Source organism: Bufo gargarizans, chromosome 2 (genome assembly GCF_014858855.1).
Source record: "Bufo gargarizans isolate SCDJY-AF-19 chromosome 2, ASM1485885v1, whole genome shotgun sequence".
Taxonomy (NCBI): domain Eukaryota; kingdom Metazoa; phylum Chordata; class Amphibia; order Anura; family Bufonidae; genus Bufo; species Bufo gargarizans.
In genome coordinates this window covers 552935790-553007878 of record NC_058081.1, presented here as the reverse complement: position 1 = coordinate 553007878, position 72089 = coordinate 552935790, and the positions used below count along the sequence as shown (strand labels likewise).

The window sequence follows — 72089 nt, the reverse complement described above, 5'->3', positions numbered from 1 at the left end:
TCTTGGAGTACAATTGTATCCAGTGTGTATGTTGTATGTGGTATCCTGGTGGGGATGAGACTAATGTATGTATTTTGAGTTTAGTATGGGTATATGTGTGTGCCTGTATTTCTGTGTGTGTATATGTAGTGGATATTGTGGTTGATATTTTTGGGGTATGGATGTGTCTAGTCTGTGTGTTGTATTTAGTGTGGGTATGTGTGTGTATTAGTGTGTCTGTGTGTACGTATATGTAACGGATATTGCGGCACATGGTGGTGTATCCGAATTGATAAGTTGGTCTCAGCTTTCATTTGTACATTTTGTGGGTGATGGGTACATGTTGTTCATTTGTCCCATGTGTATTGAGATGGGGCGTGAGTTCGCTAGTTGCTCCACGTCTGGGTGGCATGCGTGAATCGTACAACACTGGTCCGTAGTAATAGACCCAGCGTTGACTGGACAGGTGCCCCCAGACTGTGGGACAAGGCGTATCGCCAACATTCAATCCACCCATTGGGATATTTATAGTGGTCTTGTATTGGGCTTCTATTAGTGTTGGTCCAGGCGGTCTGTAGTTTGGTATACAGGTCTGGGGTATAAGGGACTGTCATATATTGAGATGGGACAGACTCGCTGGTTGCTCCACATTTGAGTGGCAGGTAGGGGCAGTAAACTACTGATTCGTAGGACAATAGGCCCAGTGTTGATTGGACGGGGGTCCTCGGACCGTGGGGTGGGGGGCGTGATGTTGCATGAATCCAGGCAGGAGACGGCTCAGCTAATCTTGGCACAGCACATTTACAGGGTACCCATATGCTATGCCAGCATTTAGAACACCAAACATCAAGATAAACTACTGTGTGATTAGAACAACCCGCCAAATAAACAAGACCACACATCAAATATAAATACATCCTTTATTTCATCACAAAAAGTAATTAGGATAAAATATTACATACATGCAGTATGGACTCACAATATGGACAAACCCCACCACCCAAAGCCCAGGTCTGAAAAAATTCCACCCCAATTGAAATTATAAGGTGGCACAATGTATTTTTGGTTAGCTCAGGCATAAATATGCAAAGAAAAAGACATTTATACGAGTGATGAGCGAGATCGCTCAGCCAAATACCTGTTCGGCTCGAGCATCGCTATGCTCGGCAGATCCGAGTGCTCGGCCAAATAATTCTGGTGCTTGAATACAATTTAATACAATGGAAGTCAATGGGAGACAACCAGGCACCCCCTGCTCAGAAGACAAGAGGGTGTCTAGTTCATAAAAATAAGTTCAAAATTGATGGAAACCCAATCAAAATGGTTTAGCAACAGCATTAAGAGGATAGCTAGATGCATCTTAGACTTCTATTAACTATAACATATAAAAGACAACCACACAAAAGGATATATACCAAAAGCCAGGTATGTGCCCAATCTATCCATAAGACAGATAACAGCCAGCATACCTTACAATGGCAGCCTTGTGCACTATGAGATATTCCAAACCAGCTCTCATCTGACTGTGAACCAGTAAATCTCGAAGTTATTTTGCATCTGTTTGGTTGGATGGCTTGGGTGGACCTGCACACCTAGATCAATATCATTAGGGCAACAAAAAGTTTTCCGATTGTCCTAACATAATATTCAATAACCTTTCTATACAGTTTTGTAATTTAAAAACTAATTTGCATAAACATTAGCTTATGGGAAACCCATACAAATGAGCAGAATCTGCCTTGTTTTTTAAGCTGTCATAAGACTATGAAAACCAATAGATGGTGCTATGGAATTATGAATAGCGCCCTCTATTGGTTTTACAGTCTTATGACAAGTCTAATATTCTTGTCAGAAGACTATGAAACCAATAGAGGGCGCTGTTCATAACTCACTATCGCCCTCTATCGGTTTCATAGTCTTCTGACAAGAATATTAGACTATTCTTATGACAAGCTTATTAGCCTTTTGCATGAAAAATTTGCAATTAGAATATTTGCAATTAGAATATTCGAGATCTACACTAGGATGATATCTAACACTGGGAAAGCTGGGTAATAACTCAGTGATAAAATCTGACACTGGGAAATCTGGGTAATAACTCATGATCTACACTGAGTTATCACCCAGCTTTTCCAGTGTCAGATAATACTACATAATTATTACATAATATTCGCTATATTGCTATATATTTGTTTTTTAGAATATTCGTAATAGATTGGGCACATACCTGGCTTATGGCATATAGCCTTTGTGTGGTTGTCTATTATATGTAATAAGAGTCTAAGATGCATCCAGCCATCTTCATAATGCTGTTTCCAAACCATTTTGATGGGGTATTGTGTGGATGTGGAGTATAAAATGTATAACCTTTAATTATGAACCAAACACCCCCTTCTCTTCTGAGCAGGGGTGCCTGGTTGTCTCCCATTGACTTCCATTATACTTGGGTGCTTGGCTGAGGACACGAATATAGCACTGTGTTTGGGCCAAACACCTGAACACCGAATACTTTGGTGCTCACTCATCACTAATGTATATATTGTTACCCATATATATCAATCCTAGGGGTGGCTAACTAGTCATCATGCATGCCATCACATTATAGAACCTTTAAAATGTATAATCAGTGCAACATAATACAAAGTGCTATAAAGACCACATCCCAACAGAATAGATATATAGTTTAACAAAATGATGGAACAACGTGATAAAATACAGACCCAGAGTCCAGGGGGTGAGCAACCCCGACGTACGTTTTGCCTCGCTTCCTCCTGGGGGCATGTCTCCCCTCACTTAGTCATCCCTTTTATACTCCACATCCACACAATCCACCATAATATCAATTAATCCATAACACATTCACCTGTGATATATTGATTCTTGGGTGCGTTCAGTATACTTTCTGATAAGTCAGCAATGTGTGAGAATAATGAATTTAAAGCAAGGTTGAAATCAGTAAAAAGTCATATTTAATTAATAGAGAATACTAGAAAATTATTTTTGGGACATTTAAAAAAGAAAAAAAAGTTTAGTTACTTAGCCTACTATACTATTTAAGTCTACGGGAAATTTCTGTCCTATATCATCAGCCCTGCCTTTCCTAGAAATGGGATTGATTATGATCTTACTAGCTGTAATATTGGGTTTGTGCCACTGTTTTTGTATTGCAGGCAGACAGGTGCAAATGACAACCAAATATATGATTAAAAGGAAAAATATGATCTTCATGTGCACATTATATATGCAAATCTGATGAAAGCATAAATATAATATCACCTTTAATTGCATAATCTGGTTTCTCTTCAGATCGAATAAATCACCTTTAATTGTAGACTGATGTAAAATCACAGTAATGGATGCAAAATCCAACAAAAAACGGAAACAAAATATAAGAAATGATCTCTCTTCATATTATTTTTTTACTAAAGTAGACTTCTGCAACATCTGGAATGACATCTATTCCTCATCATGAAGGGTCTTAGCCAAGCCATACATCATCACCAGACATTCTGATCAAGTGCCTATCCATCAGATATAATATTTATGAACATAAATGTCTGTGGTGACAATATTCTTTCTGAAGGCCTCCATTCAACCCCCCTGCCCTTATCATGCACCATTGTGTACTTTTTTGTGCACCTAAGAGAGGTACTATTGCAGTATTGAGATAATGTTGTCCTCCTTCTCAATACATATCTTAAAGGGTCCATTCTCTACCATTCCATATATTTAATAGGTCCCTGGTAAGAAGACTTATTTGGGACCATGCATTTTCACCAATGAATAGGGAGCATGTTCTGTTATTCACGGGCAGGGTTCCTGGCTTTGATTGGACTCCGATAAACTTGACTTTCTTTGTACTCCTGCATTTTTCGTGCTTCCTACATGATCTCTACTCCTATGAGACAAACCTGAAGGACTGATGATAAAGCACAATTATGACATGCAACTGACAACCTGGCAGGATAGAAAATGTGCCTTCACCATACTGGTTCCTAAATTTAAAAAAATGATACAATTTTGTCCAAACCACAATGCGGGCTGATGAACATGACCTGATGTTTGGTCCACATCAGATCCAAGTGTTTGTTTGTAGAAGGAACTATTAATTATTAATATTTTAGGTTGATAATAATTAATAAATAGGCGTAAATCCTCTAATGTTGATTCCGCCTATTTATTCCTTTTTTCTTCCTGTTGCTCAACCTCTTTTCTGAACTACATGCGGTGAATAGCGGCGGCGACAAAAGACTATAAACTGTATTTGAATAATAAAGTATTTATTAAACCAATAACACGTTTACAGTCAATTACTTATGATATATATTATTTATATAATGTATATAAAGTACAGACCAAAAGTTTGGACACACCTCATTCAAAGAGTTCTCTTTATTTTCATGACTATGAAAATTGTAGATTCACACTGAAGGCATCAAAACTATGAATTAACACATGTGGAATTATATACATAACAAAAATGTGTTAATTCATAGTTTTGATGCCTTCAGTGTGAATCTACAATTTTCATAGTCATGAAAATAAAGAAAACTCTTTGAATGAGAAGGTGTGTCCAAACTTTGGTCTGTACTGTATATATATATATATATATATATATATATATATATATATATATATATAATCTCGAAACCCCTCATGGCCGTAAATGTTGGCACCCCTGAAAACTTTCAAGAAAATTAAGTACTTCTCACAGAAAAGTATTGCAGTAACACATGTTTTGCTATAGACATGTTTAGTCCCTTTGTGTGTATTGGAACAAAACCGAAAAAGGGAGGAAAAAAGCTAATTGGACATAATGTCACAACAAACTCCAAAAATGGGCTGGACAAAATTATTGGCACCCTTAACTTAATATTTGGTTGCACACCCTTTGGAAAAAAAAGTCTCTTCCTATAACCATCAATAAGCTTCTGACACCTCTCACACGGAATTTGCAAACTGCTTCAGGTCTCTCTTATTGGAAGGGCGCCTTTGCCTCGTTTACATGACACAATAAAAGCACACAGAGCTATGGGGACTGGGTATTGCGGATGTGTTAGCAGCCATCTAGCAACCCATGTCCTCAGTTCTGTACCCAAAATCCGGGTGACAGGTTCCCTTTAATCACAAGACAAATAGGTCCCCCATAGTGTATATGAAGAGTGCTCTATACGACATCTGCTTATTCTTTCCGATACACTATTGAAATTCAGACTTACTAATGGCACATACAATCTCCATTTCTAATGAAATGATTAGCACTAGTTTAGGTTGGATTTAATGACATGCACGATAAGTAAAGAAGAATATGTAATTGCTGATTAGCTAATCAGTTCATCAACTATCTTCCGCAGAGATCAAGCCAGAGACCTTCTTTGCTACAATGTGTGTACTGTGTGCATGCTACAGATAGGGGAAGGTATTTTCTTCTAGAATGTGCACATAGAAACCCGTACGTTTGTCTTCCTATGAGCTGTGGACATGGCCAGCAGACACGTAGCATGGTCACAGCCTGCGGGATGCTTCAGGCAGTTTGGAATATGGATGTGTTATAGGCGCATATGAGCAGTGCTGATCTTTAGCCTAGATAGTATATGTTATCATTTAGTCTTTATAAGATGGGTGATCTGATTATTATTTTTGTTCATCAATCCAAAATTATTTTACATCATCATTAATGCAATCAGCTGTATTTGTCAGGATAGGTTCATTTCACCCATTGACTTGAACATATTCATTTCATAGTTTCTTTTTTGGGTGTGTGTTTGACACAGCTGGTACTGTAGAAGCAGTTTTAGGAATTGCTGTGATAAGAACAACCCTATTGTCGTCTTTAAGGTCAAGATACTCCCACCAATGCTCCCACCAATGTAGGGGGGCTGAGGTGCCACTTCCAGGGAAAGGCGTCATTCACAAGTCAGTGTTTTGGTCAGTGATTTACATTTGAGCCAAAACCAGGTGCGGTTCTAAACACAGAACAGGTGCAGATCTTCCCCTTATACCATATGTCTGTGGAGGCTCCAATCCTGGTTTTGGCTCACAACCACTGATGGAGATCACTGACCAAAACACTGATATGTGAATGAGGCTAAAGACTGTGAGAGAGCCACAGTGTTGAATCAAGACTGCAGGTTCTTCATTCCTAGGATCAGTGAAGTTGCAGAAATTGGATCTCCACTGATCATAAAGTGACTGCTCGGTCATGTGGGACACATCACCGCTGAGCACCATGATAGAGCAGCAGGGAGCCAGCGTGTATGATTTTTGACATCAATAATAAACAACATGGGGTCCAGAAGTTAAAATAAAGATATAGGAGTATGTGTATTATAAAGTGGACAACCCCTTTAATGTTTATTGATCTGTGTATTTGATGGTCTCACACATTTCAAATTTAATTTACAAATTACAGCAAAAAAGCTGAGTTTGCAAATGTTTGTGCTCCAAATAGCAGTAAATCATGAAATAATGTATTGAGTTGGAGATAGTGAGAAATATATGACTGGAAGGTGTATATAGATAATTTCCAAAATACGAAATATGAGCAACAATGTAGAGGGAAGGGGGAGATTAAAATATATAGCTGTATAGATGTCTCCATTATAATATACATATACTGTATATTGGCCCTGAATGGCCAGTAGGGCTATAAGTTATATCCCAGTACATATATATATATATATATATATATTGTGTGGACTCGCTCTGGTAGACAGGATTAACAGACGCAGTATTACAAGTTCTTTGGATTAAACAGTTCAGTGTTTTATTCACACTTTAGGCAAGCGATAAAACAAGCAGTGTAGGGGGATCAGCTCTCTTTCAGGGGTCAGTCTCACAGATATCTTCAGGACACCAAGTTTAAGATCCAAACACTGTGCTTTATTGCGGCACATGCGCATAAACATGAACAATAATACAACATAACAAACACTTGCCCGGCTAGGCTCTAACTGAACAAATAGATCCCTGACTCACCTAAGTCCCTGTTCACACCCTGTGAACACGTGCGGCTTTCTGAGCCAATGTCCCACAGCCTCCTGGCTGTACAGAGCACAGTACGCCCACTGTCTCCAGTCCAGTGTCTCTTGGGGAATCGTGGTCACTCAGCCCTCCTGGCTTGGACCACATTGACAGAGCCTCCAGGCCTCTGTCCACAGGTACCACACTCCCCCCTTTCTGACACTCTGGGAGGTGCCTTATGCCAGGCTGATTACCTCCAGCTTCTCTCACCTGTGGTGGAACAGGGGTGTGGACTGCACTATCCACCCCTTCCTTACCTCCAACCTGCGTGAGACCTGTCACTGTCTCACATATCCCCCCCTTTGTTCAAGCCCGTGAGGGTGAACACCTGCATAACCACGGGAGGCTGGTGAGAGGGTATCGACCTGGCCTGGACGTGGGGAACAGCCACCCACCCTGCTCTTTGGCTGCTCCCAATAAGAACCGGCCCAGATTGGCTTTACAGCCACACTAAGTAACCCAGTGTCAGTGAGCACTAGCTGCCGCTGACACAGAAGATTACCGGTTCTTATTTCACCGAGGCCAGGAACCTCAGTGACACGTACCTTCCCTTTGTTCTGCCAGACCCACGCCAGCAGAGCTTGGTTTATCACCAAAACCAACATCTTGCCTAACCGAAACTGCCTAAAGGCCTCATGTGCCCATCTCATGGCCAGATACTCTTTTCTTACTCTTTGCCGAGTGATGATGATGCGCTGTCGTATATTTTGATCTCTCTCTCTTTTTAGATCCTCTGGCTCCTGTACATGCGCCTCACGTCCTTTCTTTGACTGCTGCAGCTCTTGCCTGAACTGTTCCCAGTCATGGTCATATCCTGACACTTTCTCCTTTGCTTTGCAGGGCTCCTTCAGCAGGGCATGCTTGCCCCTACTCGCTTCTTTTACGTGCATCTGGGTCACTTCTTCCTTCTTTCCAGCAGTAGTTACCCCAGCTACTATGGCAGTTTTAGAGACCTCTGCTTCTTTAGCGGCTTTTTCCACTTCGGCCGTGGCTCCCTTTGGCTTAACTTTGGTCTCTGTAGAACCTGGGGACTTCACATCAACCAACACATCGGCCTTAACTTTTTCAGTCTTTGTCTTCTTGAAGTCTCCAGTCTCTTTGAACGCCTTCTCATCCTTCTCGGACATGGCACCATACACTTGCCCTGTTAACCCCTCCCCCTCTTTCTCATCGAGGCAGGAGGCACCAGGGTCTTCAGCAGACTCCTCGTCTTCTGTCATTTTCTCCAGAGTCAGGAGATACAGCCCATTGTAATAGCCCGGATCCGAAAACTGATCTTTCACCTCCTCGTACTTCTTCCCCAGCAGCCTGCTGGCTATTTGGAAGGTCTTGTATGCAGAGGGGACGTCTTCCAGGCTTAGGCTACATGCTACCACAGGTCTGTGGTCTTCGGCATCCACATCAGCCCCATCAACTGGTTTAGCAGAAGCATCTTCCATCTTCTCTGCCACAGCCAGCACCACAGTGCCACCCTCTCCAGTCCCATTTTTAACAGGCTCTGGCTTCTTGACATCTTCCAGAGAGCTCTCCTCTTCAGGTTTCTCACCTTCCACCTGCTGTTTGAGAGCACACTTAGATTTCTCCCACTCATCTTTTAAGCTCATGAGATTTTCAGTCTCTGCTCTGAGTTCAGCCTCTCGAATTCAGCATGCTCCTCAAGCGCTTCTTCCAGGGCTTTAGCCAAGGAGAGGGCCTTGGTCTCCTTTTCCCAAGCATCAGTCTCTGTTTGGTCACGTTTTCCACCATATCGAGCCGAGATGTATTTCTCTTCAGCTAGGAGCCTGTTTCTTCGCTGGATTAGACATAACTTGCTTCTGGTGGTCCAGGTCCACCATCAGATCATCCAATCCTCGCGGAAGTTTGTTCTTGGTTTTCTCCACCTTTTTGTATGTCACACCCTGTTTCTCTAGGCGCTGAACCACCAACCACCTGTTTTTCAGCAGTTTCTTTTCAGCTTTTTGCACAAGCTTGTGGGAAGTGCCCTGCTTTTGGGCCTCCGGTTCCAGCTGCTCCTTGCTCGGCTCTGCTGCAGCAGATGTAGGAGTATCACCATTCTCTTTCTGGCTCTCCTTCTTTGCCCTTTCTGAAACTTTCTTTAGTTGCTCTGTGAAGACAGCTAGTCCCGTCTCTAACGTTTCTAGGGAGCGTGAGGAGAGAGAGAGAGATCATCCTCCTGTTTGCAGCTGTACTGTCGTGTCAGGTCACCTACAACTGTCTGGATATGGGCTTCAGACCCTAGGCTGACATCCCCCGACTTAACTCTCATCTCGTCAGATATAACTGTCTGGTCGCTACTAGTAACCACCTTTGTTTCACAGGACCTTGACATGGTAGCTTCACTCTCTGGGTTGCTAACGGTCACAGCACATACGTCACCTATACCGCTCGTGTCATTATTAATTCTGACCTCTAGGGGCACTGATGAGCTAATCCCCACCTGGTACACTTCCTTAGTAACCAACCAATATTGTGGAGACTGCATTTCCACCTCTGGTATGTGCGGTGCACCCTCTAACCCCATCATATTTTCCTGCACCTTCAAACACTGAGCTGGAGCTGGGCTTTGCTCCACACTACTTATATGTATGTCTTCAAACCTTTTGATTAAGTCATATTGCGCTTCATGAAACATAGCAGATGCAGAAAATAAAGTTTCATCATCATTTACATTTTTACCACCAGGGGGCGCTTCTCCCCTGACCACAACCTGCAACGGAAAAGATATATCACTGTCACCATCACTTTGCACTTGACCAGCACCCTTGTTTCCAATGGTCAATATTCTTTTCCCGTGCAGGTCAAAGTGCAGCTCCCTTAGATCCTCACTTAAAGGGACAGGTACAGGTTCTGCAGGAGTTTCGTCACTATCTGCAGAAGTGTCTACCTTACCCCACAGCAACAAACCGATATCACGGCCCAATACTCCCTCATGCATGAGCGTATCTGTAACATCAAATTCATAAGTCCCTGTTCTCATTGGAGTCTAACGCTCAGTGAAAATCAGCGGATAGTCCTTATCCGCATGACTGTCCAGCACCTTTAATATTTTGCCAGTCTCAGGTTTCAATATTGTGCTACCTCTTACCCGGGCTATCATGGGATCCCGGATCCTTGTCATCCCAAAACTAGCTTTGGTCATGGGCAACTGAGGTAACACAGAAACCTTCTCCTCTGCAGGTTTCTGTGAGGGAGCAATCACAGCAGGCTTATCCGCCTGTCCAGACACTGCTTTTTTCACATTGTCACATATTTTTGTAGCAGTTTCTCGACTGGGTGTCTTACCCCATACTGGCCCAGCAGGTAGCAACTGCCGCCGACTCACTGTAATGGGGTCTGCCACACAATCAACAACAACGTTCTTACCCCCTGATGCCACGGGTTTGGCAGTCTTGGGAGCCGAGGACATTCCAGGGACATCTCTACCGAGATCATCATCCTTCTTCCGGACTTTGGAAGACTGCCCCTGGTTCCTGGTACCACGATCACCTGCAGACTCTGTGATGCAACCGTTGCTACTGGAAACGCCCTGGCCTTGAATCCAGACTTTTCCTGGATGGTCATTCCAGCCGCACCCTTTAGAATCTTGTGCACAGTCGCAGAAAAGATATGTACTCCTGAGAACCGCACCGCTCTCCACCTCTTTGTCTTCCCGAAGGTTGCCCTTGGCAACGGCATATCTTTGCTTTTTATCAGGAACTCCGCTCCACAACTGCCCAAACAATGGAAAGTCCTTGCCCAGTACAAATTCCACTTCCAGTGTCTCACATTTTAACAGCTCCCATTGCACAGAGCCATAGTCTGTCACAAAGGTCAGTGACACTGTAGTTTTTGTCTCTGGCCCCCTTGTTACAAAGTCTAGAATTTCAGGCAGGACCCGAGACACTTGCTGGCGGGAGTCTAGAATGACCCCCAGCGGGATTCCCCCGATCACTAAATCACAGGATTTCTCCCACGGGCTATACCATTTTGCAGCCATTTCCACTGATTAGTCTCTTGTACTGGGCTTCTGGCCCTTTAAATCCTGCACTGTTTGCACCACAGAGAAAAAATAAATAAAAAAATGTCCAGATTAACACCAGCAGTCCCTGCTCCTGCAAACTAGCAGGCTTCCAGCACTTTTACTTCTCAGCAGGGACACCTGCCCGCATCAGACACCAATTGTAGGGGATCAGCTCTCTTTCGGGGGTCAGTCTCACAGATATCTTCAGGACACCAAGTTTAAGATCCAAACACTGTGCTTTATTGCGGCACATGCGCATAAACATGAACAATAATACAACATAACAAACACTTGCCCGGCTAGGCTCTAACTGAACAAATAGATCCCTGACTCACCTAAGTCCCTGTTCACACCCTGTGAACACGTGCGGCTTTCTGAGCCAATGTCCCACAGCCTCCTGGCTGTACAGAGCACAGTACGCCCACTGTCTCCAGTCCAGTGTCTCTTGGGGAATCGTTGTCACTCAGCCCTCCTGGCTTGGACCACACTGACAGAGCCTCCAGGCCTCTGTCCACAGGTACCACACTCCCCCCTTTCTGACACTCTGGGAGGTGCCTTATGCCAGGCTGATTACCTCCAGCTTCTCTCACCTGTGGTGGAACAGGGGTGTGGACTGCACTATCCACCCCTTCCTTACCTCCAACCTGCGTGAGACCTGTCACTGTCTCACAGCAGTCATATTCAAACAAAAAGTCCCCTTGCGGTGTTGGTGGCAATTCACACCATGCAGCAATTCTGCCTCAGAGTCCTTGCCGATAGCAGCACCAACCTGTTTACACACCAAACAGGTAGCTAGCCTTTATCCAGACACAAGGCTCCCAGATCCCAACACAGACATGGCTTCTGAGCCCATCTGCCTATTTAAGGACAGCCAGATGCTGCCAAAACCCGGACCGGCATTTAAAATCCAGTCCGGTATTTGACCTCACCTGGCAGTAAATCAGCCCTGCAGCACATGTTTCCACAGTTTGAATAAATTCACATGGTAAACCTGCTCCGGCTTTCGCCGCCCTGGCTGGTGTACCTTGTAGTTTACATCTCCAATTTTTTATTTTTTTTTGTACATCGTAGGGCCCCTGCCACCTAGCCAGGAACTTACTGTCCACGGTCGCCACCAGAACCAAAACCCGATCACCTGGGTTAAAGATCCGGACCCGAGCCTGCCGATTATAGACCGGACTCTGGGCTCGCTGAGCTGCCTCCTTATGCTACCAAGAGGCAACACTGTCTCTATCCGATCTTGCATCTGGGTAATGTACTCAATGACACTTTTATGTGGAGTGGGTTGTTGTTCACACGCCTCTTTGGCCACGTCCAAGAGACCACGAGGGTGTCTGCCATATAGCAGTTTGAAGGGCGAGAACTCAGTAGAGGCCTGGGGTACCTCTCGCACTGCGAACATGAGATAGGGCAGAGGGAGGTCCCTGTCCTTCCCATCTTTAGACACTACCTTTTTCAACATATTTTTTAATGTGACCATCTGTCCGTTTGCAGATGGTAAACAGACGTCCGTAGCTGTTTTATGTGCAGCAACTTACAGAGTTCCCTCATCACCTTGGACATAAAAGGGGTCCCTTGGTCGGTCAGAACCTCTTTAGGTAGTCCCACTCGGAAACACATCTCCATTAACTCCTTCGCTATGAGTTTGGCCGAGGTATGTCGCAGTGGCACCGCCTCTGGGTACCAAGTGGCGTAGTCCATAATGACCAAGATGTGTTGATGCCCTGTGGCGGACTCCGGTACTGGGCCTATGAGGTCCATAGCTATTCTGTCAAATGGTACTTCGATAATCGGGAGAGGTACTAGGGGACTACGGAAACGTGGCTGGGGGCTAGTTAACTGTCAGGTTGGGCAAGACTTACAAAACTCTTCCACTTTCTTGAATATGCTGGGCCAGTAAAACCACTGTAGAATACGATCCTGAGTTTTCTGCAGCCACCGGTGACCCCCTAGAATGTGTTGGTGGGCTAGATCTAACACAAGCTTTCGATAAGCCTTGGGGACCACCAACTGTTCAATAGGCTCACCCCGTAGTTTGTTTACCCGATACAACACATCCTGATGAACCACAAAAAGGAGAAACACTGAGTCTGCCCCAGGTTGTTGTGGTTCACCATCTACTATTAACACATTTTCCCAGGCGCGGGATAGGGTTGAGTCCCGATGTTGGGCAGTACCAAAATTATCTCCGGAGCCATTGAGGTCTGCCAATTCAGGATCCGGCGGCAAGTCCTACACGTCTCCCACCATCACACTTAGAGGGGGTTGTCTCCCCTTCTTCCACTGAAGTGGCGGTCACACCTACTGCTAGCCCTTTGGTCTCAGGTTCCCAGGGTTCTGGTCTCCTCCCTGAGTCGGGCCACTCTGCTAGTCACTCTCATAGCAGGCTACAGTGCCGGGAAGCCCGGGAAGTCTCTCCCTATTATAAGTTTGTAGTGTAAATTTGGGGCAACTGCCACTTTGTGAGTCCATCTGCCAGTCCCTGTGGTTAGAGACACCAGGGCGGTGGGATAGTCTTTTAAGTCTCCATGGATTCACATGACCCTGACCAGTATACTCCACCCAGTATACTCGGCTGACCGTACCAGGGGAGCCCTTACTAGGGACACCAGACTCCCTGAGTCCAGCAGAGCCTCCGCTGGAGTGTCTCCTACCTCCACCTGGCACAGGTGGTTTAGAGTTTTTGGGGTACCTGCTGCACACAGCTTCCTGGCGTATAGCGACTTACGGTAGCCATAGTTAGTATCCATGGGTTCCACCTGATGGGGACAGTCAGCTCTTACATGGCCTGGCTCCTGACACCACCATAAGACTATCAGAGCCAGGTCCGTAGAGGGTACACCCCGGGTGGGTTTAGTTGGTACAAGTCGCCGGGTCTGGGATGGAGATTTACGGTGTTTGACTGCCCCCCCTCCCAAAAGAACCCCCTGTAACAGTCTTAGTAGCCTCGTAGCGCTCCACCAGGTCCACCATTTCCAGGGCATTGCCAGGAGACAACTGGCCGGTCCAGTGCTGGAGAGGGGGTGGCAGAGCCCTCCAGAACATATCAGCCAATAGTCTATCCAGCATATCCGTGGGACTCAGCACATCAGGCTGTAGCCACTTTTGCAAGAGGTGGAGTAAGTCATAATACTAGGTCCTCGCAGGCTCAGCCGGCTTAAACCCCAACTGATGTAACCACTGGACCCGGACCAACACATTCACCCCCAGTCTTGCCAAAATCTCACCCTTTACTTTTTGGTAGTCGGCTGATTGATCGTCCGGCAAGTCGAAATACACCCTCTGGGAATCGGATGCCAGGAATGGAGCGACGACCTCAGCCCACTGGTCATGGGGTAGCTTTTCTCTGATGGCCACTTTCTTGTACATCGCGAGGTAGGTTTCGATGTCGTCTGCGGGGGTCATCTTAGGAATTGCGGCACAGACTACTGTCTGCAAAGCAATCATGTGTTTTAGCAGCAACTGGTTAGTCTCCTGCTGCTAATTATTAGCCTCGCGTTGCTGCAGGTTTGTCTCTCGCTGCTGCAGATTAGCCTCCATGAGGTCCTTCACAACAGCCTCCATTTTGTCGTGGGGCACTGGTTGTAATACAGCTGGTTTAATGTACAACATACAACCGTGCCTGAAAAATGCAGAACCCACAAATATCGGCGTTCACGCCAGCCTCACTGCTTTTGCCCGCATCCTCCACCAATTGTGCAGTTTTGCTCTGGTAGATAGGGTAAGCGGGCGCAGTACAGAGGCAAAAAACAAGTTCTTAACTCAATTGCACAAAACAGCATGTACTGTAACCTTGCAGTTTGGTGTTAATTTACACACAATGGAAAGTTCATATAACACAAGTCACCTTGCTGGCAGTTCTGCCTCCAGTAGTCCACAGCGGGCTTTTTGGGGCCTGTTTCTTCAGCATGCGGCTCTCAGCCCTCCAGCATGGCACAAAGCCTCAGTTCCCAAAAACAGAGACATCTCTGCTGAGCCCAGCTGCCTATTTAAGGACAGCCATGTGCTGCCAAAACCCGGAATTGCATTTAAGCTCTGGTCCGGTATTTCCGGCATTTGACCTCACCTGGCTGGAAGCCAGCCCAGCCACACATGCTGGGAGGAAAATACCTGCCTTGCCAGACACAACCCCTCACTGTGTCACAAGTGGCCAAATGGAAGGGAGTATGAAGATAAAACTTACATAATCTGATTCAGCATCACTTACACTATACACCTCTTACTCTAGTTTCAGAGCTGACAAGTTCCCTTTCAATAGAAAAAACTAACAAGCCTCAGCTAATACTGTATAAGGGCATGTACACACTATATAGCATACAGATATATTCTTTGAACAGGAACAAGAAAAACATACCTCAAAAATATCAAAAAATAGCAATTTTATTACACAAAAAACTGAAAAATTATATAAAAACACATTGAGTCGGGGATAACAATGTCAGAAATAGGTGACAATGACCTTAAATGATGTATGGAAACACAGGCCTACAGCCCTACTGCCCCTGAAAAGAATGTATTACATGCCCCAAAGAAAAAGGGGATAACAGGTGAGACCAGATATTAAATGAGAGTAATATATAACCAAGCCCAGAGGGATGTCCCATATTGAATGAAGGCTGGAAAAATAATCAAGCAAATATAAAAATATTAGCTCCTGCTGAGCTCACCTGGAGACATGATCAGGGGAAGAGAGCTGTAGTGTAGCCAGGTAAATGCCTCGACGCGCATTTCGCTCTAGTAGCTGCGTCAGGAGGTCAAACATACACATGGTGTCATTATATAAATCAGACTTTGGTACCCAAAAGGAATTGAACACTGGGTGATGCATGCCGCGTCATTGCAGCAGCATCAGAGGGAGCAGTGGACCGCAAGCCACCCGTCCATCAGCTATCCAGTCCGCTCTCAAAGGACTAACACGGCGCCACCACGTGACGCAGCCACCAAGAGCACCCTAGTTCTAATTTCGTTACTACATAAACCAATAAACAAATTAAAATTAACGCTGGGCATAACACTCATAACCAGGGGCGTAACAATTGCGGTCACAGAGGGTGCGACCATGACCGGGCCCAGCGGGGGGAGGTGGCCCGCTGCGGAAGCCGCACTCACCCGGCCCGACAATTCTTGTCACTGCTGGGCTGTTTGTTTCCAGAGTGAAGCAGGGAGACCTCTCCGCTCCCTGCTTCACTGTTCTTCAGGAGCTTAGGCGCTCCCCCTGCAGGCTGCACATCGTGCGATGCGAGTGTGGGAAGAGGGTAAGGGAAGAGGGTCATCAGGGAAGAGGGTAAGTATGTGTTGTTGTTTTTTGTCTTTTCCATAAAGCTGGAAAAAGGGGGCAACAACTACAGTGAGGGGGCACAAAAGAGCATAACCACTGTGTGGGGCACATATCTGGGTATAACTACTGTGAGGGGGCACATATCTGGCATAACCACTGTGAGGGGGCACATATCTGGCATAACCACTGTGAGGGGGCACATATCTGGCATAACCACTGTGGGAGGGCACATATCTGGCTATAATGACGGTGAGGGGGGCACAAAAGCAGGCATAACTACTGTGACAAGATCAAAGGTGGGCATAACTGCTGTGAGGGGCCACAAGGAGGACATAACAATTTTGAAGGGACAACAATGTGGGCATTAGTACTGTGTAGTAGAATTTAGGGGAAATGTCCTAGATTACCCTGCTATACATTGGCATGGCTCGGTCTTACAGGACCAGCACAGCGCCCCCTGCTGGTGATTTCACAGGGGCAGTCACCATCCCTTCCTTATGTGATTATTCTTTTTTTCCTCTATCACCACAGGGTCCTTGTTCTGGATACAGCGGACATCACGCCGACACCAGCGACACCCTGGATGAGGTAGTACCAGATTTTATTAGGACTGGGTGAGTGTAGCCATGCATTGGGCTTAGGGCTCTTTAACACAAGCGGATCGTGTGCGGGTAATCCACTGCGTGAAAGCGAGCCAAGCCCCGTTCCGGACAGCAGAGACAAGGAGCATTAACATGATTGATAATGCTCCGTGCCTCTCTGTGATCTTTTTACTACAAAATCACGGTGACAACTTTATCTCACTGTGATTTTGTAGTAAAAAGGTCACAGAGAGGCACAGAGCATTATCAATCATGTTACTGCTCCGTGTCTCTGCTGTCCGGACGGGGCTTGGCTCTCTTTCATGCAGCAGATTACCCGCACAGCATCCGCTCGTGTGAAAGAGCCCTTAGTGTAAAGAAAATCTGCCGCCTCTTTGTAAAAATGGGCCCGATCCAAAGTTTGCACTGGAGCCCATAACACTCTAGTTACGCCATTGCTCATAACCTAAATATGGATAAAGATATTGATCTATAAGGAACAAATGCTCAACTATAATATATCAGAGAGACCAAAAAATAAAATGCGATGCACACTTTTTACCATTATATCGTGAATGATGTTAAAAGTGCCTTAAAGTGACAGTGCACCAATAACACACATCATATGAAAGTACAAATCCAAAAATTATATAAGAAATAGAATACAATTATGAATCATAAAGTGCAAGTGCAATGTGAATAAAAGTAAAATAGAACCTGTCCAACAACATTAGGTAGGCAAAAAGATCTCAAAAAGCAACACATCATGGCCCAATCTGAAGAAATTCAAGAAAGAAAGTCATTGACATCAGTCTGGAAAAGGTTACAAAGCTATTTCTAAGGCCTCATGCACACGACAGTAATTTTTCACGGTCCGCAAAACGGGGTTCCGTTGTTCCGTGATCAGTTTCCGTTTTTGTTTCTGTGTGTCTTCCTTGATTTTTGGAAGATCACCAGACATGAAGGAAAGTGAAAAAAAAGTCAAGTTTGCCTTGCAAATGATAGGAAAAAAACGCACACGGATCACGGACGCGGATGACAATCTTGTGTACCTCCGTGTTTTTTCACGGAAAGGTCATATTGTTTTGACGGACTGAAAACACGGATCACAGACGCGGATGACAAACGGTACATTATCAGAGTTTTCAACGGCCCCATTAAAAGTCAATGGGTCCGCAGAAAATCCCGGAAAACGGAACAACGGACACGGAACACAACGGTCGTGTGCATGAGGCCTTAGGCTTTGGGACTCCGGCAAACCACAGTGGGAGAACTAGTATCCGCAAATGGGGAAAACATGGATCAGTGGTGAAGCTTCCCAGGAGTAGCCGACCTATCAAAATTACTACAAGAGCGCATCGATGACTCATTTAGGAGGTCACAAAACAACTCAGAAAACCATCTAAAGCAATATAGGCCTAAGGCTACTTTCACACTGGCGTTTTGGTTCCCGTTTGTGAGATCCATTTCAGGGCTCTCACAAGCGGTGTCTGCCTGACGATGCTGAGGCAAACGGATCCGTCCTGACACACAACGTAAGTCAATGGGGACGGATCCGTTTTCACTGACACAATATGGCACAATAGAAAACGGATCCGTACCCCAATGATTTTCAATGGTGTTCAAGACGGATCCGCTTTGGCTAGGTTACAAATAATACAAACAGATCCGTTCTGAACGGATGCATGCGGTTGTATTATCTGAACGGAAGCGTTTGTGCAGATCTATGACGGATCCACCCCAAACGCGAGTGTGAATGTAGCCTAACCTGCCTCAGTTAAGGTCAGTGTTCATGATTCAACAATAAGAAAGAGACTGGGCAAAAATGGTATCCATGGGAGAGTTCCAAGGTGAAAACCACTGCTGACCAAAAAGAACACAAATGGCCCTTTCACATTTGCCAAAAAACATCTCAATATTTCTCAAGCTTTTTGGGAAAATATTCTGTGGACTAACGAGACAAAAGTGGAACTTTTTGGAAGGCGGGAGTCCCGTTATATCTGGCGTAAAACTAACACAGGATTTCAGAAAAAGAACTTCATACCGACAGTCAAACATGGTGGTGTGATGTCTGGGGCTGCTTTGCTGCTTCAGGACCTGCATGACTTGCTGTTATTGATGGAAGCATGAATTCTGCTCTCTGCCAGACAATCCTGAAGGACAATGTTCAGCCATCAGTTCATGACCTTAAGCTGAAGAGAACTTGGGTTCTGCAGCAGGACAATGATGTGAAGCACACCAGCAAGTCCACTTCTGAATGGCTGAAATAAACAAAATGAAGGTTTATGAGTGGACTAGTCAAATTCCGGACTGAAATCTGATTGAGATGCTGTGGCATGACCTTAAACAGGCCGTTCATGCTCGAAAACCCTCCAATGTGGCTAAATTAAAACTATTTTGCAAAGAAAAATGGGCCAAATTCCTCCTTAATAAATGAAATCATCATTTAAAAACTGCATTTTTTGTACTTACCCAGGTTGTCTTTGTCTGATATTCAAATGTGTTTGCTAATCTGAAAAACTTAAAGAGGACCTTTCATCTGTTCTACTTATAGGAGCTAAATACCTGTACTTGCTGATGCTGCCACACCTTTTTTTATGTGTAATCTTATTTTATTAATTTTTTGATTTTCATAAGCAAATTACACATTACATCACAGATATTGATATAGGTAATATGGACACAGTCCAACACAGGGACACGCAGGACCCTCAGAAAACAGCTGAAGTAACACAGACATTTTAACCTTTAAAGGGACTCGAACATCCCAGTTATAACAGGGAACCCCAATCAAGAAGGGCTATCATTGCGGAGGAGAGTAAGGTTTATTGTGAGCCCTCGAATGCCCAAGTGAGCACACTGAGTGAGTAATCCTAAACGGAGGTTCCTAAGACACATCAAACATAAAGGACACAAAAGGAAAGAGGATTAGGAAGAGGGGCGGGATAACAAGCAAAGGGTACACCTGTCAAAAACCCTGCTGGGGAAAAATTCAGGAACAAACCAAATCTCTAAATCTCTGAGAGTCTAGAAAGAAAGTTAGAGAGTTGTATCTGTTCTGGTAAATCCCACCTCTTTCCTGACTGTCGGCTATCAACTCTTCCATCCTAAGAATATGTTTCAATTCCTTGGCCCACTCAGACAATGTAGGGGGGGGAAGTGGTTTTCCAGTGCCTTGGAATCACCATACGCGCCGCTGCTAAGAAGAGACGTAGTGCCCCTTTCTTAACTTGTGAGACAGAGCCCGGAATGAGAGACAGCAGTGTAACCTGAGGAGTATTAGGTATTGACTGGTTCGAATAGCTGGTATAGATATCCAAAACCTTCTCCCAGAAAGGCTTTATCACCTGGCAGTCCCACCAGATATGCAACATAGAACCTTGCTCTCGTTCACACCGCCAGCAATGATCGGGAACCGACGGAAACATCTGGTGTAGAGTAGTAGGACAATAGTACCACCTAGAGACAATTTTATAATTATTTTCTTTAATTTCAGATGTCATAGACATCCCATGGGAGAGTGTACAAATCTTCTCCACTTCATCCGCTGAGAAGGTAATTTGCAGGTCCCTTTCCCATTTTGCGAAGAAAGGGGCTCTGTCACTATTCTGGGATTGTAGCAAAACCTGATACATGGATGATATTGTACCGCGACCATCAGTGGAGGCCAGGTAAAGTTTGTCAAAGTCTGTCAACTGACCTATCGCTCCACCAGGAAACGTGAGACCCATGAAAGACCTGACTTGAGCGTACCCCAACCATGAAACTTGTGAGAAAGCTGCGTTCTGTCTGAGGATCTCCCACACCTTTTTTTAAACATCGCTCCTACGCCCCGATGCGCCCTCCTGAAGTTTTCACGCTCAGTATGTAAATACTGAGAATCGGTACAGGGAGGAGGAGACGCCAGGGTTTCTCAATGGGCGTCTCCTTCTCCCTGGCTGTGCCGCGATCCAGTGGCGTCTCTAGCTTTCAAATTTTGGGGAGGGGCACACTGGGGGCCAGGACAAAAGTAGGGGGGGCAGCTATAACAGCGATACATTTACACAAGTATGCTTAGAAATGCTGCGATACTTTACCCAATACCTAAAACTGCAATAGGGAAGAAAAACCCTAATCACTCAGATTTCAACATGTCCTAGCTGCCTGGGGATCTGTGGATGACACATACCGTTTATAGCATCTTATGCTATGTGTCATCCACAGATCCACCCCATATCAGTGTCATACCGGGATCCCTCTCCCTATAAGGCCCCATTTACAAATCCGAAATTTGCGTAACGGAATTGCGGACCCATTCATTTCTATAGGGCAGCATGATGTGCTGCCGGACACGGAAATGCGGACCCGCACTTCCGGGTCCGCAATTCCGTTCCTGAAAAAAAATGCGGACCTGCACATTGCCGCTGTTACGGACGTCTGAATAGAGCCTAACAGTGGCACAGACACCCCCCCCCCCCCCCAATAACCGTGTCATCTACAGATTCCCCCCCCCACCCGTAACAGTGTCATGACATCCACGGATCCCTCCCCCCTATAACAGTGTAATAACTCATGACATCCACAGACCACAGATCACCCTCCCCACTGCTCACATTTGAACATGAATTCTCTAAACGGTAAAGTAGTAAACACTGTAATCATCCAGGCTGCACTGACATTAACTTTAAAGGGGTTCTGCACTTTCATTTAACTGATGATCTATCCTCTGGATAAATCATCAGCTTCTGATCGGGGGGGGGGGGGGGGGGGTCAGACACTCGGTACCCCCGCCGATCAGCTGTTTGAGAAGGCACCGGCGCTCAAGCACTTACCGCCGGCCCACTGACTGACGACACGACTAGTATTAACTAGCCTGAGCGTGGCTAAGCTCTGTTCACTTGAATGGAGCTTAGCCGCGCCCACGCTAGTTGATACTAGTTGTAACTCGTGACATCACTGGGCCGGCGGTAAACAGTGAGAAGGCCGCGGTGCTACTGGAGCGCCGGTGCCTTCTCAAGCAGCTGATCGGCGGGGGTCCCGGGTGTCTGACCCGGGACCCCCACCGATCAGAAGATGATGATCTATCCAGAGAGTAGATCATCAGTTAAATGAAAGTACAGAACCCCTTTAACTTTTAAATCAGTTAGATTCAGGGGCAGCCGCCAGCCATCTCTCCTCTCAGACTCAGAGTCAGATCTAATCTCTCTAGTTAGAATAGAAAGAGACTTAGTCAGTCCACTCAGTCACTACTTGCAAGTTGTACCTTATTATTATTAAGTTAACCTGCTACACACCGTCACCACTAGGTCAGGCTCAGTCCAGTCTGTTCGGTATCGGTAGGTTAGGAGGAGGAGCAGGAGCGCCGCCCGCACTGCACTGCTGCCAGTAGTTGAATGAATCAGAATCAGCTAGTCTCGACTAGCGGCGCGCTGATTTATGCACAGCACTGCCACCGAGTCCGACTCAACTGGTCAGGTCCTGGGGCCGGGGCCAGGACGAGGCGCAGCGGCGGCACAAGACTCAGTCAGATCAGATCATCAGAATCAGATGTGAAGAAGATGTCCCGGTAGGGCTGCCTAGTGCCTACACAGTGCGCAGCACAGACCAACTAGTGCCAAAATGAATGGGGGACATTTTAGTTGGGGGGGGGGGGGGCACAGCTTGATAAAGGGGGGGGGGGGGCCGTGGCCCCCACTGGCGACGCCACTGCCATGATCCAATCACATCGGAGAGCGTCACAGCCAGGGAGGTTTTTCCAAAGCGATTGGATTGTGGCACAGCCAGGGAGAAGGAGATGCCCATTGAGAAACCCTGGTGTCTCCTCCTCCCTGTACCAATGCTTAGTATTTACATATTGAGCGTGAAAACTTCAGAAGGGGCGTAGGAGCGATGTTTAAAAAATATATAAATGTGTGGCAGCATCAGCAAGTACAGGTATTTAGCTCCTATAAGTAAAACAGATGAAAGGTCCTCTTTAAGTGTGACAAATGTGCAAAAACCAAAAGAAATCTGTAAGGGGACAAATACTTTTTCTTCACAGCACTAATATACACTCACCTAAAGAATTATTAGGAACACCTGTTCTATTTCTCATTAAAGCGATTATCTAGTCAACCAATCACATGGCAGTTGCTTCAATGCATGTAGGGTTGATGCTCCTCCTGGTCAAGACAATCTCCTAAACCCCAAACTAAATGTCAGAATGGGAAAGAAAGGTGATTTAAGCAATTTTGAGCGTGGCATGGTTGTTGGTGCCAGACGGGCCGGTCTGAGTATTTCACAATCTGCTCAGTTACTGGGATTTTCACGCACAACCATGTCTAGGGTTTACAAACAATGGTGTGAAAAGGGAAAAACATCCCGTATGCGGCAGTCCTGTGGGCAAAAATGCTTTGTTAATGCTAGAGGTCAGAGGAGAATGGGCCGACTGATTCAAGCTGATAGAAGAGCAACGTTGACTGAAATAACCACTCATTACAACCGAGGTATGCAGCAAAGCATTTGTGAAGCCACAACACGCACAACCTTGAGGCGGATGGGCTACAACAGCAGAAGACCCCACCGGGTACCACTCATCTCCACTACAAATAGGAAAAAGAGGCTACAATTTGCACAAGCTCACCAAAATTGGACTGTTGAAGACTGGAAAAATGTTGCCTGGTCTGATCAGTCTCGATTTCTGTTGAGACATTCAAATGGTAGAGTCCGAATTTGGCGGAAACAGAATGAGAACATGTATCCATCATGCCTTGTTACCACTGTGCAGGCTGGTGGTGGTGGTGTAATGGTGTGGGGGATGGTTTCTGGGCACACGTTAGGCCCCTTAGTGCCAATTGGCCATCGTTTAAATGCCACGGGCTACCTGAGCATTGTTTCTGACCATGTCCATCCCTTCATGACCACCATGTACCCATCCTCTGATGGCTACTTCCAGCAGGATAATGCACCATGTCACAAAGCTCGAATCATTTCAAATTGGTTTCTTGAACATGACAATGAGTTCGCTGTACTAAAATGGCCCCCACAGTCACCAGATCTCAACCCAATAGAGCATCTTTGGGATGTGGTGGAACGGGAGCTTCGTGCCCTGGATGTGCATCCCTCAAATCTCCATCAACTGCAAGATGCTATCCTATCAATATGGGCCAACATTTCTAAAGAATGCTATCAGCACCTTGTTCAATCAATGCCAAGTAGAATTAAGGCAGTTCTGAAGGCAAAAGGGGGTCCAACACTGTATTAGTATGGTGTTCCTAATAATTCTTTAGGTGAGTGTTTATACACACACACACACACATACATACATATTATCGCGAGTCGTCAACAAATGGGCGGATTCCATCTACCAGCGCCCAACATGGCACTCGGCTGACGCTCATATGATACAAAGAGAAGTGATGGTAGCAAGACATCTTACCCTGATGATGTCTTCAATGGAGCTGTTCCAAAACTACCGTAAGTGTTCTCTGCTCTCCTGGCCCCTCCTTGCCCCACTTTTGAGTACCTCATACTGCAGGAATGTGGCAGGTATAGACATCACTAAATAACTTCATGACGTTAAAGGGGAGGAACTAATTAAAAACCTCGCTTTACAACACACATTTTATATATCTTTTTTGGGGACAATCCCTTTAGCAAAGCCAGGGGAGCATCTATATCTGTGCCCGTCTACATTCTGATTTAAAATGGATCACAGTTTCATACCACCTTATTCCCATGATATACTGGGACCTGGGGAAATAGGTCGGTACATAACAAATTCACAACACTTCAGCCTGTATACTACATATGGGGGTCATTTACTAAATAATGTTGTGTCACACGTCCTAAATAGAAAAAAATCCTGCTGGAGGAAGATCCGACCAGTTTATTAAAGGAGTTGTCAGGTTTTCTCATATTGATGACCTATGCTCGGGATAGGTCATCAATACCAGAGCGGTGGGGGTCCGACACCCAGCACCCCTGCTGATCAGCTCCTTGAAGAGAACACAGATAGCCCATAGTAACATCAGATTTGACCTTTCATTTTTCAGAGCACCTTTAGAAAATGAAAGGATGAATCTGATTGGTTGCCACGGGTCAATTCACAGCACCAATTTTGATAAATCTCCCCCAGAAGTCATAAAATGTTTACACAAATGGCCTTTGTACCAAATTAGCGTTTTTTTTTTTTTTTTTTAAATAACAGCCCACAAGGTTAAACCTTCTTAACAAATTATCTTTATTTAAAAATACAAATTTAATTAAGGCAACTTTTCAGTGAAATGTGTTTCTAATCCAAGAAGGAAAAAAAAAAAAATTCTGTTCATATTTTTGATCTCCAAAAGCCTCCCCTCCACATGCCACAATTAAGAAAGGCACTCAGTGGCATATGAAAGCAAGATCCAGAGACCAATCACCACCCTGTAGTCTGTGTCACATGACTGTGCCGATACATCGTCAGCCTATGAAACAGTCCGTAAAACGGTGGGTCTCCTGCCCTGCCCAGTAAGGATATCATGTTCACCCCCGGCAGAAACACTTGTGTAATGGAACAAACCTGACATTGTGGGTTATAACTTAATAGAACTCTGGAGGCAGCCATTGTTGCCTAAGGCGTCCCATGTAGTTTCAGTCAACAAAATGGCAGCCTCCACTGAAACACACAACCCATCTTACTATGCCTTTCAGGAATGGAGTAACTTACTCATACCAATATTTCTGCGGGAAAAAAAACATATAGAACTACAGTATATCATTGCAAATCTGAACCCAAGTAAAATATCTGCTCCACGTAAGTTGAAGAGATCCCATCTTGTCAACTGTTCTTTTATATATTTAAAAAGCCCAAGTGAGCGGTGCCTCGGTGTACTCATCCCGCCGCCCAATAGGTATTCACAGCATGTTTTTTTTTTTATCAAGTCTTAAATCCCTCTTTCTGGTGACGTGGCTGACATTGCATTGCCTTGAGTGTAAACTGTAAGGCCTTAGAGGAGAAAGAACCGATGCCTTCCAGAGACGGAGAATGACTTGTGAAGTCACGTTGTCACGGACTGAATGGAATTTCCTCAGGAGTCTGTAGCACTGTTGGATATTGTTGTGTAGTCATAGCAATTACCCTTAAAATATCCAGTGGATCTGAACTAAATGGTAAGCAACCAGGCACAAAAAATCCCTGCTGGAAAATGTGAATTTTCATAGCATTTTTGGTCAGCATTACTGAAGAGTCTTCCCTCATAGAACATCCCTGTAATTTTACATTTTCATTGATTACACAGAATATTCCAGTTCAAAGAGAGGGACAGAATTACACCAATTCTCGTCTTCTAGTAAATCAGCTTCTGCAGAGCAGTCCTGTGTCTGGGAAATGGATAACAAGCTCATAGTTAATTACAACATCAGCTACCGCGACCATGTCCTGGGGTCTGAACAAAGCGATCTCTTCCAGTAGAGCGTAAACATTAATAAAATCCTCCATGCCGGTTCAGTGGTCTTCTCTTTGGTAACGGTTTATTTCAGTAGTGTTAATAAAATCCCTGGATAAAGTATTTTGCTCCCCCAAAAAAAGTCCTCCTCTGAAATCACACACCATTCATACAGAGACAAAAAAATAAGGCATCATGTTGACTCTGAAACCTCAGCTGGGTTGATTTGATCTGGCTGAACCTCTGTGTAAGAAGAAATAGCAAAATGAGTAAATAATATACTAGATATTGAAAGCTGAAGGCGTATTCCTTCCGTCTCAGAACAGGCCCCCTGAACTTCTCCTGCCTCATGCACATGGCCGTTGTGTGTTTTGCGGTCCGCAAATTGCGGATGGCATTCGTGTGCGTTCCACAATTTGCGGAACGGCACGGACAGCCATTAATATAACTGCCTATTCTTGTCCGCAAAACGGCCAAAAATAGGACAGGTTATATTTTTATTTTTTTGCGGACCACGGAACGGAGCAACGGATGCAGAAAGCACACAGAGTGCTGTCCGCATCTTTTGCGGCCCCATTGAAGTGAATGGGTCCGCTTCCAAGCCGCAAACACTGCAGCTCGGATGCAGACCAAAACAACGGTCGTGTGCATGAGGCCTAAGTACGATGGTCAGGGGTGGTCGGGACTACGGAAATGGCTGAGTTACCCGTCCTATACTGTTTCCATATCTCCTATACAAGTGAGACGGAGCTGAAAAGTTAAAGGGGTTGGCCAGTTTATGGAAACTTTTAGAAAGGTGCTGGAAGCAGTTTACGAATAGGCTGTGATCGGAGCATGTCCATTGCTGTCCACATATGTGCAGCATCGGACCCCTTGTGCTGACAAGCTTGTTCTTCTGTAAACATAACGACCCTTCCCCTGACATGGCTGGTGATAGACCGGTGCATCAGCGGCCTCCACAGAATAACAGTGTGTGTGGCATGGGCAACCAGTAGGTTGTTGATGGACGGGAAGGTGCAACCTACGGGTTGTTGATGGACGTCAGTTGCCATGTTGGGGGAAGGATCATTATGCTTACACAGGAACCGGCTGTCAGCACAAGTGGTCCAATGCTGCACAGAAGTACACAGCAATGGACATGCTCTGATCACAGCCTATTAGTAAACGGACTGCTGCTACCTTTCTAAAAGTTACCATAAACTGGACAACCCCTTTAGCATAAATCCTGGTGAAGTAGTATGTAAAACAGGGCAGCTGGTGGGATGCCATGCAACACTGAAGTTTACCATGAGTTTAAATACCTGTGATAAGGTGGAGGGGGAGCATCATATGTGCCCGATGCCTCCAATGCCTCTTCATAGGATGGCAGCCCTGGGGCGGTGGGATCAGGTAATGGCGGTTGGTTCAGAGGAAGTGCTTCAGGAAGCGGAGTATTACTAGTGAGGTGTACGGGAGGCCTGAAAACAAAAGTAGAATTGAATGAGACTATCAAACAATATGAATTAAGATTTTATTTTTTACAAAAGCTGGTGTAAAACGTTACCCCTTAAAAAGGAGTTGTGTCATCAGAAAATTACCTATTGTTTAAATCACATTTTTAAATAATTTTTAATGGTCATTTTAAAATTTTCCATGTCAATACCTAGATTTAAAAAACATTAAATCCTGCAGTTTTCGTACTGGCCACTAAGCCTAATACACTTTACTGTAGTTACCTGCTTATCTGTCATTCTAATCCTGCCTGTAATGATATCACCTCTTTCTAGAGATAAGACAGGATCCACCCTTCACAATAGGTGATTGTCAGAGCTTATCTATTCTTTCTTTGTACAATGACCTCTGCACAGGGCACAGAGCATGCCTAGAAAACTCTACCATAGAAGTCAGTGAGGTCCCCTCCTGACCATTGTGTACTGTTGGGGTGCCGTAAAGCAATTTTCTTAATGCTGTCTAAATTCTGTTAAAAACAGATCAGGCAAGATGGCCGCCCGCATAATCATGTTCAGAAAATAGAATACATAAATCTGTAAAATAAAAATAAAGAGTTTACAAAAAAAGATGTGCTGCTATCTGGTTTTAACTGGCAGATAAAATGTTTGATGACACATTTCCTTTAATGGGTAGACACTGTGCGGAGATCTATCAAACTGGTGTAAAGTAGAACTGGCCTAGTCGCCCATAGCAACCAGATTCCTCCTTTCATTTTTTTACAGCTCCTTTGGAAAATTAAAGGAGGAATCTGATTGGTTGCTATAGGAAACTAAGCCAGTTCTACTTTACACCAGTTTGATAAATCTCCCCCTGCATTTTTGTTTTTAGCATTTTCATCCCTGCATTTCAACAGTCATAATTTTTCCACTGACGTAGCCGTACGTGGGATGTTTTTTTTTGTGTGGGACAAGTTTTATATTTTAATGCCACCATTTTGGTGTACATCTAATGTATAGAAAACATTCATTTTCATGCTGCAATCTATAGGAATGGTTTATATTATTTGGTCGCTTTCCTGTATTTTTCATTTATTTGAGCTATTTTCTCAGTTGTGCACAATATGTTGCTGTACGTGATTTGTACTCCCTCTGGGGAGGGGGTGAAAAAAAACAGCAATTCCACCATGGTTTGTCTTCTTGTGGTCTGGGTTTGTGCACATTTTTCAGTTGACAATGCTGTGTGAGGTCTTGTGTTTTTTACCGGGCAAACTCTGGTTTTCATTGGCATCATTTTATTGTTTATAAGACTTTTTGGATTTCACTTTTTATACATTTATATTTTTTTTTTTTTTTTTTTTAAGGAAAGATGAACCAGAACTCTTTTTTTTGTTTGTTTCACCATGCAGGATAAATGCATAGAAATGTTATAGTTCATGTTGTTAAATAGTTTCATTTTTTTCTTATTTTTCATAAAAAAAAGCATTTTTTCCAAGCGGTTGAAGATGAGATGAGAATTATCCTTTGCAGTGGCCCAAGCTTTTTTTTTTTATAGCTTACAAAAATAAATAAATACCATTCACACTATGCATTCAAAAGTTGCACAATTTTTAGGCAGTAGTAAGGACCTTTGGTGACGTCACTGCGCTCATCACATGGTCCATCACCATGGTGGTGGACCATGTGATGAGCGCAGTGACGTCACCAAAGGTCCTTTTCTCACAGGTCCTCAAAGAAGAAGACAGAAGAGAAGCCGGGCTGCGCGAACAAGTGGATGAGGTGAGTTTAATTTATTTTCTTTTTTTTTAACCCCTCCATCCCTAATGCTATTATTTTCCCTTATAACCATGTTATAAGGGAAAATAATAAAGATCAGGTCCCCATCCCGATCGTCACCTAGCAACCATGCGTGGAAATCACATCGCATCCGCACTTGCTTACGATTTTCCCGCAGCCCCCTTCACTTCTATGGGGCCTGCGTTGCGTGAAAAACGCACAATATAGAGTTTGCTGTGATTTTCACGCAACGCACAAGTGATGCGTGAAAATTACTGCTCATGTGCACAGACCTATTGAAGTGAATGTGTCCGGATTCAGTGCGGGTGCAATGCGTTCACCTCACGCATTGCACCCGCGTGGAATTCTCGCTTAACACTCATTTGTCTATTTACTCATACATTATTGGGAGGAATAGCACAATAATAGTGTTCTAAGAAAAAAATACACTCAAGCATTATTATTAAAAAAAATTTTTAATACGTGGAACAGTTTTTCATCAGAACGATTTGGAACAAGTAGTTCTTGTTTGGCTAAAAACATACTTTTGTGTTTTTGTTTGCTTTTATTGAACAATGCGGTTTTCTTCTTATTTTTTATAAAACTATTCAGCAAAAACGCTTCCGTTACTGATCATATAACCATCTTTATCCGTCATGAACTCCATTGAAAGTTAATAAGGGACAGATCAGTTTTCTATTGTGTCAGAGAAAACGGATCCGTCCCCATTGACTTGCATTGTGGGTCATGACGGATCCGTTTTGCCCAGCATCCCAGGACGGAAAGCAAACTGCAGCATGCTGCAGTTTGCTCTCCGGTATGAGAACGGAACGGAGCTTTCTGTTTTGTTGAGTTACTTTTTGTCCCCATTGACAATAAATGGGGACAAAACGGAAGCATTTTTTTTCCGGTATTGAGACCCTAAATAGAAACACTAGTGTTAAAGTAGTCTTTGTTGGGCTAAAAACATGACTTTTGTGTATTTTGTTTGCTTTTATTGAACAATGCAGGTTTTTCTTCTTATTTTTATAAACACTATTTATGGTACTATTTTAGGCTTAATAATATGAAAGTGAAAATAATACCCTTTTTAGCCTAAAATAAACATTTTATTAGGATTCATCATTGTCTGATTTTTCATGCATTGCCTATCCAATTTAGGGGCGTCGGGTCTTGACTAGCGGTATGACAGTGAGTGGCAGGGAGCAACATTTTTTGGAGTAGGTTATTTTTTGTGCAATTATTGATTTCATTTATTTCTAATTTTGTTTGTAAATCTGTTAAAGGGCAGAAACTACCATGGTTATCACTGTTAGAGGTCCTTTTTCTACTGGCATCCCAACGATCACTTGATTAGGGATAAGTGAACTTTTGTTTCCAAGTTCAGCATACAAGGTTCGGGTTATCTAAGAAATCCATTATGGATTCCGCTACCACGGACTACAAGTTATGGTCTGTGGTAGCGGAATCCATAACAGAATTCTTAGATATCCCGAACCCAAACCTTGTACGCCAAACTGGAAAACAGAAGGTCACTCGACACTACACTTGATCAATCACCAATAGAGGCAGCAGCAGCCGTGATGTTACCTTTTTTCGATGTACAACCTTCTGTACTCTTCTTCTCTCCTGGTTCCCCAGAAGTCTCTGACAAAAGGGGACCCAACATTTGGCTCCCTGAATGCTCGGGCAGATGTCTAACAACTGTAGTGGATATAGAATGGTGTGGGGGCTTTAGAGAACCAGGTAGTCCATAACCAAGGAAAAAAATAGTTTTGTAAAGATCTGTTTGATTGAATATTCCTTTCTTGAAATGTTGTAGTATATAGGATATAGCAGAGAGCTGCAGAGGGTTCACGTTTGTGCTAGCAGGCTATCACAGAGGTGGTTGAGCTGGAGGAGGGTTGTCTATTAGCTTAGTATACCATATGAAGTTATGAGTAGCAGGCAACTTCCTTATAGTGCTCACTTACCTCCCATGTCTTGCCCGCTCCTTGGCTCTGTATCGCACACAGTACATGATAAGAACGCCTATCATTACTAGCAATACGAACCCTCCCACCAGTCCTGCAACCAGTCCGGCAATATCTAAAGCAGGGGAGTTTCCTGCAGGTACAGAAATAAATAAATGTAGAAATTAGGCCATTCAAATCAACCATCGCCCACATCCTCTACAAGTATACAGTACAATGAGTATGTGTGAAACCATATACTGTACCCCGACTTGTAAATATAGAACAGATATAACCACATGTGAGGAAGGACTATATGATGTGGAAGCCATGATATAAGTCATTACAAGCATAAAAGGCTACATCCTCTGTCAGCACCGCAGTATATGTTGGCGCTATATAGGACAAGCCTCCTCATACATCAGTCTGGTATTCTATTGAGATCAGACTATGACGCTTCATTGGGTACAATTTCTGCAATGGACTTAAGTGCCAAATGGTTTTATGCCATGAAAACTGCAAGAGCAGTCTCTACGGCTTCTATCTTTCAAGTAACTAGTGGCATAGGTTGTAGATCAGGTACTACTGTCCCAGAAATCTTCATGAGAATGTACCAAATCACCTAATCACCAGCCTAATGTTACTTTCAATCTTTTCCTGTCTGCCTCTTCCATTGAAATGACTTTGGTTTGCCAAAGCAGCTGGTTACCAGGCCTGGCAGATCATCTAATGTAATGCGCTCACCTATTCCACAGCAATGCACAGAGATTGCCATCACTTATATCAGTCCCTGTCTGGGGCTCACAAGCTAAATTCCAAATTTACTTATCAATATGTTTCTGGAGTGTGGGAGGAAACCAGAGTACCCGGGCCGGCAGTAACCCACACACAAGGAGAACATACAAACTCCATGCAGATGTTGATCTTTGTCAGATTCAAACTTAGGACCCCGACACTGAAAGACAACAATGCTAACTACTGGGCCACTATGCTGTACGTGTAACACCTCAGAGTGGCATTACCACTTCTTCACCCCGATACTGTCTCTAATGGGCTAATATAATGTCACCTTATATTTTTATTCCAAGTTCTCCACCATGTGCTTTTCTAATGTTTGCAACTGTTTATTTCATGTAATGTGCCGGGTTCACCAGCAGGTGGCAGCAAACATGGCAGAGCTACAGTTAGGTAGAATAGAGCTTTCCATTCTATTCTTACCTCCCATGTCTAGTCCCACTTCCTGCAGGAAGGGTGGGGATCAATTCTAGTTTAGTCTAGCTTACCCCCTGCTTGGGGAAGGTGTGCAGAGCACGTCTCTGCTGGACGTGCCCAAGGCAGCCAGAGCACCCTCATCTCTGCTGGCCATGGAGGCAGAAAGCTTGAAGCCTCAGAAGCCAGGAGCATAGTACCCTGGCCTAATCTAGAGACATACCACAGAAAGTGAAGTGCAGCATCAAGAAGAAGCTGAGTTATACAGCCAGCCTGTCAGTACAGCAGAGCATAGAGAAACAGATATAGCAGAGTGGAGTTTGCCTGCCAAAGTACATGTCATACTTTTATTCCGGCCGCCTCTCGGCATGCTTGCCGTGCTGCCGCAGGAACTCCACCCCGCCCCTATTACAGTCAATGGGCCGGAGTCGTAGTACTGGGGCACACGTGCACTAGCGGCAGCACAGATCTGACAGGCTGTTCACCCGCCGGAACAGCCTGCCAGAGTTCCTTGCCGCTAGTGTAATAGTACCCTTAAGCTTGAAGATTGTTTATGATGAACATTTATTCAAGTAAAGCTGCCATTGAACTTCATCACAAGATCTGGGCTCAATTTATCTTTCAAAGTCCAGCCGTATCCAGGTAGGAGCACCGTGACACACATAAAGGGACATTTTAGGCAGCACTACACCACTCGGCATTTCTTACGTCTAGGTCGCATTATACAGGGCCCTAGGGGGAGGCGCCCGTTGCATATGGAATCCTCGGCTAAGGCTCGTTCCAACTCAAAAAACGCTATAATGGCTGCCTGTATAAATTACAATAGGAAGCACAGCTCTGGAGCTCATACAGATGCTCTACAATTATAAAACTGTGTAGACAAGGAACCATTATGCACACATGTAAGTTTTATTACACTGATTTCAAAGCAGAAGGTATAGCCACAGACTCAACAGTGATTTTGTAAGGATTAAAATAACAGTCCTAGCAAAGTAGTTACACTTGTGCAGATTTCCTAATCCTACCCAATAGAAGCGTAAAGTGAGAAAAATGAAGTTTTAATATGTGCAAATTAGCCTCTAAGAGCAACGGAGGTGGTGTTGCTCCCTCTTCAACTGCTGTGCCCTCTCCATTTTGACTTTAGGAGAAGTCAGGGCCAGGTGTGATCACACTTGCCTGGGCCTGTCAATCAAAGAGGAGAGGGCACGGCAGTTGAAGAGAGAGCAGAGCCGCCAGGTGCAAGGGAAATGCCCTTGTTGCTCCTAACGGCTTATTTGCATATATTAAAACTTCATTTTTCTCATCAATGCGGGCAGATATGAACATGGGACCAACACAGATGCCTTCAGCTGCCAAGTGCACTTGTAACAGGTCAGCTAGTGTCACAGGTACAAATCTGCTGACAGATGCCCTTTAAAAACACAATTCATTTTGGTGTATTTAGCTCATCAAATCTTCCAAATTGCATTAGGCCTGGTGTATACGGAGGTGGTGTATGGCACCGAGGGAGAGTCCCACGGAAATGTACCTCCCACTCAGGTCATAGAGAACTGAGCCATGTATTAAAGCTACTAAATTTCAGTAAATTACTAAGTAGAAATCCCTACTTACCCACTTTGTGGTTTGTAAATTCAGGACGAATAGGCCCCAAGCTCCTAAACCTACACAGGGGGTTTACATAAGCCCTGCCCATCTTCCGCCCAGGACAGACTGAAATTTGCAGGGACTGTCTCTAAAAATTAGGGACGGCCCTACAAATTCAGGACTATTGGCAACTATAGAAATCTGGACTAGCCCCATAATGTCTTACTGTAAAACCCTGACCACTTACCCGAGCTCCCTCCCTGTCCATTGTGTGCATAGCTTTTCCAAAAGTTTTTCTGAAATAGACAAAGATACATAGAAGAAAATATCAGCATTACATGTTTAATATGTAGAAATAGATATTTAAGCCGTGTCAGATACACTGGTTTGACCATGTGAAGGGAACCTGTAGGAGATACACGCTGACCCAACACCAGTAGCCACCAAATAAGAGCAGTTCCTACTCTGGTGGAAGAGGTTTGTCCACGTATTACATGCTGAGCAATTCATGTGAATGTCTTTCTTCTGCAGCAGGTATGGTACCGTATATAGCCAGCCCCCGGATCCTACAGTGATAGCACTTTATATACGACAAATCTCCACCATTAACTCCCTGCTCAACCTAATTCACTTTTTACACACCACAGATCCATTGGCTTTAAGTGCCTTCTGATGAATCGCCACTAGAGGGCGCATGATGTTTCTGCAGAATGAAAAATGGTCTTGCTCATGGTATTGAAAAGGTCACAAAAATTATTTTCAATAAATCACATCAGGAATTCATATAACAAATACCTAAAAGAATGTAAAGCCTGTCTATCCTTGAACACTAATGAAAAAATGAAATAGAATTGTATTTCTGGGTTTACTTTTACTGGTGCAGCGAAGGCAAACATGAGACAACCCCCGCAGTCGGGAGCCATTTATCAATCAAAGCAAAGAAGCAAGCAATGTCAAATCCTTAGTCATACAGCATGCAATATAATATATAATGCATTACAGTCAGCATAGCAGGCACTGTGCATAAAAGACGCCTGCAGTGGGTGATAACGCATACAAGGCAACCAATAAAATTATTATAATCAGCTTTATTTATATAGCACCAACATATTCTGCAGCGCTTTACAATCAGAGGGTTCATATACAAACAAAACCATATGACCCAGCAACAAACAAGTCAACAATAAAAAAATAAAAAAAAATAAAAAACGGAAGGACTTCCCTGCCCGCAAGAGCTTACAATCTATTCTGTTGAAATTCTAACCAGTTTTGCACTCCTAAAGCAGAATTTGGTCATATTGTGTTGATTTTACTTATTTTTCTAGTTTTTTATATTTTTATGTAAGAATTTGGAGGAGAAAAACAAAACAAAAAAAATAAAATAATATATCCTTGTTCTACACTGCATCATCTGCCATCATTATACCCCCATACAGGCAATGCTTCCCCCCTTCTTTAGAGCTCTGCAAAAGGGTTTTGGTAGGAATAGCCATCTGGCAGCAAATCACTGCCGACACAGTTCAATCAGCTCTCAAGTATCCATGGCAACCGCACTGCCAGAACTGTCAATCACCTTGCGTTCAGCACTCCATCATTAATGGGACTGGATTACGTGACTGCACAGGAGCCGGTCTCTCCAGCTTATGCCTTCCACTGCATACCATAGCTGATTAAAAGGAAAAACTAAGCCACGGTACAGAGGGCTTGTCAGGATCGAGGAAATCAATGATGTCACACAACATAGGATTATTTTCTGTCTTTTAAATGTGTCATTGATGGTAGCTTCAGCCACTATGGATATCCCCGCTGAGCAGGACATACAGAGCCAGCACCCATTCGAAATATTCCTGCGGATAATTCCCAATCTACATATCAGTCCCTACACATTTACGTCATTCTGTCACACTCTGGGGTCATGTATCAACAGTGTTCTCTATACAATGCTTAAAGAGTTTGTTCCACAAAAAAATATTCTATATTTTTCAAACCGGCACCTGGATCTGAATACTTTTGTAATTGCATGTAATTAAAAATGTAGTGTATCCATTAAGTTATTCAATAAAATCTATCTGTACGGCGCCACCTGCTGTTTGCTCTTTTTCTAATTTTTCTGTACTGCTCACTGAGATGGAAGCACATGCTCCGTCCAATCCTTCAACTACCACCAGGTGCAGTAGAAAGGACACACCCCCTGAGAAAGGACTCGCCCCCTGAGCTGCCAGCTTGAAATAAATCTAGCAGAGCAATTGGAGCAATGAATGGAAATATCTCTGGATCCATGTGAGGTAAAGGGCTGGTTCTAGCTTTGTTAGAAAGAGATTGTCATGTACTATATGATTTTCATGTTTTACATATTTACATTAGTCATGGGATAACCCCCTTAAACTGTGCAGCATGTTACCAGCAAAGAGTCCAATGATATGTGGGCTTCCCCCACCTTCCCCTGCCCTCCAGACACTGACTTTTTTTCCACTATTACTGTGCATAGGGAAAAACCTGTCCATCAGCAGCTGGGAGCCATATCCTTCCTGCGGCAAATCCTTGCTTCCGATAGAGTCTAACATGGAAGTACGCAAGTAAGTCAGTGCCTGTCCCTACAATACGCCACCTTCTCTGACTGGTTTCCTTTAAAGAGGTTGTCCGCCTTTGGAACATTTTAATTGTGGGCAGCAGATTGAAAACAATCATGCTCACTTGCTCCCTGCCACCCCATTCTGACTCCCTGGCTCCCATTTTTACAGCCAATGACTGGCATCTCCAATGATGTGTTATAAAGTGACACATGACCCAGTAGTGACGTGCCACCTGGTGCCCCTTCCCTGTTGAGTCCAGTAATTTGCCACAGTAGTGCATGTGACCCCATCCATCCGACTGTTTACAGGACGGGGACTGTTGGAGAGCCGGAACGGAGCTGCAGGTGAGTCTCAGTTTTTCCAAAAAGGTACAACATGCTGTTGTCCAAAGTTAAAAATGTCTCAAAGCTGGACAACACAATACAGACACAACTTAATAGAGGGGGTACCAAGCTGGGACCCCCTTCTATAACCTCATATGCTCTATTAGGTCATATGGACAGGGGGTTATCTATAACTATAATCGTCACAAGTATGGCACTAATGAATTCCAAAGGAAATCTGTCCAAAAATGTGGGTTCGTGCTTTAAAAAAGTTCTTGGATGTTAGTAGTAAGGCCTATTGCACACGACCGTATGGCTTTTTCAGCATTTTGCGGTCCGCAAAAAATACGGATGACGTCCGCGTGCATTTTGTTTTTTGCGGAAAAGAACAGCTGGCCCCTGATAGAACACTACTATCCTTGTCCATTATGCGGACAATAATAGGACATGTTCTATCTTTGAACGGAACGGAAAAACTTTAATACGGAAATGGAAGGCATACAGAGTACCTTCTGTATTTTTGCGAATAAATTGAAATTAAGGGTTTCGTATACCGAATGCAAAAAACGGATTGTAAAACAGAAAAAAAAAGTTTGTGTGCAAGAGGCCTGAATGTTACATTTAGGGCTCATTCACATGACCGTATGAATGGATCCATATCTGTTCCGCAATTATGCGGAAAGGGTGCGGACCCATTAATTTCAACGGGGTCGCAAAAGATGCAGACAGCACACAATGTGCTGTCCACATCCGTAGTTCCATTCCGCGCAATTGCAGACAAGAATAGTCATTTCTATCATAGTGCCGGCCATGTGCGGTCTGCAAATTGCGGAACGGACACAGGCTGATATCCATAATTTGCGGACCACAAAACACCATGGTCGCCTGAATGTATCCTTACCATGTTGCATTTTTTATTTAATTTGCATTTCAAATGCAATTGAATTTCTTTAATTATCAACCCTGTTAACATTCAAAACTCAGTCCCCCCAGGGGGATAAGACAAAGAGAGGGAGAGAAGGAGAAAAGCGACGCCTTGAAGAGCATGTTATAGGTTGGGATGACTTTCTAACATTAAGAAGTCTTGCCAAAAATAATCTCCCTAACAAGTTTTTTTATTTTTATTACCGTAATAAGATAAGGAAGTGAAAACAGATCTCTCTCCTGATATACAAACACACAGATCGCGTGGTATAGTAAAATTGACCTTACATTCCAACATTGATAAAAATAAAGTCTTACATCTGGGGCAGCAAAAAGATGGGTGAACACACAATTTTGCACAAAAAAGGAAAATAATAAAGTCTATAGGAGTCATTTATGAAGACCCGCGTTTTTTGACGCCAGTCTTAATAACCCCTATATCTGGCAGTGGATCTGCTGAAGTTATGAAGAGGTGTTGGTCTCTACATAAGTTCGGCGCATCCAGTGCCAGTCTAAATGTAAGCCAGATTACATTTAGACCATTTTCTATGCCTAAGCCTACATGCACACGACAGTGCTGTTTTTTGCGGTCCGCAAACCGCGGATCCGCATAAAACGGAAGCCGTCCGTGTGCCTTCCGCAATTTGCGGAACAGAACGGGCGGCCCATTGTAGACATGCCTATTCTTGTCCGCAAAACGGACAAGAATAGGACATGCTATATATTTTTTGCGGGGCCACGGAATCGTGCAACGGATGCAGACAGCACACGGCGTGCTGTCCGTATCTTTTGCGGCCCCATTAAAGTGAATGGGTCCGCATCCGAGCCGCAAAAACGGTGGCTCGGATGCGGACCAAAACAACGGTCGTGTGCATGAGGCCTAAGGGTACTTTCACACTAGCGGCAAGGAACTCCGACAGGCTGTTCCGGCGGGTGAACAGCCTGTAGGATCCGTGCTGCCGCTAGTGCATGCGTGCCCCTGGACTACCACTCCGGCCCCATTGACTATAATAGGGGCGGGCTGGAGCGTCGGCGGAAGCACGGCAAACATGCCGAGAGGCGGGCGGAGTAAAATTATGACATGTCGTACTTTAACTCCGGCTGCCTCTCGGCATGTTTGCCGTGCTGCTGCTGGAACTCCGGCCCGTCCCCATTATAGTCAATGGGGCCGGAAGGATAGTCCGGGGGCACGCGTACACTAGCGGCAGCACGGATCCGACAGGTTGTTCATCCGCCGGAACAGCCTGCTGGAGTTCCTTGCCGCTAGTGTGAAACTAGCCTAAAACAGGTGTAGAAAATGGTGAATGAAATATTGGCCAATTTCACACAGGCGTATTCAGCGCAAGAAATGCGATCCGTGAATGCTGTTCCTATGACATGGATCCATGCCATTAAAATGATTTATAATGCTGTGTGTTTCTGTCTGATCTTAGCTCTAATGATTTATACTCGCATAACGCCAACTGTACAAATTATTAGAGTTGAGATTGGGTAGGAACACACAGCATTATAAATCATTAATTTACAATGCTGTGTGTTCTTGCCCAATCAGAACTCTAAGGCCGAATGCACACGACCGTGGAACACGGACGTGAGCGGTCCGTGGTATCCCGGCCTGGCATCCTGCTGAGAGCAGGAGAGCACAGAGTCATTGGTTGCTATGACGCCACACGCTCCTGCAATGCCAGTCCGGTATTTCACAGACCGTGTTCCAAGGACATCTGCATGAGGCTTTACAGTTTATAGGATTTCTCAGTACTTCCCATTAAGCCCTGCCTTAAGCAGTTTACTATGGCGGGCCAAGGAGCCTTCATATGGCCCCAGGTTGCTATATTAACCAATCAGCATCCCATGACTTTGGCCTCATGCACACTGCCGTGTTCCGCGGCCGAGAGCGGACCGTGGAAACCCAGCCGGTATTCCTCCTGACAGCATGAGCACATGGCGTCATTGGTTGCTATGACGCCGTGCGCTTCATGCAGCCGCTGCTGTACAATAATACACTAGTAGAGTGTATTACTGTACAGGAGCGGCTGCGTGAAGCGCACGGCGTCATAGCAACCAATGACGCCGTGCGCTCATGCTGTCAGGAGGAATCCCGGCCGGGTTTCCACGGTCCGCTCTCGGCCGCGGAACACGGCCGTGTGCATGAGGCCTTTGCTGTGGTGGTGTAGATCAGAGGTCAGGGGTATCCCCCTCCCACGACTAACTGCTCAGATTCTGCAGTCGTTATTGACTGCAGCATTTGAGGGGTTAAATGATTAGTAGTTGCAGCCAGGTGTAAGGTGTATTACACAGCCGGTACCCCACTGCTCTGGAACGTCAGCCAAACCAGAGGGGCTGGAATAAGGGCATGAAATAATAAATAATAAAAGATGCAGTACTCACCTAGTAAATGCCTCTACTGTTCCAGTGTTGCCACACCGTTGCTCCTGACCAGTCAGTTTACACGGTTGCAGCAATGACATAACATCTAAAGCATATGACCGCTGCAGCCTATCACTGGCCTCAGTGGAAAGCTGCAGTGGTCAAGTGCTGTACAGGATACATCATCACTGCAGTTAACAGACCAGACCACTGGAACAGTAGGGTGATTTACTATGTGAATAATGCGTTGTTTATGTTATGATATTTCCCCATTTGGGCAAATTTTGCACTATACTGGAAAGCCTTTTTAATTCCATTGGAGTCCCGACCCCTATAGGACCTAATAGTAGAAGTATGGACTTCCCTCAATTAAGAAACCAGCACAAAGGGCAATTAAACCTAAGCATTGGAAAAGTGCGGTCTGCATGAAGCAAAAGGATCGGTAAAGACAATCTGTAGCCTTTAGTTCACTATTATAAAAGAAAACGATTACTTAGAGCAGTGATAGGCAAACTGCGGCTCTCCACCTGTTGCAGAACTAAAACTCCCAGCATGCAAAGACTGCCTACAGCACGGGTGTCAAACACAAGGCCCGCGGGTCGAATCCGGCCCGCCAGACCTTGTCATGTGGCCCGCCGCCGGCCGCCAGCCTTCACCTTTTATTATCACTTCCTGCAGGCGGCCCCTGCAGGAAGTGATAATAAAACTACAAGCGCTCGCCGAGACTGAGAGGAGGGAGGAGGGAGGAGGCAGGCTGGGCGCTGGCAGTGTGAGTCATACGTCACGCGCCTGCGCCGCCCACTTTATGAATGAAGCAGGCGGCGTGTGCGCATGACGTATGACTCACGCTGTCAGCGCCTGTCCTCCCGGCCTGCCTCCTCCCTCCTGCCTACCGAGCGGCGAGCGCTTGTAGTTGTAAGTACCCACAGATCCCCCATAAGTGTCACCCACAGATCCCCCATAAGTCCGATACAACCGGCCCTTTGACGGTGACCAAACTGCTGATGTGGCCCCCGATGAATTTGAGTTTGACACCCCTGGCCTACAGCTTTCAGCCTACAGCAGGGCATGGTGGGAGTTGTAGTTTTGCAACAGCTGGAGAGCTGCAGGTTGCCTATCACTGACTTAGAGCAATGCAAATACATAATAATCAAAAATGGGAAAAAGTCCATATTTTGGGGAATATAACACCAAAGACTGGTGCCAATCCTTTCTCTAATCTCATACAACCACATCCTTACAAGACATGGGGAATAGGTGTACTTACTGTTTTATCATCGTCTTCAAAGCACTCCCGTGCCTCCTCGTAGTTACACACTTCCTCGTAACATTCTCGCTCCAGGTTACCCTGAGTAAACATCTCAAAATCCCAACTGTTGTAGCGCAGCTTGCGGGTAATGAAGGAATTTGCATCTTCATCTTCCAAGAACACTAAAAGAAGATGGAAGAATTCAGGACAATCTTACATGCAATTTTCTGCATTAATCAATTACCCCAATAAAATAATTGTATTGAAACACTTTATTCCAATGGAGTCTAATCTCATCGATCTTTCTATACTACTCCCTGTTCATTTTTAGGGTCACTCAGGTTGTAAAGAACATGCCCAGCCTCCCGCCCTTGATTTCTCCTCTAACATTCCCATCTGACTAGAAGTTATTGTCCTAGCATGCATGTTTACTTCTATACAGACCAGTGAGACATACATCAACGGCAACCTTGAACATCTGGTCAGAACAAGTCTACCTGGTTGGTCAAAACACCAACCTACACCCAAGAAAGTTTAGATATGATTCATTGGGCCAGATTTATCATGACTCTGACAGCTCACTCCACTTTAACATATTGCTAAAGTCAGTTTTAGCCAAGTCAGATTTATGATCGGCCCTTTAAGACTGTAATAAATGTGGTTTGACGGTAGCAGTTTATCCATCAGTAAGCAGCTTTACAAAAGTCGCACATCTTTACGAAAAAGTCGCACGTTATATTAAAAAGTCTCATAAGATAAGCATGGTCCTCACTGGAGTGAAATTGCGACTTTTTTGCGACTTTTTAAATAGTCCCAATAGTAAATCTGTCTAGAGATTCATTTACATAAGAAAACACGCCCACTTTCAGAAAACTGGCGAGTATAGTGCAGAGCAGAAAACTCGCAAATTTTTGCGCAGTTTAAGCGATTGCGCAAAAATTTGCAACTTTTTCACTCCATTATTCTGACTTGAGCTAATGATAAATCTGGCCCATTGTGTCTATGGAAACATAACAGACTATTATAGGATTAAAAAAATATATATATATGGCGGCTTCATTCCAAAAAAACAGTGCCACATCTGTCCTTGGGTCATGTCTGCCATTTCAGCTCAGCTCCACTGAAGTGAATGGGGCTGAGCTCTAATACCACACACAATCCATGGACAACGGCTCTGGTTTTGGATAAAAATAAATAAAAACAAGGTTCAAAATTAGCAGACTTGTTTCTTTGACTTTCTCGCAATAGATAAATGACCCCAATTTTTTGGAAGATTTGGGATTTTTTTTATTTTTAGATAATTATACTGGATAATGATCAGTTTTAAGAAGTGCTCACCTGCTCTTCCCGACCTCAGCTTATGGGGATCAGTAGCAGTCCCAGTGGTCACTATATATGCCTGAATTAGCAGGAGGCATCCTGCCCACCGCATCGTGCCGACCTGCAGGGGAACAGCAACAGTTTTAAAACATGTCTCCAGAAGCAAAATTCGACATACATGTTTGATGACTCATTTTCAGATTATTTTTTTTGCTGTACAGGAATGTTAATGATTATATCAAGTATCTGACAACCTGTCCAACTGACACAGGTTCAGAGCTCTAGATGTAGAAGGGCAATTTCACACAATAGAGTGTCTGCATGGATTTCTGCACAGCATCTGCCTCCCATCCTCTTAAGGGCTCAAGAGTACGACCGTATGTATTTTGCTGTCTGCAAACAAACAAAAAAAAAAAAACGGATGACATCCATGTTGCATCCGTTTTTTTTTAATGTGGATCCTTTGTAACAATGCCTGTCCTTGTCCGCAAAACTGACAAGAATAGAACATGTTCTATATTTTTTTTTCCAGCTCCATTGAAATGAATAGTTCTGCATACAGACCTGTAAAAAAAACGCAACGGAAGAAATATACATTCGTGTGCATGAGCCCTTAATCTGTCTTCAAGAACAGACATATCCTTGTCTGCACACACATCAACTCCATTGAATGGGGCCAAATCAGTCGGCAGATCCGCAGCATGTAAAATGCAAAACCATGGCAGAAATTCGGGGGTCAGCCTCGGAAACAAAATGCCGAGTGAACTGTGTCCTCTCTTGTAATGATCCTTCCACCTGTGTCAGTTCAAGACTGAGACTAATTTAAACGTCTAAATGTAAGATTTCCATTCACTGACAACAAGCAGAACGTTATTTTACATAGCAAGGAATAGAAACAGAAAATTAGGAAGGTGCAGCACATTTTTGTACATAAAACTGAAAAATTACCATCCTACACGCCCAGGATGGGACCACCAAGGTCCATGTGTTACATTACACTGCAGTAAACAATCATTTGCTACGGCAGAGAGGGGATCCCGTTCCAGATTGTACTATCCCCATTTTCTCAAATGGCGACAACCTGGACATGGATGTTATCTGCACAGGTACTGCATACAAAAATGTGGAAAATGTACTTGAATTATATAAACTCTGATCAGGGCACCAAGGATTGTGGTGGTGTCGAGCAGCTCCTGAAAGGGGCCTAAATACTATCTGTGTCCCAGTCCTCTACGTTAGGTCATTGTCCCCAACCTTGTAAGAAACACAAACTGATAACTTTGCGTAAAGCTCTGACCTGTAACAATGTATGAAGAATGATCCTTCTCATAACAGTCCTCTTGCAGGATTTTCAAGGCTCCTTGAACATAGATCCATCAGAACAGAGGCTCAAGAGAGAGAAAGGAAATCAACTTCATAAAAACGTTCTTCTAGCTCTAAAGCTCTGAACGGTTTCCTCAGCAAAAAGGTCAATGTGCTGTCTACGTCTAACTGGCAGAAAGACAGGAACACTCCTTTATAATACAGTATTTGTATTAGTCATAGATGGGCTGTCCCTTTAACTCTTTGGATACAAGTGGAACTCTATATTCCATACCGAACAAATAGGGTCCAGTCACACAAATGTATCTTGGCTGTGTGTCCCCTTTCACCATAAAAATAAATGTAGTATGCTACCATGGGAATGCATGGGCCAGGGGTGCACCATCAATGAGGCAATTGCCTCAGGCACCACCAGGTATGGGCAAGAGGGGGGCAGCAGTATAGTATTGGGAAGCACAGTGGGCACGTATATGGTGCAGTATTACCCTAAAGCTCTGTATGTAATGTTTTCCAAGTAGGTCTTTAACAGTAGGCTCGCAGGGAGGTGGTTAGGTTAAGAAATGACAAATATAATGGTAAGCACTCTCCACCTGGCGCTGAATAGATCAGTCTAACAGGCTTATAGTCACATGTACAACAATTTATTAAAAACTTCTAAAAATATAGATTCAATAAAAAACTTAAAAAAATCCCAAAGAGGTAGATACAGATATTTAGCATTTTGCTGTCCGCATGATGAAACTGAGCCAAACGGATCCGTCCTGGCACACAATGTAAGTTAATGGGGACAGATCCGTTTTCTCTGACACAATCTGGCACAATAGAAAACTGATCCGTCTCCCATTGACTTTCAGTGGAGTTCATGACGGATCCGTCTTGGCTCTGTTACAGATAATACAACCGGATCCGTTCATGATGGATGCATGAGGTTGTATTATTGTAAAGGATCAGTTTTTGCAGATCCGTGACTGATCCGCCCAAAACGCGAGTGTGAAAGTAGCCTTAGACGTTCTAATTAAGTAAATCATGGTGATTTATTTGGCAATATTTGGCATGGAATAAGAAGAACCATCACTCTACAACCAAAAATTACAAACATGGTATATGTGCCTAAGGCCTCATGCACACGGCCGTTGTTTTGGTCTGCATCTGACCCGCAGTTTTGGCGGCTCGGATGCGGACCCATTCACTTCAATTCCGTTGCTTCATTCCGTGGCCCCGCAAAAAAAAAAAAAAAATATATATAACATGTCCTATTCTTGTCTGCGCTTTGCAGACAAGAATAGGCAGTTATATAAAAGGCTGTCCGTACAGTCCGCAAATTGCAGAACATGCACGGACGCCATCCGTGTTTTGCGGATCCACGATTTGCGGACCGCAAAAAACACAACGGTTGTGTGCATGAGGCCTAAAACGCATGATTGAGGAACTTTTTTATCCACAAATGCAGCTATACAAATCGCTCTAGGACCCAGCGCATCAAGTATAAGGCCCCTTTCACACAGGCAAGAATTCCGTGCGGGTGCAATGCGTGAGGTGAACGCATTGCACCCGCACTGAATCGGGACCCATTCACTTCAATGGGGCTGTGCACATGAGTAGTGATTTTCACACATCACTGGTGCATTGCGTGTAAATCACAGCAAGCTCTATATTGTGCGTTTTTCACGCAACGCAGGCCCTATAGAAGTGAATGGGGCTGCGTGAAAATCGCAAGCATCGGCAAGCAAGTGCGGATGCGGTGCGATTTTCACGCATGGCTGCTAGGAGACAATCGGGATGAGGACCCGATCTTTATTATTTTCCCTTATAACATGGTTATAAAGGAAAATAATAGCATTCTTAATACAGAATGCTAAGTAAATTAGGGATGGAGATGGGGATGGGGTTAAAAAAAATAAAATAACCTCATCCACTTGTTTGTGCATGGTGACGGACCATGTGATGAGCGCAGTGATGTCACCAAAGGTCCTTTTCTCCCAGGTCCTCAAAGAAGAAGAAAGAAGACAAGCCGGGCTGCGCAAACAAGTGGATGAGGCGAGTTTAATTATTATTATTTCTTTTTTAACCCCTCCATCCCTAATTTACGAAGCATTCTGTATTAAGAATGTTATAAGGGAAAATAATAAAATCTACAGAATACCTAACCTAAACCTGAACTTCAGTGAAGAAGTTCGGGTTCAGGTCTGGGTACCACATTCATTTTTTTCTCATGCGCGTGCAAAATGCATTGCACTCGCGTGGAAAAAAACTGAAGACCGCAACGCAATCGCATACAAAACTCACCCCATTCGCAGGCAAAAAAAAAAGAACTTTTGATTTTCCTGCGATGCACCCATATCCTAACCATCCCTTACACGCGACACCCGTGTGAAAGAGGCCTTACAAACAACATCTCTTAGCAACCATCAGTGAAAACGGGAGCAAGGATGCAATGCGTTTTTCACTAAAGCCCTATTCACTTCTATGGGGCCAGTGCTGCGTGAAAAAACGCAGAATATAGAACATGCTGCATTTCTCACGCAATGCAGAACTGATGCGTGAAAAAAAAAAAAACGCTCATGTACACAGACCCATTGAAATGAATGGGTCAGGATTCAGTGCGGGTGCTATGCGTTCACATCACGCATTGCACCCGTGCGTAAAACTCGCTCGCGTGAAAGGGGCCTAAGGACTGCCGCCAGATCACGTGGGACGCCATTCCAATCTGACCGGCACAGACAGCGGAGAAGTGGTAACGTAACTAATAATCTGTGTAAAGATTTCACGCATGCACATACCATGCCATAGAGTGCCTTGTGAGACGTTGAGAAAGGCTAGTAATTTTACATAAAGAACATTTGCTACTTACCTATCGGGATTGGGAATCCATATTTGGTGTCATAAAAGCGATAAAAACTAGACGATATTATCAATATACTGCCATTGATATATATTATGCAGATACATGATCGCAATATATTGGTCACCATATGTGTTTGAACAATACCAATGAACAACTGCAATTGAATATCTGTATCTACCTCTTTGGGATTTTTCAGTTTATTTTATTGAATCTATATTTTTAGAAGTTTTTAATAAATTGTTGTACATGTGACTATAAGGCTATTTGACTGATCCATGCAGCGCCAGGTGGAGAGTGCCTACTATTATATTTGTATATTCATTTTAAATTGACATTTGGGTGAGTCTGTTGGTTTGAGCACCTATTCCTTGTTTGAGTGGAGTTTGGACACTGGATACCTGTTAACTAGGGTAAGAAATTGGCATTGGAGTGGGGGGAGGAGGGGGGAGTGGTTCAGTTTTCGCCTCTGGCATTAGAAGGCTATGTGCACCCCTGGCATGGGCAGCCAATTTCTATTCAACGCTATTTGTACAGTTGCTTCATTTTACAAGTACTGTGGCTTCCTCGCAGTTTGCCAAACACAGTGCCATCCATTGGATAGTGGCTGTGCTTGGTATTGCAGCTCACCCCCATTAACTTGAATGGGATTGAGCTGTGCCTAGGCCATGTGACCAATAAAGGTGGCATCACTGGCCTAGCAGAGGGCCACAATGCTTACTGGCCTCTTCAAACAGCTAATCGGCAGGGAAGCTGGGAGTTAGATCCCCACCAATCAAATATTGATGGCCTATCCTGAAGGGTGGCCACTGGCTTCACCCAAGAAAGCCGGACCTCACCGGCCATGCCCCGAAACGGATACACCACACCCACCTCCATGAAGTCACGCCCACCTCCATGAAACCACACCCCCATCGCTGGCAGGGGAAAAAACTGGGGGAGGAGAGGGAAGAAATTTCTGTGGGGAAGGTGAGCTGGGGGCAGTCAGGGCGCTTCTCTCCCCCTCAGTTAGCCACAGGGTGCCATGTCTGCGGCTCTAGTGACTGACTGGAGGTGAGAGAAGCCTCAGTCAGTTGCTGCAGCTCACGCTCAGATAGCGCAGGGCTGCTGTCTGAGCGCGAGCTACTGAAAGGGTGGACATCCCTGTGTCCGTCCAGGCCCTGCGCCAGGACGGAGGACAGGGAGCCAGAAAACCGGACTGTCTGGCCTAAAACTGGACGTCTGACCACCCTAAGAGGCCATCAATAGCAAAATGTCTGATAAACCCTTTAAAGGGGTTGTCTCACTTCAGCAAATGACATTTATTTTATCATGTAGAGAAAATTAATAAAAAGCCACGTACTAATGTATTGCGATTGTCCATATTTTCTCCTTTGCTGGCTGAATTCATTTTTCCACTACATTATACACTGTAATCCAGCAGCGGTGGTCATGCTTGCACACTATAGGAAAAAGTGCCAGCCTCTCAAGTGGCCAGGACCTTAAGATCGTGTATAGGCATGTGCAGCAGATTCCATCCCGGCGACCTCATATCTGCGCTGCAGAGGTGCAAATATGGACAATCACAATACATTAGTAAGTGCCTTGTATTAAAAGGGTATTCCCATCTCAGACAATAGGGGCATATCGCTAGAATATGCCCACATTGTCTGATAGGTGCCCCTTAGGGACACGTACCTACACAGAGAATGGAGCGGGGAAGGTGGTGGCCAAACCCGGGGTCCTCCGGCCACCACCTTCCCCGCTCCATTCTCTGTGTAGGTACGTGTCCCTGAGGGAAGCACACCGCGCTTAAATGGCCACCGCTCCCATTAATTTCCATGGGGCTGATGGAAATAACTGAGCCAGAGCTCGGCTATTTTCGGCGGCCCCATAGAAATGAATAGAGGGTGGCTGCGTATGCACAGTGCGCCCTCCACAACTTTCAGGGCTCTGTTCTCAGTGCAGGTGCGGGGCCCAGAGGTGAGACCCACACCTATTAGACAATGGGGGCATACATATCCTAGCGATATGCACCCATTGTCTGAGATGGGAAAACCCCATTAACTTGATAAATACCATTTGGTGAAGTGAGACAACCCCTTTAAGATGCAGCTACTGTATGTGACAATAATCTGATCATAATAAAGAGTCACCAGTCAGGGGGAGTAAGTTACAAGCATTTAATAAGAATTACAGAACAGTTCTTATCAGACAAGAAGCATGATCCTGACATAGTGAGGCTTTGTTTCGCACAGGCAGCACGGCCCACACAGCTTATCTATTCCAGCTCTGCCTTTATGAAGTTATTAGGAATATCGGAGGTGCTGCCAACATCTCCTTTCTGCACTCACCTTGTTTCTTAAAGGGGTTGTCTGCTTTTTACTATTAATGACCTATCCTCTGGAAAGGTCATCAATATCAGATTGGTGGGGGTCCGACAGCCGGCACCCCCACCAATCATTTGGCTCTGTACTAGTCACTTGAACAGAGATGATCCCACAGAAGCAGGGGCGGATTAAGTGCATGATAGGCCCGGGGCTGTCTACCCAAATTGGGCCCCCCCCCCCCCTCCATTTTAGTTTAGTTTTTGTATGAAGAGGCTGCGGTGCTTCATGGGCGCCACAGTCTCTTCTTAGGCCATATGACATCTTCAGACAAAAAAAAAATACCCCAAATTGGGTCCTAAACTGAAAAATTTGGTTGTCAAATTTAAAATACATATAATTGTAATAAAAAAGACATGGAGGAGAATACAGCACCACATACCTGTTACATCCAGTGACATGTCCTGTCATGTAGACCTTCTATTTCCTCTTCTCCTCCATTTGACCCAGACCACCATGGCAAATTCTTTCAGCCGCATCTCGTCTCTACAGTTTGTAACACAGACACGTTAGATTTCTCAATTTTTCCATCAACCTCCTCCTCCTGGTGTCCCCACAGTGTCATCCTGCCACCCCCAATACTGTGCCCGTTGTGCTCCCCAATGCCCCAGGAACTATACTGCTGAAAAAATAGTGACCCTGATAGTTATAATTGGGGTAATTTATCAAACTAGTGTAAAGTAGAACTGGATTTCCAAAAGAGCTGTCAAAAATGAAAGGTGGAATCTGATTGGCTGCTATGGCAACTAAGCCAGTTCTGCATTACACCAGTTTGATAAATTACCCCAAATGTCCCTATAGTGTCCACAGCAGCTATAATGTCTCCTAGAGACCCCCAGTAATAATACCACCCTCTATTGTGCTCCAAGGCAATAATCCCTGTATAGTGTCCCCAGAAATAATAGAATTGCCCCTATAGTGCCTCCCCAATAGCAACACCCCCATATAGTAATTTCCACCACACTGCCCCCACACAGTAATCCCCCCACACAGTAATTTCCCCCAAACTGCCCCCATATAGTAGTTTGCCCCCACACAGTAATTTGCCCCACACTGCCCCCATATAGTAGTTTGCCCCCACATAGTAATTTGCCCCACACTGCCCCCACATAGTAATTTGCCCCACACTGCCCCCACATAGTAATTTCCTCCACACTGCCCCCACATAGTAATTTCCACCACACTGCCCCCACATAGTAATTTCCACCACACTGCCCCCACATAGTAATTTCCACCACACTGCCCCCACATAGTATTTGGCCCCCACATAGCAATTTTCCCACATAGAAATTACCCCACACTGTCCCCACATTGCAATTTCCCCCACACAATAGTTTCCCCCACATAGTAATTTGCCCCCACACTGCCCCATATTGTAATTTGTCCCCACATAGCAATTTTCCCACACTGCCCCATCTAGTAATTTTCCCCCACACTGCCCCATCTAGTAATTTGCCCCCACATAGTAGTCCCTCTCATAATAATTTGCCCCCACATAGTAGTCCCTCTCATAATAATTTGCCCCCACATAGTAATTTGTCCCCACATAGTATTCCCTCTCATAATAATTTGCCCCCACACAATAGTTTTCCCCACACTGCCCCCACATAGTAATTTGCCCCCACATAGTAATTTGCCCCCACATAGCAATTACCCCACACTGTCCCCACATGGCAATTTCCCCCACACTGCCCCCACACAATAGTTTCCCCCACATAGTAATTTGCCTCCACATAGTCCCCAGATAGCAATTACCCCCACACAATAGTTTCCCCCACACTACCCCCAGATAGAAATTTGCCCCCACATAGTAGTCCCTCCCATAATAATTTGGCCCCATACAGCAGTTTGCCAAAACACAAGTTTCCCCCACACTGCCCCATCTAGTAATTTGCCCCCACATAGTAGTCCATCTCATAATAATTTGCCCCCACATAGAATTCCCTCATAATAATTTGCCCCCACACTGCCCCATCTAGTAATTTGCCCCTGCATAGTATTCCCTCCCATAATAATTTGGCCCCATACAGCCCCCACATTCCCCCCCATGTAATCGATTTATCTTCCCTAATAGGTCCCCCTGTGTCCCCCCCAAGTAGGCAAATGAAATAAAAAATGAACAAAAAATAAATACTCACCTATGGCCAGGCGCTTGCTCGCAGAGGAAGGCGGGCGGGATGAGTCAGGCGCGTCACAGTGCTGCGTCCCGGCACAGGCGCGCGATGACGTCATCACGCACGCCTGCGCCGGGATTTCACTACCGCATAGGCCTCAGGCCTACAAGGCCTGAGGCCTATGCGGTGAATGCCGGTGATCGGCGACGGGACAGGGAGCTATGCGCTCCCGTGCCCCGCCGCAGTATGTGGGAGTTCGGGTCAGCGTTGGGCCCCCCAGCCGTGCTGGGCCCGGGGCTGCCGACCCGAACGTCCCTATTGTAATCCGCCACTGCACAGAAGTGAATGGGGATGGCCTAGTTGTAATTTGCTGCGGTGTAGAGGTAAACAGACAAGAGAAGGCAGGACTGCTTACTTTTCAAACAGCTGATCGGTGGGGGTGTCGGACCTCCATCCTGAGGATAGGTCATCAGTATTAAAAAGTGGAAAACCCCTTTAAGGCCCCGGCTAAGCAGGCAAGTGCCAGGAACAAACAGTTTGCCTACTTGTTAGAGGAGGTAAAAGCTGCATTTACCTCCGCTGTGACCCGCAGGATTCAGTGCGGGTGCTATGCGTTCACATCACGCATTGCACCCGTGCGTAAAACTCGCTTGCGTGAAAGAAGCCTAAGGACTGCTGCCAGATCACGTGGGACGCCATTCCAATCTGACCGGCACAGACAGCGGAGAAGTGGTAACGTAACTAATAATCTGTGTAAAGATTTCACGCATGCACATACCATGCCATAGAGTGCCTTGTGAGACGTTGAGAAAGGCTAGTAATTTTACATAAAGAACATTTGCTACTTACCTATCGGGATTGGGAATCCATATTTGGTGTCATAAAAGCGATAAAAACTAGACGATATTATCAATATACTGCCATTGATATATATTATGCAGATACATGATCGCAATATATTGGTCACCATATGTGTTTGAACAATACCAATGAACAACTGCAATTGAATATCTGTATCTACCTCTTTGGGATTTTTCAGTTTATTTTATTAAATCTATATTTTTAGAAGTTTTTAATAAATTGTTGTACATGTGACTATAAGGCTATTTGACTGATCCATGCAGCTCCAGGTGGAGAGTGCCTACCATTATATTTGTATATTCATTTTAAATTGACATTTGGGTGAGTCTGTTGGTTTGAGCACCTATTCCTTGTTTGAGTGGAGTTTTCACACTGGATACCTGTTTATCTAGGGTAAGAAATTGGCATTGGAGTGGGGGAGGAGGGGGGAGTGGTTCAGTTTTCGCCTCTGGCATTAGAAGGCTATGTGCACCCCTGGCATGGGCAGCCAATTTCTATTCAACGCTATTTGTACAGTTGCTTCATTTTACAAGTACTGTGGCTTCCTCGCAGTTTGCCAAACACAGTGCCATCCATTGGATAGTGGCTGTGCTTGGTATTGCAGCTCACCCCCATTTACTTGAATGGGATTGAGCTGTGCCTAGGCCATGTGACCAATAAAGGTGGCATCACTGGCCTAGCAGAGGGCCACAATGCTTACTGGCCTCTTCAAACAGCTAATCGGCAGGGAAGCTGGGAGTTAGATCCCCACCAATCAAATATTGATGGCCTATCCTGAAGGGTGGCCACTGGCTTCACCCAAGAAAGCCGGACCTCACCTGCCATGCCCCGAAACGGATACACCACACCCACCTCCGTGAAGCCACGCCCACCTCCATGAAACCACACCCCCATCACTGGCAGGGGGAAAAACTGGGGGAGGAGAGGGAAGAAATTTCTGTGGGGAAGGTGAGCTGGGGGCAGTCAGGGTGCTTCTCTGTGTAGGCATTCAGAATGCAAACTGATCCGTTTTAGACCGCTTGTGAGAGCCCAGAACGGATCTCACAAACGGAAAGCCAAAACGCGAGTGTGAAAGTAGCCTTAGTCACTGCTGGACAGAGCCGTACGCTGACGGAATTCCATCCGGCCTCATTCACTATAATGGTAACAGACGGAGATTCGGCCACAACCCAGAAACATGCAGAGGAGCGGCCGGACAAATACAATTAATTAATCATTATTCATAATTTTATTTTGAAGCTCAAGTTGGAGTCAGTACATTTCTACTACTGACTGACTCCACAGACCTGGCACGGAGGAAGCTCATGGCTCTTACAGGAACGATTTCATGCCATACGGTTGCAGTGCAAACAGCTTTTACTGAACAGTTTACCGTACGGAGGTACACACTTGGGCGTTTCTCAAAAACAACAGCTCAGTTTGGATGACGGCAAGTTCATCAGAGTGATATACATTGTTTGTAACTGGTGGTGGCCTTCTCCTTGTCCAGGTGCTATTCTACCCTCTAGGCAATGTATCTCTGCAATGTTTCCAAACCACTGCCTGGGGTCTGGGTCTCGTTCTTTTAGAGATGATTCAATGGCATGTCAGCAACCCAGGCATGTCTCAAACTCTGCAACCCCTCTCCAACACAGAGCTTCACAGTAATGACCTTCTCACTAGCCACAGTTATTGCCTGCCTTTTTATCCCTTGTTTTTCCCTGATCACGTCCAAATGGTCACAAGAATGCGGTCCCACCAACCATACACTTGCATTCTTAATGTCCCTCCAAAGAAAAAACTCTAAGACAAGGGACTTTGATAAAAGATATAGGTGCTGATGCAGACAACATAGGACCAAAGAATCAATCCTTCGGACTGCAAAGAAGGTTGTCCTATACGGGTGAGCCCTCTCCATATGCCATTAGGACATATGGACATCTTGATTTTCCAACTCTGGCAGTATTGAGCCGTCTCTCATCCTAATGGCCCTACAGAGGTGCAGTGTAACCGATTTCCTGATGCTGCCGTTCTGGTGTTGGCCAGGTCCCCTGAGCCAGTGATTGGCGGAGGGCATTTCCTGTGTGTCCAGACAGGAGCAGGAAGTGGAGCGCAGCATTGGAATGGCGACAGCAGGGGATCAACAAGGCGAATATAATCTTTAATGTTTTTAAGACACTCTGAGCCTAATGCCACCAATTATGTAAGTATGTCACAGAAATGTAAAGGAAACATGTAAAGCTATTCTACAAATTAAGCAGCCAGACAGGACTGATACCAGTAATTACTACACTTGGATTTTTTTTCTTTTACGTGCAGTAATCCGCAGATCATACTATACAACACACCAGCATTCATTAAATATGCAGAGCTTTCACTTTAGCCAGTATTACCACTCTGCCAGCACTTGTATTAATTCCGGTTTACATTTCTGTAGTCCCCTAAGGGGATTTTGGTCAATTCATTATGAAATAGCATAAGAAGGGTGTGAGTAGGCTGGCTCTTAAAACACAATCCACAAGCAGTTGCTGCAATGTGCATGTTCACTTACACTGAGGCGTGCGTTGCCTCAATCCTCTCCTGTCAAACAGATTCGTTTAGAAATATATTCTTACTAAGCGTAGAATTTAAGGTAAATCATCGACCCTCTTCTCTGCAGAAAAGAAACGATGAATGTTCCTGTTCCTCTGTTACTCCACACAGTCTGAAACATTGAGTTACAATATAATTTGCACGACTTTGCGTCCTGTCCTAAAACTCCATACAATGGTTTCTTATGTCTGGGTATACTGGTGAGCCATTGATATCCTACACAACCTAACACTAATCCAAGTGGCCACAGTTCAATGGCTCTAACATTAAATAAATCATAAAACTCAACCAAATTTGCTATTTTCAGCAGGTTTGGCCTATTCCAATCTGGGACATTTATGACAAAGCTACAGAATATGCCATAAATGCCCGATAGGAGAAGGTCCCACTACTAAGACCCACTTCTATCTCAAGAATAGGGCCCTGAAATGAATGGAGAGCAAGCCATGCATGTGTGGCCACTCCTTAATTTACTACCATGAGACTTCCAAAAATAACAGCCAGCGCTTTGCCATTTTCAGAGGTCCTACAGTGGTGAACAGAAAGGTGGCTGCACAAGTATGGCTTGCTCTGCCTTTATTTTGGGGCCCTGTTCTTGAGACAGGAGCAGGTCTCAGAGGTGGGACCAACACCTATTGAAATTACACAAGATGGTAATACCTCTTTATCATGTAACGTGGCCTCCCAACAGATTTAGGGGGGCCACCTATTCTGTCCAGAAAAAAAAAAAATGGAAGCATTTGGTCAAATGGAGTCCATAGCAGATGCCTTTGGACTCTGCCTCTAAAGTTAATGGATCTGTGCACCGCGTGGTCTCCGCATCCATATGTCCTTTCCACAGCTCCGCAAAAGAAAGATAGACCGTCCCATTCTTGTCCATATTGTGGACGGAATAAGAATTGTTATAATGGGTCCGCAAAAAACAAAAAAAAAACAAACGGGTGCAACATGGACACCATCCATATTTTTTTTTAACCTGCGTTTTACGGATAGCAAAATACATACAGTCGTGTGAATACATTCCGTGCTCATATTGTGGCACGCAAACAGTGGATCCGCAATATAAAAACACTGACTGTGTGTGCTCCGTATCAGGAATGGGGACCCATTCACTTGAATGGGCGCAGGATCCACTAGGTACGCAGCGGTGCAGAAGCCCATAGAAGCTTGGATTTCGGTCCGTGCATCCGCACTGCAAAAAAAAAAATAGAACATGACCAAACTGATTCTTGCAGATTGTGGACCCATTAAAGTGAATGGGTCTGCATCTGAAAACGGTGGGCACACAGCCAGTGCCCGTGCATTTTCCTATTGAAAAGTACATTTTGTACAAATATACAAATGTTGTGTTAAGTGGTTTCCCTTTACCACAAAAATGTCCTGGCGTAAGCTGCAAACATAATATAGTAAGGGTTCAAAAACACAGTCACATTGTATGAATGGGAAGTCATAATCCCATAATATCTGCGTTGGTGTAATTTTACATGCTGCACCTGACAAATGCCACATAGATGCCCTGTGTAAATTTGATTAGAGGTTATCCCAAAACTGGCGATAGGCTTCGGTAGTTCACAATTTTCAGCAGGAGTTATATTTGAAATTCAGAAAGAAACCATAAGTTTGGTCAAATATGACCACGTTAAGACAAGATTCCTTTCTTTGAAACAAGTGACCTCATTTTCCTGAATAACATAGTGGTTGAGATAATTTTATAAGGACTTCTATCCTAGTCCCAGTTCAAAACAATATTTTTTATTTCCATACTCCATACAGTGCCTTAAAAAAATAAAAATAAAATTATATATATATATATATATATATATATATATATATATATATATATATATATAAAAACCTACAGTCAGAGCAACAATGGAAAGGTTTAGATGAAAGCATATTCATGTGTTAGAATGGCCCAGTCAAAGTCTGCGATCAGGGAAAATAGTGCGAGTGCGTATGCAATTTCAGTCCGTTTTGACTGTGATTGTGTTGCGTTGCTCAGTTTTTTCCGCGCGAGTGCAATGAACTTCGGGTTTGGGTTAGGTGTTCTTTAGATTTTATTATTTTCCCTTATAACATGGTTATAAAGGAAAATATTAGCATTCTGAATACAGAATGCTTAGTAAAATGTGACACGAGGGATTAAAAAAATACAACAAATGAACTCGCCTCATCCACTTGATGGCGCAGTCAGCATCATCTTCTTTCAGGACCTGCAAAAGGACCTTTGATGACGTAATCGCGCTCACCACTTGGCGACGTCAGCGCAGGTCCTGCTGAATGAAGATAGAAGGATCTTCTATTTTCATTCAGCAGGACCTGCGCTAACGTCACCACGCTCACCACGTGGTGAGCGCGATTACGTCAAAGGTCCTTTTTCAGGTCCTGAAAGAAGAAGAAAGAAGACTATGCTGGCTGCGCGAACAAGAGGATGAGGGGAGTAAATTTTTTTTATTATTATTGTTTAACCCCTCAAGCCACATTTTAGTAAGCATTTAAATACAGCGATTTAGACTTTACGCTGGGTTCACACCTGAGCGTTCTGAAAGGAGCGCTCTGTATGTGCGATTGTACCGGCGTTTGCAATCGCGCATACAGAGACAAGCGAACGCCCATTGTCACACGTTCCCGAAAGTCTATGTACGGGAACGAGCGACAAGACGCCCCAAAGAAGCTCATGTACTTCTTGGGGCGTTGGGCGTTTTACAGCACGATCGTACGCGCTGTAAAACGCCCAGGTGAGAACCATTCCCATAGGGAAGCATTGGTTTCTCCTTGTTGAGCGTTTTAAAACGCTCAGGTGTGAACCCAGCCTTAATGGGGTTGCACATCCCTATCATCTCCTAGCAACCATGCATGAAAAATCGCACGGCATCCGCACTTGGTTGCGATTTTCACGCAGACCCATTCATTTCTATGGGGGCCTGCGTTGCGCTGAGAAACGCTGAATATAGAACATGCTGCGATTTTCACACAATGCACAAGTGATGCGTGAAAATCACTGCTCATCTGAACAGCCCCATTGAAGTGAATGGGTCCGGATTCAGTGCGGGTGCAATGCATTCACCTCACGCATTGCACCCACGCGGAATTCTCGCCCGTGTGAAAAGGGCGTAAATCTACCGAACTGACAGGAAGAATCTGATCAAATAACCGTGGTAATTGTGAAACGTACCGCTCTTGGTTTGTACACACAAATAGTGCCATGTGTAAACGGTCCCAAAGCCTGCCTCACTTGGGAAAGTAAAATTCCTTTGGTCAGATACCAGACGTTCAGTCACTCAGCAAAATGGCAAGTGCAACATATCAAAGAAGAGAAAAAATATATATGAACAATGAAAGATTTCAAAAACTATGAGCCTGGAATGCAAGCTTCTGTTGTACAGCTTCAATGAGGCCAGATATGGTCAGCATCCCAAGCCAATGGAGATCCATGTGTATTCCACCTTTGGTTGTTTGTCAGTGGGAATCCATGTCTTAGTTTATACGATGAGATTTAGAAAAACAAGTATGGACGTGTCCATTCTTTTTGCAGCAGGTGGCCACTACTCAACTGAAAGGGACTAACTCCATGGGCAGATCCACAACATGTACTATTGAAAATCTACAGCAGAAATCCAAGGGTCAGCCTCAAATTTCGGCAGCGGATTATTCAGATGGGAAAAAAATCTGCTATCTGAACATACCTGAAGATTGCTGTTGGTTAATGACTATCCCCCTGACTCTGTCATAAACATACATGTGTGGATCAGCGGATACCCAATGTTGACTGCCAGACTCCTCCAGTAAAACCTCATTTACACATCCATGCTCAAATCTGTGGGAAGGTGACCAGTGATGCATTCGAGTGTGGTCCGTGTGTCCGTTTTTTGCTGTCCACGTGCCATCCATGTTTCACTGACTCTGCATAGTTGATATAAGTTAATATTTTTCAAAGCATCTCTTCCTAATGATCCATGAAACACGGATGCAAAATTAATGGCATCCATGGTTTTCACAGACCCATAGACTATAATGGATGTGATAGATCCGGGAACACGGACAAAATAGCACATGCAACCGTGCTAAATCACTGATGTGTGAATACACACATTGAAATGAATGGGGACGTGTACTGTCTGGAGAACATGTAAAGCACATGTTCGTGGAACACTGATGTGCAAATGAGGCTTAAAGGTGGACATACCCATAATTTCACCAAGGCAGCTCCCCTGATGTTAACATCGGAGTATTTCATGCTCCGATGTGCTCCCTTGCCCTGCGCTGGATGCGCCCAGCAGTGTGTTCAGTGACGTCTCCGGCTCTGAGACGTCACTGAACGCCCATTAGTGCCGTTGACGTCACCGGACTCACTGCTGGGCGGAAGCCTCCGCCTGGCAGGCCTATGGATAGCCCGGTACGTCACCGGAACTCCAGAAAATGTGTTTGCCCTGCGCAATTTAGCGCAGGGCAAAGGAGAACATCGGAGCATGAACTGCTCCGATGTTCAAGTCAGGGGGGCTGCCTGGGTGAAAATAGGGATATGTCCGGGTTCAGCTCTGAACCCGGACAACCCCTTTAAAGCTTGGAACACAGACTTATAAATTATAACACATTAGCACAATGATTGTCAGCTGATAAACATAAAAGGGGGTAGCCCAGATTCTGGAAATATAATGTATTCATTGCGTGCATTCCTAATAGACCTTTATACAAGTTCTGCTTCATATTCAGGAGCTGAGCTTGTTTTTATTTCTCAATTTGCTGTGGAAAAGTGAGAGCGGAGTACTTCTTTTAGACATTTTTGATAAAATAAGACCATCATATCAGCTTTTCCTGGAGTGTTTCTTTAAAGTAGTGATTTAATTGGCGAATAAGGCTAGGTTCACATCTCCGGTGTGTACTCCGGTAGTCTGTCCCAGCAGAGGAACACACTACCAGAGTACACTGTATCCGACATAGCTGGACATTGCCAGATCCCCATTAACTATATTAGGATTCGGCTAGTTGCATGCAGCGGTTTTTCTTTGGCAGAAAGCAGGCATTTATGTTGGTAACCCGCCGGATCCCATTATTGTGAATGAGGAAACGGCGGTGTCCAGCGGCGTCAGATACAGTGTGTTCACCTGCTGGGACAGACTACCAGAGTACACAACGGACATGTGAACAAACCCTAAGAAAAACACCACATATTATGATACATTTGGGGTCATTTATCAAACTATGGTAAAGTAGAACTGGCTTAGTTGCCCATGGCAACCAATCAGATTCCACCTTTCATTTTTGACAGCTCCTTTGGAAAATGAAAGGTGGAATCTGATTGGTTGCTATGGGCAACTAAGCCAGTTCTACGTCACACCAGTTTGATAAATGACCCCAATAGTCTGCCTATACAATACTGTAAGGTGGTCATACACATGAGAGCAATGTCATCTGAACCACTGTTGATTGATGGCTGATACATGATTGATCATTCAGTGAAAGATATTTTGTCCATCTCATCAATACATCGTCCATTACTCGCCTGGTGTAACTGAACACGTATGGCCGTTCTGTGAGGGTGCGGCCACATGGTCAGGTTTCTTGATGCAGTTTTGGAAGCCAAAACCAGGAGTGAATTAAAAAAATATCGTATTTGTCCTTTCTCTCGTTTCATGAAAACCTGACCATGTGGCCGTACCCTAACAGCCAATCTGTATGATCACATCTACTCACCCTGATAAAGGAGCAGCCTGCTGTCATTTATCACCTCAGTTATGTAATGAGTTGTGAAGGGACAAATCCTTTGTCTTTAACCAAGAGCTGATGGTGCAATTTCACGCACATCCAGAACGAGCAGCCAAATAACTAACTGATAACATGTTTCAAAACATGGAGCATTATGGTGGGGGAGGGAGGACACTGGGTGAGAATGCTGGCAAGAGATGGTTTTCTGCATCACACCCTAGCTTCTGGGCAAGAATTATTCATTACCACTGATCTCCCAGTCTGCAGAGCATGGTTCTGAATGCACTGGGACAGATCATGTCAGGCAAATACAGTCTTAGGCCTCATGCACACGACCGTTGTGTGCATCCGTGTCCGTTGTTCCGTTTTCATGATTTTCTGCGGACTCATTGACTTTCAATGGGCCCGTTAAAAACTCTGAAAATGCACCGTTTGTCATCCGCATCCGTGTTTCCAGTCCATCAGAAAAAATAGGACCTGTCCTATTTTTTTGACGAATGGGTCCGCGAACCGTTGTCCAAGTCAATGGGTCCGTGAAAAAACACAGAGGCACACAAGATTGTCATCCGCGTCCGTGATCCGTGTCCATTTTTTTCCTATCATTTTCAAGGCAAACTTGACTTAGATTTTTTTTTTCACTTTTTTTGGTCTGGTGATCCTCCAAAAATCAAGGAAGACACACGGAAGAAAAAACGTGTGCATGAGGCCTATTACTGCAGCGGCAGCATGAAGCGCACAGCGTCATAGCAACCAATGACGCTGTGCGCTCCTGCTGTCAGCAGGAATCCAGGCCTGGATACCACGGACCGGTGTTCCACGGCCGTGTGCATTTGGCCTTAGGCCTCGTGCACACAGCTGTATCCGTTTTTGTGGTCCATAAAGCGTGCATTCGCAACACACAGATACCGGCCATATGCACCCTACATTTTCCCTTCTGCAGGTCCCTTGCTATGTTAGAAATGTCAATTCTTATCCACAATACAGAAAATAGAAACAAGTGTTAGGCTACATGCACATGATCGTATGTGTTTTGCTGCCCAGATGACATCCGTATGCCATCCTTTTTTTTTTTTTGCGGATCCATTGTAACCATGCCTAAAACGGAAAAGAATGGGACATGTTCTATTTTTCTGGTGGGGCTACGGAACGGACATACGGATGCATTTTTGTGGACCCATTGAAATGAATGGGTCCGCACCCTATCCGCAAAAACAAACAAACAAAAAAAAACGGAACAGACACGGAAACAAAATACGTTCGTGTGCATGAGGCCTTAATGTTGACGAACAAGTACTCCAAGGGCTGGAGTAGTTTTTACACCAGGCGCACAGACTGCCAAAAGGTGCACCTAATTTATGATTGGGCGTACGCATCGTCAAATTCTGTGTATCCTTCAGTGGCGCAGAGGGGAGACAAAGACCGGCGAAAAAGGCTGGTCTTTGTAAATGAAGGTCATCCGTTAGTCAATGCACAGAGCAATTTTCCATCTTATAGAAATGTGTTCTACTGTACTTTTTCTTTAACAAAAAATGTTGCAGTCACCTATATGTTTGTTTATACCCCTACTTAGCTCCCCTCTAAGCCATCCATGCGCCCTATCGGAAATACGGACAGGGGTTGTCTTAATGAGACAACCTATTTTGGCTGGGTTTACATGCTGTGGGTACTGCACACAGACGATACCCCACCTACCTGTGGCGGCCAATGGCCTAACTATTTTCTGGGTAAAACTAAGGCCTCTTTCACACGAGCATTACGGATTAGGTCAGGGTGCTTTCAGTGAAACTCGCACCATTTTTTTAAGCAAGTTCAGTGAGTTTTGTCTGCAATTGCGTTCGGTTGTTCAGTTTTATCCACGTGGGTGCAACGTGTTTTGATGCATTTTTCACGCGCGTGATAAAAAAACTGAAGGTTTACAAACAACATCTCCTAGCAATCATCAATGAATAACGCATTGCATCCGCAAGCAAGTGCGGGTGTGATGCGTTTCTCACTGATGGCTGCTAAGAGATGTTGTTTATAAACCTTCCGTTTTTTTATCGTGCGAGTGAAAAACGCATCAACACGCATTGCACCCATGTGGATAAAACTGAGCGCAATCACAGACAAAACCGAATGAACTTGCTTACAAAATGGTGCGAGTTTGGCCCCATGCACACGGCCGTGTGCGGGCCGTGGAACCGCGGCCTGGATCCCTCCTGAGAGCAGGAGCGCACGGCGTCACTGGTTGCTATGACGCCCTGCGCTCCCTGCTGCCGGCACAGTACAGTAATACACTGGTATAGATCATACCAGTGTATTACTGTATTGCGGCGGCAGCAGGGAGCGCACGGCGTCATAGCAACCAGTGATGCCGTGCGCTCCTGCTCTCAGGAGGGATCCAGGCCGCGGTTCCACGGCCCGCACACGGCCGTGAAACACGGCCGTGTGCATGGGGCCTTTCACTGAACGCACTTGTTAACTCATAACTGGGCACCTCCATTCTTGGTAAGGTGCCCCATTAATGAGCGGCAGGGGCTATATTTGAATTCGCAATATTTTACAAATATTTTGTAGAATATTTGTTATATATTCGCCAATTCGCTAAATCAGCAATGTAAAAATTGCGTAATGCAAATTCGTAACGCGAAATACAGGCGTGGGTCACTTTGGCTACATTTTTCAAGCTGATAGAAGTTTCATGAGAAAATGGTTGGCACGGCAGAACATTACAATAGCTTTATATGGAGATAGAGTCAAGTGCTCCAATATATTCGCGATTGCGCTAATCGACAGTGATTCGAATATTTTTTCGCACTACGTGCAACTTCACATTTTAGCAGGTCTGACCACAGATTTCTGATTGGTGCACTAAGTATTGTTGTGAACTTAACATTGCTTCCTTTTCATTGGCCCACAAGCAAGAAGCAGAGAGGAATCATGTGTTCAGATGGAAAAAAAAAATGACGAATATTCGATATAACGAATATATAGCACTATATTCAAAATATTCGCTAATTCTTGAAGTGGCGATATTCGCGATAAAAATTTGCGCTCAACACTATTGCCTATGTGGTAAGGTGGACTGCCTAGTGACAGGCGACACCACAATGCTTCTGTCAAGATCTAGGGGTGTCTTCACTTTACAAGGCTGCCCCTTCTGGGAAGGGGGTTCCCATTGCTACAGCATGGGCAACCAAACTGCTGTATAGGGGAAGCAGCCTGAGTAACATCCCTACATGTGGGTTTCTATGAACGTGGGTTGTAGAACTAATTCCAGCAAGAAAAACAAATTAAAAATGCTGGCCAAGTTTTCCCTAAAATTCATCAACAAATATATGTACATACACATACACACAAACAAACATACAGCATTTATAGGAGATGACATAAAAAAATAAAAATCAAGTACTTATCAAATTCCTGGGATCAATGCAATTACAGGATTAGAGGCTTTTGAGGTAATCCTACTGCACAGGGTGGGTAGATGTTGTGCTTTAAGGAGAAAAATGTGTCACTTTAATCACTTCATGAGCCATGTACAAGTTAGACACAACAACAACAACAACAACACAATCCACTTGACCATCTGGTGGACTGCAGTATATAAAAATACTAAGGGTACAGCCACATGGGCAAGTTCTGATTTTGGCTTCCAAAACTAGAGTAGATAATAAAATGAGAGAGAGTAGAAAAGACAAAGTCATTTTTTTAATCCACTCCTAGTTTTGGCTTCAAAAACTGCATAAAAAAACCTGAACGTGTTGCCGTACCTAAAGGAACTGTACTTACCCCTTGTAGATTTTGGCAGGTGATGAATCACGCCCTGATATTATAGCAGCTGGAGTGCAGCTTGTCAATAGCAAATTAATTGTCCTTCAAAAAAAAAAAAGTTGGTTGCTGCTTTCAAAAAAAGGAAGAGCAGTAGAAATCAATAACCCTTTGCCCAGGACATGTCCAGCTTCAGGTCACTGCAGACCCAGCAGGTCATTTAAAACCATGCGGCCCAGAAATGCAGCCGCTAAACATATTGCAAGACGGAGCTTCTAGTAACACTTGGATTAAGGAAACAGATCTCAAGTGATCTGCAGTAGTGAAGGCTCCAGCATCAGGGGTCTACTTTCCAATGCTGATTCACAATGTTCCTCCTTTTCCTGTAAGCTCTCCCTCCCCCCTCTCCTTTCCTGTGCCCAGTACAGCCCCTGCGACTAATATGAGGTTTGGCTGCCAGCCTCAGGTAGCTAGAGGAGGAGGTGTGTTGTACAGGTGGTACAGGTCACATGGACAGCTGAGGAACAGGTAGAACGCTGTACAAAGGGCTGGAGGCAGGTGCATGCGGGGGATCCTGCATTCCTCTCTGTGTGAAGGCTTGGTTTAATCTGGAGCAAGCCAACATAAGCTCTCTGCAAATTCTCTCTATGAGCCCTAATTTGATCGCACTGGAGTGTGCAAGGGAGACAGGCGGATAAGGTCTGATTATTACAAACACATGCCTTTATTCCATTTCTCCAAATCTTCCTGGTTATCCGGCTAAACACAGATCTCGGGATTGTTCATTGTCTGCTATTTGTTATTCTCCTTGGAGGATCTGCCAGGCTCTTATGACTCTGGTCCTTGTTTGGTAGGGCCTCATGCACATGACTATATGTAGTGTTGAGCGAACTTGTGTTTTAAGTTTAACGTACAAGGTTCGGGTTATCTAAGAATTCCGTTATGGATTCCGCTACCACGGACCACCATAAGTTATGGTCCGTGGTAGTGGAATCCATAATGGAATACTTAGATAACCCGAACCTTGTACGCCGAACTTGAAACACATGTTCGCTCATCCCTAACCATATGCATTTTGTGGTCCGCAAACCGCAGCTCCACAAAGTATGAATACCGGCTGTGTGCATGTCGCATTTTCCTAAAAGAACTGCCTATTCTTGTCTGCCAAACGGACAAGAATAGGACATGTTCTACAAATTGTGGAACGCCCGCATGGATGCAGACAGCAAACTTTCCCATAGTAATGAATGGTTCCGCGTGTGATCCACATAAAATGCATATTGGATACAGACTCAAAATACGGTTGCCTTGCTGTATCCCAGGGCAGAAACCACTGCGCTGTGGGTTTTGCCATGGATCTTCATGCGCATCCGCTCGCATGTCCTAAATCCTCTGTCTGAACCTACCCTCAAAGTGAAGATTTCCTATAATTACATGATGCTGAGGGTTATTAGTTTTGAACTATGTGTACTGAGCTCAGCTTAAATATGTCCTTTGTTTTCTACAGTAAGAAATAATTTATGTATTTGAAGTGACACAAATATTATTACAGGTCCCTGATGGCGGTTACCAAAAACTTTCTCATGCCAGGATTTCTGAAAACTGTCCTTGTTGTCCAATCACTGCACACGTTTCATTTTGTACTCTGCTCTTAACAAAATGAAAGCAGTGCTGTGATTCGTTGCTATGGGCAACAACGACTGCTTTTTCTTTTAGACCGTTCCATAAATCTGCCCCAATGCGTTTAGCACTCAGAATACAGCAACCGCTTAATGTCAGCCTATGGTAACCAATCAGAACACGTTTTACATTTCCAACTCTGTCTCAAAAACAATTGGATTATGTGCTATGGGCAATAATGACACTTTGTTAGAACAGTTCCTATGCATAGGGGTACAGCTACGTGGTGACATCGGTCACACGACACCTGTCATGGCCAGGATCGCAGTGTAGCGGTGATCCCATGGAAATGAATAGGGTCACAGTACGAGTTGCATGTGTGCCACAACTGCGATCCAGGAGTCTCAGTCACGGCACTCGTGCTGCGACCCCATTCATTTCTGTGGGATCACCGCTACACTGCAATACCTCTGCAATCTGTCCGTGCCTCCGCACTGCAAAAAAATAGAACATGTTCTATTTTTTTGCGATGCGGACGGATCACAGACCCATTCAGACGGACGTTACCGGTGCATTGGGGACATCGTTGCGTTCCCCTGCCACCACGCCTAGAGGAAGAAGGTACGAGGACAGAGCGCATCAGAACTGTAAGTACCTTTTCTATCTTCGATGCACCCCTGACCAGTGCCCTCTGCGTTACATGCACCCCTGACCAGCGACCTCTGCGTTACATGTACCCCTGACCAGCGACCTCTGCGTTACATGCACCCCTGACTAGCGCACCCTGCGTTACATGCACCCCTGACTAGCGCACCCTGCGTTACATGCACCCCTGACTAGCGCACCCTGCGTTACATGCACCCCTGACTAGCGCACCCTGCGTTACATGCACCCCTGACTAGCGCACCCTGCGTTACATGCACCCCTGACTAGCGCACCCTGCGTTACATGCACCCCTGACTAGCGCACCCTGCGTTACATGCACCCCTGACTAGCGCACCCTGCGTTACATGCACCCCTGACTAGCGCACCCTGCGTTACATGCACCCCTGACTAGCGCACCCTGCGTTACATGCACCCCTGACTAGCGCACCCTGCGTTACATGCACCCCTGACTAGCGCACCCTGCGTTACATGCACCCCTGACTAGCGCACCCTGCGTTACATGCACCCCTGACTAGCGCACCCTGCGTTACATGCACCCCTGACTAGCGCACCCTGCGTTACATGCACCCCTGACTAGCGCACCCTGCGTTACATGCACCCCTGACTAGCGCACCCTGCGTTACATGCACCCCTGACTAGCGCACCCTGCGTTACACGCTCCCCTGACCGCTGCACTCTGTTAGGTCTCATGCACACGACCGTAGTTCAGGCTCAGATGCGGACCCATTCACTCCATGTGCTGTCTTCGCATCCGTTGCTCCGTTCTGTAGCCCCGCAAAAAAAATAACATGTCTTATTCTTGTCCATTTTGCGGACAAGAATAGGCTTCTCTACAATGGTCTGCCCGTTCCGTTCCGCAAATTGCGGAAGGCGCATAGGCGGCTTACGTGTTTTTTTTTGCGGATCTGTGGTTTGCGGCCTGCAAAAAATGGTCGTGTGCATGAGGCCTTACACGCAGAATCAATAGTATTAGTTGCACACACCAACAACACCCACAGGGTTATTTCACAAAAGGGTGAAGAGTTTGGAGAAGTGAACAATATAGGACAACATGGTTGATTTGAAAAAAATTCCCCAATTCAGCTCCCTTTCCTATTCAGTTATGTTGTCCTAGATTGTTCCCTTCTCCAAACTGTTCACCCTTTTGTGAATAAGCCAGTGAGCGTCTGTTTAACATAGTGACATGTTTAAGGCTAGGTCTACAAGACGACATTTTGCTGCACCAATGTCGCGCGACAATTTTTATAATGGCTGTCTATGGTGTCGCACTGCAACATGCGACATGCTGCGACTGCGACAGTTGCAGAAAATCCATTCAATATGGATTTTTCTGCGACTCGCGTCGCAGTCGCAACATGTCGCATGTTGCAGTGCGACACCATAGACAGCCATTATAAAAATTGTCGCGCGACATTGGTCGCGCAGACCTAGCCTAACATATGGGCTTATTTACACAGCCCTGGTGTTTGCTGAAACTGCTTTAAACTATAAAGGAAAGTTTTGGAGACTGTTTCTCTCTTTCTCAGGTCTGAAGCAATACCGAGGAAGAAAGGGAAACTCTTGAAAGCTTGTCTTTTAAGTATTAGGTTAGTACAATAAAAAGGTATACCTGCATACCGCAATACTTTCGTATTTTGTAATCTTACTTATATATACTTATTTTGGTTTTTTTCAGTAGTATGATTAATACACTAATGTTTATGGGGGCCTTTGAGGTGGACATACTCGTTAGTCTAAAATTGTTCAAGACACATAAGTTCAACCAAAACAATTGTCAGCTTAAATTTTAACATAAACGACCGTTTAAGCTGGCCAATGACAGACTATTATCATCTGGAAAAAAAAGTCGGTCATGCTTGAAATTTTCATCCGACTGTCGAAAGATCTTTCACTGAAACACCATTCCCAGGAAGATCTTTCGCCAATCGCCCGGTTTCATAGAATTTTTATGATAAGTTTGAATAACTATAAGGGCCAATATGGACTACAATGTGTATGGTTGAGTCGTTGAAATTAAGGTTCACCAGAAGATTGTTCAACTGATGTTCAATCATTAACCAACTTTAATGTGTATGGCTCATGCACACGGCCGTAGCCGTTTTTGTGGTCTGCAAATTGCATACAAAAAATACGTTCATGTGCATGAGCCCTTAGTAGTAGTTTAAGTGCCAGGATACTCCTTGCTGACCCTTGGAAGACCCACTGAAGACACTTTTGGCAGACTACTGAGATCATATCTGTTGCGTTGTTGAGTATTGGCAGTGCTGAGGTCCATGCTAGTTTTTAAATGCACTGTGTGAACTGAATTTTATAAAATCCTATTGACAAAATCACAACTGTGTAACATATGGCCGCTACAGAGCTATGCATGCCCTTGATATAAATTGCAGCTATAGTAATGTACTGGGCACTGTAGCAAACTCTCAATCCACACTCTTTCCTCTTTGGCCTATGGCAACCTTCATCCTGTTGCTCCTAGTTCATGACCAGAACTCCAGCACTACAGTGAAGGCTGACAGACAGACAAAGCTGCATGATCGTTGGAACGGATGTAACACAAGAATACAGATTTAGGCCTCTTGCACACGACCGTATGGCTTTTTCTGTATTTTGCAGGCTGTTTTAAACGGATCCGTTTTTCATTTTTTTTTGTTTCAGTAGCGTTTCCTCTTTCGTTCAGGTTTTCCATTTGGGTTCTGTTTGTGATCCGTTTTTTTGCGGATCGCAAACAGACGCATACAATGATGTTTAAACAGTAAGTACATAAAAAAATTGGGCTGGGCAAATTGTCAATAGATGGTTCTGCGAAAAACTGAATGGATACGGAAGACCTACGGATGCATTCCGCATGCATTCAGTTTTTTTGCGGAACCATTGACTTGAATGGAGCCACGGAACGTGATTTGCAGGCAATAAAAGGACATGTTCTATCTTTGAACAGAAATACGGAAACGGAATGCATACGGAGTACCTTCCGCTGTTTTTGCGATCCATTGAAGTGAATGGTTCCGCATACGGAAAACAAAAAAACTGAATGGAAATGGGGAAAAAAAAAAAAACGTTTGTGTGCAAGAGGCCTTAGATGGTGCCTGAAAATCTAGGAGAAAGGAACACTAGACCTAGAAATGAATGCTAGTGTAAGTAAACGGGTGACCCTGCCCTGTTTGTCAGTCTGCTGCATTTCTTCATGTTCCTGTTGTGCAGAAAACATGAGTTAACTTCCTGCTGATCTGCTTCAGCGTAGAACATAGTAAATGAGACGGGACATAATCCTTTTTTCTGTCCTACTGCTGACAGTAGTGAGGGAGGCTCCTGCTGCAGGCAGACATAGGACAGTGAGGACGAGCAGGGGACACAGAGAACATTTCTTTACATATTTCTCAGTTTACGTGTAATACAATTACTTAAGAGGGACAGGCACAATCAGTACAAAAAAAAAACCTACATGCAGATGATAGCTGTAAGTCAATAGGAAATTATGGGGCACACTACAAAGAGCTTTTTCGTGGACTTCGTCTACTTGCATTTTTTGGGTTCATGGCTTTATTTCAGAAGTTTTCCAGACTCTAAAGTGAAAAACAAAAGAAGCGTTAAAGAAACACAAAACATGAACTATAACCCCATGATTTCAGTTAATTTATGTGTCCATAGGACGAGGCTGGGATTACACAGTAAAAAACGCAAGAAAAAAAAAACACACCGTGAAAGCCGCCTGCGTTCTAACTACAGTTGCGGCATAAAACCTGTATGCACAATTATTGCATCGCTGAACCAAAGTAATAGCGCCTGTGATTTTTATGGTGGGATTTTTAAGTTTTGTTTTTCTTTGCTGTGACTCGCTAGCATGGAAAAGGAAGTTGTTTCTTTTTTACACTTGCTCATACAAGTGTTTTTTTTTTTTTCTGTTTCAGGTTGTGGATTTTCTAGTCATTCGCATTGTAGAAACCGTCCTCAAGCAGCGAGAGCAAACACATGACCTGAGGGGTTACAGCTAATGATCTCACAATTCCAATCCTTCAAAACATGTCTGCTACTTCTACAGATTCCTCCCGCTGAAGAGGATATCACTCCATACCTGTGACCCCGACCATTGTCAGCAACTAAGGGAATCGAATCATGTTCCCCATCAAACATCATCCTACACAGAGGTCACACAGACGCTTAATAAGTGTGTTTCCGACACTCCAATTTACAGTAAAAAAAAAATACCATAAAAATAATTTTTCAAAACATTATTGAATATGTATTTAGACTTATTTGAAGTTTCTCCGAAATGGAGATATGTGGGATAAAGTAGTGATTATGGAAGGGGGGGGGGGGGGGGGGGGATTCTTCTGGAATTGGTCAGTCATCCCAGTGAAAAACACAAGCAAATCTGTCACCCTGATGTTGGACCGTTATCTACAGTATAGGGGTGGGTGATATGGCCTAAAATCTATATTGCAATATAATTTTAAGCATGTGCGATATATATATCGCAATATCTTGTTTTCTGTATTTGGGGGAGGGGTTAAACTTTTTTTTTTTTTTTTACTTTTTATATAATAACTATTAGCCTCCTTAAGGGCTAGAACCCTTGTCATATTCACCCTAATAGAGCTCTATTAGGGTGAATAGGACTTTACACTCTCCCTGCTGCCCTGTGCGTTGTGCACACAGCAGCAGGGAGCTGACTATGGCAGCCAGCCTCTCATCAGCCCCCCAGCCTCTCCCTCTTATCAGCCCCCTCTGGTAACTCAACCCCCCCCCCCCTCTCTCTCCCTAGACAGGGTCCCCCCCCATCATTAGTGGCAGTGGGCAGTGCGCCCCCCCCCCCAGTATTGATCATTGGTGGCAGGGGCCCCCTTCCCCCCCACATCATTGGTGGCAGCAGCAGTGCGCCCCCCCCAGTATTGATCATTGGTGGCAGGGCCCCCCCCTTCCCACATCATTGGTGGCAGCAGCAGTGCGCCCCCCCCCCCCCAGTATTGATCATTGGTGGCAGGGGGCCCCCTCCCCCCCCCCCCCACATCATTGGTGGCAGCAGCAGTTCCGATCGGAGTCCCAGCAGTGTAATGCTGGGGCTTCGATCGGTTACCATGGCAGCCAGGAGTCACGCTACTGAAGTCCTGGCTGCCATGATATGTCAGTGAGCAGCATTATACTCACGTGCGCCGTGGCCGCCGGGAGCTCCTTCTTCTGTCTGTGTGGCGCATTGCTAATGCTTACAGCATTAGCAATACAGATACCAGCTCACTTAGTTTTTTGCTATATGGAGGCCCCTTAGTATCATCCAATCTGGATATTTTCATAGGCATTTGGATATTTAAATTGGAAACAAGG

At 44.7% G+C, this 72089-nt stretch overlaps 1 protein-coding gene and 1 long non-coding RNA gene across 6 annotated transcripts; one reads left to right on the top strand and one right to left on the bottom strand.

The window, feature by feature from the left end:
* Nucleotides 1-25042: 25042 nt before the first annotated feature.
* On the bottom strand, nt 25043-70295 carry PRRG2 (proline rich and Gla domain 2). 5 transcript variants are annotated; one of them, XM_044281580.1, is made up of 8 exons: nt 64503-64922; nt 64123-64205; nt 42967-43069; nt 41647-41810; nt 34440-34488; nt 31421-31553; nt 27546-27701; nt 25043-26487 (listed from the first exon to the last, which is right to left on the bottom strand). In XM_044281580.1, the coding sequence occupies exons 3-8, from the start codon at nt 43058-43060 to the stop codon at nt 26457-26459; spliced, it is 627 nt and encodes a 208-aa protein (XP_044137515.1). In that variant the 5' UTR covers nt 43061-43069; nt 64123-64205; nt 64503-64922; the 3' UTR covers nt 25043-26456. The 5 variants fall into 5 exon arrangements, with proteins under 5 accessions (XP_044137515.1, XP_044137512.1, XP_044137516.1 ...); XM_044281577.1 differs by lacking the exons at nt 64123-64205; nt 64503-64922 and adding an exon at nt 70213-70295; XM_044281581.1 differs by lacking the exon at nt 64123-64205.
* Nucleotides 65048-70942, top strand: LOC122928591. The gene is made up of 3 exons (XR_006387899.1): nt 65048-65180; nt 68294-68353; nt 70679-70942. It is a non-coding gene; the product is annotated as an uncharacterized LOC122928591 (long non-coding RNA).
* Nucleotides 70943-72089: the final 1147 nt, after the last annotated feature.

Excerpts from the sequence above, each read along its gene's own strand:
- PRRG2 (XM_044281577.1), bottom strand. The coding sequence starts at position 70,293 with ATGCAAGTAGACGAAGTCCACGAAAAAGCTCTTTGTAGTGTGCCCCAT. Across the intron at positions 43,070-70,212 it reads CTTACAGCTATCATCTGCAT|GTCGGCACGATGCGGTGGGC; the intron begins GTAGGTTTTTTT and ends GTTCCCCTGCAG. Across the intron at positions 31,554-34,439 it reads TGGACAGGGAGGGAGCTCGG|GAAACTCCCCTGCTTTAGAT; the intron begins GTAAGTGGTCAG and ends CTGTACCTGCAG.